General features: G+C 34.0%; 2 protein-coding genes across 2 annotated transcripts; one reads left to right on the top strand and one right to left on the bottom strand.

Annotated features, from left to right (window-relative positions):
* The first annotated feature begins 19,630 nt into the window (after window positions 1–19,630).
* LOC109789814 (uncharacterized) lies at window positions 19,631–22,002 on the top strand. Its single transcript, XM_020348850.3, has 2 exons — window positions 19,631–21,276; window positions 21,366–22,002. Exon 1 carries the CDS (start codon window positions 19,734–19,736, stop codon window positions 21,150–21,152), a length of 1,419 nt encoding a protein of 472 aa, XP_020204439.2. The 5' UTR covers window positions 19,631–19,733; the 3' UTR covers window positions 21,153–21,276; window positions 21,366–22,002.
* Window positions 22,003–23,752: 1,750 nt separating this feature from the next.
* On the bottom strand, window positions 23,753–28,624 carry LOC145954748 (protein FAR1-RELATED SEQUENCE 5-like). Its single transcript, XM_083069435.1, has 4 exons — window positions 28,471–28,624; window positions 25,125–25,243; window positions 24,042–25,025; window positions 23,753–23,764 (listed from the first exon to the last, which is right to left on the bottom strand). The coding sequence occupies exons 1-4, from the start codon at window positions 28,622–28,624 to the stop codon at window positions 23,753–23,755; spliced, it is 1,269 nt and encodes a 422-aa protein (XP_082925561.1).
* Window positions 28,625–72,089: the final 43,465 nt, after the last annotated feature.

Genomic DNA, 72,089 nt, shown 5'->3' on the forward strand with positions numbered 1-72,089 from the left:
AAAGGAGAGGACCAGAATGCATGACACAAAGAGGGAGAACGCACAACAAAGAGGGAGAAAGAGAGTCACATGACACATATAGTAGGAAAAATACTTTATTTTGGGAAAATCCTAAGTAAAACGAGTGTTTTGGGGGTTTTGTAAGTGAAATTCATAATCTCGCAATTTCAATATAAACTCGCGAGCTTACTTAAGATTGCACAATTTTACTCAAGATTACTCAAAAACGATATTACTAATGAGTTATACCGGTATGACCAACCAATCTTGTAATCTCGTACGAGTTTATGAGTTATCACTCGAGATTGATAACTATGATTTTAAGTATAATGTTAATCACTTGTCAAATTACACGAATATGAATAAACATTTAATATTTATAAATTTTTATAAACATAAGATTAAGTTAATGTCGCATAATTTAATGATATGACATGTTGAATTTTTTTATTATAAATTATCAAAATATTCAAAAAAGAAATACTAGGTAACTATGTTATTTGTAGGCAAATATCTAATGACTTTGCTAGTAACTAATCTTTGAAAGAAAAACAATGCCATGTGTTGCTCGTATCCCTTCCCTTAGACTTGCCTTCAAGCAAGTATGGGAGGATCCCATCAATTAACTGCATATGTCTCAAGAGAGAGAGTCATGCATAAATTAACTTATTACACGGATAGCATAAGCAATTAAAATTTTGGTCTAGTGCGTGATAAATAAATTAATTTTTATACCAGTCTCTGGTGAGATTTCTTTCATGTTGACTTATTATGTTGTTTGTATAAAATATTTAATAATTCACCCATCAATCAAACTAAAAACATGTGTGGCTCTCATTTCCTAACTTCACTAGCATGAGAGTCTTTTACATTAATTAAAAAATAAATATTATCTTTATGGAAAAAGTTACAAATGTAAAATATTGGATCAAATAAAGTTCAAATTTTTGTCATGATTAAATGTAAAAATGAGAAGAAAAAAAATTCTTGTTCATTGTATGATGGAAATATTTGATAATATTGAATCTTTTCTATCTTAGAGATATACATATATATATCAGTGGATTCATAATTAGAATAAATGAATTATGTGAAAGTTTCGTAATGTTTTGAACTTTGTATAAGAGTTGAGGTACCCCATCTAATATTTAATAGTGTTTTTCTGATTAAAAAAAAAACTTTAATTGGTCACTTATAAAAGATTTTTTTTCAACTTTCTTTTTATATCTATAAAGTTCAAATCCCACTATAATAAAATATACTTTAAGCAATATTTGAAAAATAATGTTGAATTATGAATAACTGTTGCTAATATACTTTTATAATATTTTATCAAATGTAAGATAAAGCTTGTTTTATTAAAGATTTTTAACAACATTTATACATATTAAAGACTTGTTTGGATAAGTTTCCACATAAACATTTTTAGGAAAAAAGAATAGGAGAAAAAAAAATTTTAAAAAATTTATTCATAAGTTAAAATTAGCTAGTATCAATATATATAGATTGTATTATCATTTATACTTCATGGATCTTATCTAATACAAGTCTTCTAAAGTTAAAGATATCCTTTTTCTTACAAGAGAATATATATATCCTAAGTTAATCACCACCAAATTTAGATCACATATTAAAATTATTTAAGTTTCATTATATAATTATATATATTTTTTATATGTCATTAGTTTACTTGATGGAGTACTTTAATTTTGGAAAACAATAGAGATTGAAGAAGTATGTTGTATGTTATTATTTTACTCTTAATTTTGAAAAATAATTAAAAAAAATAATATTAAAATAAAAAAATATTACTCTATCTATAATGACGTTTTATAAAAAGATAAAGTTATAATAATCCATCAACTTAATTTATAATAATATTTTAATAAATATAAATAGAAAAACATTTTTAAAATATTATAACTTGATATCTTATTAAAAAAGTTCATGACTTCGATTATTGACCTAATCTTTTAAACTTACATTTCATCCTAATTTAATTGATAGTTCTAATTACTTTTTAAATTAGCATACACTAAAGAATTGATATAAAACAAAATCTCCATTTCTTTTTTCCAATAAATACGTTAATTAATTAACTTATTACTTAGTTACCTATATCCACATCCCACAATAAGCGCAAAAGTATCGTTGTATGGCAGCAATGAAACTCAACTCAAGTGTGAAAGTTATGATTAGAAATCTCCCATGTTTTGTCCTTTTTTGCAGTTATGATCTGAATTGTGTTCATACATGGAGGATTATGGATCTGAAGAAGTTGTGAGTCCTTTTGGCACAGCTTTTTGAAGGCTCAAACAATGCAAGCAACGTCAAGGGGATCATCTGGGTACGTATTACAGACGATGGGACTCTCTTGCACTTCTCTCCCCGGACCCCTCCTTCAACACACTTCACCTAAAATTACTCAATATTAATGCCAATGATGCCACTTTCCACTGAGTTGTCTCGTGGCATAATGTTGAGAGTACTTGTTGCCAAGATTTCGTTAGCTACGTCTTTTTATTCCACAAGCTCCCTTTGGATGGAGAGAAATTTCAGAAGAAAAAAAAAAAAAGAAATATACAAGAATGGGAAAACATTTTTAATACTACTTGTTAGGTCATCAATAACATGTTTGATAGAGACCAGCTTAGAGGATTATTGCACAAACCTGAACTACAAACACTTTTACTCAATTGCAGATACTCAACTAGTTTCTTAGAATAGGTTTTTAAGTTGTTTGAATTGAAAGAAGAAAAAAAGTAGAAATTGATTTTTCTTGTATAGACATGTTTGTTTCTACTAACATTTTTACATATTTCAAAATTAAAGGGTATATGTATGGGTACATATGATACATCATTTCGATTATTTTAACCGGTTCTGCCTTTTTTTTTCTTTCTTTTACTTCTCTCTCACTCACATCTTGTCACTTTCGCATTCTTTGTTTAGTGATTTTGAAGAGAAAGAAACCACGAGTAAGGATATAAAAAAATTCATACACACGTATATTTGTAAATAAAATTTGTTTAGGATAAGAAACACATTGTAAATGGGTACATGTGGATAATATAATATGTACAAATATTTTTATATTCACATGTTAATGAAATAAGTACGAGTATTATAGTATCTCTAAGATAAATACTCCCTAATATTCAATTACATAATTATATATTAATTTTTTTAAAAAAAAATATAAGAATAAAATACTTTAACAATTAAATTTAGTTTTTGAAAGTGAAGAATCTTGATTAATAAAATTATGTATAATATTTGAATAATTTATGTTTTAATTTTAAACTATTATTTTTAAAGAAATTATTAGAATAAGTATAAATTATTATTAAAATATTTTTAAAAAATTATTTTTTTTGAAATAAATATTCACATATATCCGAAGGTACATGAAAATATTAAAAAAATATGTTAGTACATATTTAATGAATATCCATATAGATATGAAAATAAGTACGAAGTGAAAATTGATAGTTTTAATTCATTGACACCATGGACCTCCTATTGGTTAATACCATCCAAATTTACAACTACAACTACAAGCACAACTCCATGACTCCAACTAGATCTGCACCTTCTCATGTCACTTATTTTTCCTATACCTAAGAAACAACAACAATAACAACAAGAACATAGATATGATATGAAATGAGACTTCACAATATGTGTCATATCCACCAACATCAAAAATATTGTGTATTTATGAAAATGAAAAGGCACATTACATAACTTGTAGCTTAACTGATGTATTATACCCTTTTCAACATCAATTTAAACTCAAATCAATGTAGTATACCTTTTTTTTCTACATTGATTAAACTATATATAACTACTATAGAAAGTAATATATTAAAGCGGTAAAACTTCAATCGATGTAATGTGATATAGTTCACATTAGTTCTGATGCCATTATGTTACATATTACATATGTTAATAACTGATGTAATATCCTGATGATTATTAAATCCCGTTTTTGAATAATGCTTCTAAAAAATTTCCTCTTGATGTCAAATTCTTCTAACATCTTCACCATTTTCTAAATCTCTCAAACCACGGTACCAAATTGACCATTTCTTAAAGTAATACATTTTTGCTTATCACTCATTTCCTGTACTTTGAAACCAAGACCCTATTCCACAAAGACTCTCCTATTATTCGTCTCCACTTCCATTCACCTAAAAGGGTGATGTTGAATAATTCTAAGTCTCTCACTCAAAACCTCTCCTTTTTTTTGGTTGACACATCCTATTCTACTTTATCCAAGATTCTTTTTATGATCCCCAAAATTCTCCCAAAGAAAATATATTTGAATTTGTTTGAGAGAAAAATTATCTTTTTCTAGAGCTTTATATAGGGAAAGGGGAAACACAAGAAAACATGACCTAATTAAGCAGTGTAATTTGTCAGTTAAGAAAATGTACTTGTTTCACCAAGTTGATATTCTTGTAAACATCTTGTATATTAATATATATATATATATATATATATATATATATAACACTCTTTATTACATATATATTACCTTCACTTTTTTATTTTCTCTAAATTGTGATAATAAAATGTAGATTAGAAAAGAAATAAGAAAATCAGTGTTGACCCTCCTTGACACACTCCAACGAAAATGGAAGCCTATAAAGGAATTGTTTAGGTAATTTTTTTAGAAACATTTCTAGAAAGAAAAAAAATTCAATTTTTTTTCATAATAGTTAAAATCAATTTATATATAAATTAAAAATAAAATTTTAAAAGTTAATAAAAACTAGAAATTAACTCAAACTTAAACTATTTTCAACTTATAAAAAAATTATTTCATTTTTCTTATAATTTCTCTTCTAAAAATGCTTTAAAAAAAAAAAAAAACTTTATATATCCACACGTCTCATAGCCCAAACTTCGTGATGGTTTATGGTTCCCTATGTATCGAACAGGAATTACTGGAATAGTTGAAAACATATGATTATGATTGATATTACATTTTCAATTGTTCAACGCTACTTCGAAATTGGTGACTTAATGTTGCGTCACATGCCTGTCTCTATAATTCAATTATTTCCTTTCCTTTTCGCCTTTTCTCGTTAGGGCTCAGCAAATGTCTGAGACTTCTGCGCGTATATCAGGGTTTTCCAACTTTATGTTTTTTTTTTTTTTTACTTTATTATATATTCTCATTATTTTATTTTTTCTATAATTAATTGTATAGTGAACTAAAATTAAGTGTTAAAGGATCATTGCATATATTACATAGTCTCGTAGTATGAAACAATTTAATTAGGTCATGAGAGCGATTGCATTCAAATTTATTTAACAGTACACAATAAATGTTATATAGTAGTATGAAACAATTTAATTAGGTGAAAGCGATTGCATTCAAATTTATTTAACAGTACACACAAGAAATGTTATATAGTTACTATAATATGCGTAAGTATATATCTATTTTACATAGTTATATATAATTTTAGTGTTAATTTTAAATAAAATTTAATAATATATTTTATGTGTTATTATAATATATAATTATATTTTTTAATAATATATCAATATATATTATATTTATTTTATGTATAAAAGTAATTTTATTATAATAAATATTACATATAATGATATATAAAAAGTGACACTATAAGTATAATATATATGTATATATCTATTTGGCATATAGCTACACACAATTTTAGTGTTGATTTTGTATGAGATTTAACAATATATTTTGTGTGTCACTATAGCTTATCTCACACTTTTTAACAATATACCAACATATATTATATATATTGTGTAGGTAAAAGTAGTTTTTAGTAACACTTATTGTGTCACTATAAGATGTGGGTCACTGTACGGTAATTTCCTTGTAGTGTTTTTAGTAACATATATTGTGTCATTATAAGATATGTATCACTGTATGATAATTTTCTTGTAGTGATAGTATAGTGAGGGTTGTACAAAAATAATTATAATTTCAAGGATAAATTAATCGGTTGGTTTCTAAATAGTTTGAGAAATTTTAATTAGTTTCTCAAAGTAATTTTTAATTAAATCCTTATTGTTCATAATGGTTTCATTTAACTTAAACAAAATTACTTTTTTTTTATATAGAAGATATACGTAGGAAAATAATGGTGAATAGTGAAAACATGAACATGAGATAAACTTTAGTAATACATTCTCTTGTTGGGTAAATTAACTTCACATGAATTACACGCAAATGTGTGGGTCTTATTTTTTCATTCGGTGGTGACCATTCCCAAATTATTGAGGTCCACATAAATTCAACCAAAGAGATTGTGCATTGAACAATTGAATATGTTGTTCCCCCAAATATAAACCAACCATTAACCATTACCACACAATCAGAGTTAATATAGCTAGTGGTCCCTTTTTCTTTTCTTATTTGTACAAAGGATATTTTTCAATTGTTAATTAGTTGATGACTAATATCTTTCAAATTGTAGAGATCATTGAAATAAGTTTTGTATTTGTCATCAAAGTATTCTCTATATACATGATTAGGAAATTGATTATATGTGGATATGTTTAATCTCGAAACTTAGTTATTGGACCTTGTTGGTATACTGAATGAGTGAATGGTGCCTTAGAACTATTTAATTTGAATGAATCTTAATTAAATGAATGTGAAAATTACCTAAGAACACGAAGTTCACAAATTTAAGAATTAGTTCTGATGCAATTTCACTGTTAGATCTAGATGAGTTGTGCGTTACATGTGAGAATAGTTCTTACATAAAAACTTGATCTTAATGATGCAATCCAAACCGTGGGTTGTAAAAAAAAAATAGATCATTTTTTATTGTTTCACCAAAATCAAACTACAAAATCAACAGAAAAAGAAAACGAGGAATGAGATTAGAAATGGATTGGAAACGCCACAATCTTACAAGAATGATCAGTCGAGAAAGATTCACTATAGAGGATTGAAAATCTTTGATAAGAATTAGAAGTTCTTGAACAAGAACAAAGAAAGCATTTAGCTCTCAAAAAGCAAAAGCTTCATTCAATTTCATCAAATTGTCTTACAAGCCTTTTCAATTATACTTTGGGTTTGTAATAGAGTTTTAGGCACTCAAAGGAGACCCAAAGAAGCTCTAAAAACCAAAAGGCACGCAAAATTAGTTCAAATATACAAAAATGTAACTAACTTAAAGAAGAAATTTGCAAAGTGAAAATATTTGTCGAGGGATTTTTTAAATTTTGTTCCAAATTTACAAAGCAAAATTTACATCAAATTGATTTAGTTGAAATTTCACTTTGTCTAAAAAATTTGCTAGCACAAATTTAGTTACTAATCAAATTTTATGTCTTTAAATTTATCTATGATCCAAAAATTTGTTGAGGGAGTTTTGGAACAAAAGCAACCCGTAAAATAAGGATTTGTTCCTGTCCAAAATTCGTTGAGCGAAAATTGAAGTGAGAGCAATTATTCATCATGCTCTAAATTCGTTTAGTGAAATTAATTCGCCAAGCAAATTTCAAAGTGGGATCATGTAACGACCCGGCTGGTCACTACACACGGAACAACACACTAGAAACACCGCACAGAAGAGAACAAATGTATACATATAGAGTCTAGAATATACATATACATGATCCAGTCTGAACAGAGTTAAAGTGTACAAAAGAAATTACAATCAAATGCTACTATCACAAGTAGCTACAAAGAAAAATAATCACAAAAGCAATCAGCTCCACGGGTCCACCGGAGACTCACCACCAGACACCCACCTATCCCTGCTCTGCTCCCATACATAGTATGATCATTGCAGTCCAACATCATGGAGACAACAAAAGGGTAAGCTAGTGTAATTAAAATTCAACATACCAATATATAGCAATATAAATAACAACAGATACAGTTATCAGCACACTTGTACAACTTATACCACTCAACAATATCAGCACCGCAATGCGGCAATATCAGCACTGCTTAGCAGCAACAACAGCACCACTCAAGTGGCTATAACGGCACCGCAAAGCGGCAACAACAGCACCGCCTTAGCGGTTAGAACAACACCACATATATGGCTAATAACAGCACCGACTTAGCGGCTATAATATCCTGCATCTCAGCATAGCACAGCACAGCATAACACAGCACAACGATTTCACACAATTATTATTTTCCAGAATTCAGCCCAACAGTCTATAATTCCGCTATACTATAGAATTTTACATATTAATCCATCGATTCCAGCCCAACAATACACCTCTAATATAGTTAAACGTATTTATCTCCACTTTATCCCCTAGTCATCACAGCATATTCATCAAATACAACTTGGTTCAGCATATAACGTCATTGATTAACAATCTCTGCACAATTCAACAGCCTACATCATATATGTCATCATCTCCTTTCGCGCCCGGCGCACTCGAGGTCGCGCCCAGCGCGGCTTAACTCGAAAGCACCAGGGCCAGCGCGTCCAGCGCAGGAGTACTCGCGCCCAGCGAGACTCAACCCGAGAGCACCAAGGCTCTCCCGCGCCCGGCGCAATTCCAAATTGTGCCCAGCGCCTGCCTGGTAGAGACTCAAGGAATCTCGTGCGCTCAACGGGGCCTAACCCGCGCCCAGCGTGGGGAAGGCAGAGACCTACCAAGGTCTCGTGCCCAGCGCAATTCGAATTGCGCCCGGCGTGCTCTTGGTAGAGACTCCCAAGGAGCCTCCGCGCCCAGCGAGTCCAAACGTGCGCTTAGCGCGGCACCAAGTATTCCAAAACATGTTACCCTTGATATCGCGCCCAGTACAGCTCGAGTCACGCCTGGCGCGGGCCAACCAGAGACTCCCATTTGCAAGCTCGCCCAGCGCACACAACCTTGCGCCCGGCGGGCTTGCCTAAACTAAGTCTCCTGGTGGTCGCGCGCCCGGCGCGAAGAACAACGCCCATTCAACAGCAACCATCCCCAAGTTCGAAATTTTTCCAAAATCCTGCAAAACATAACAGAAAACCAGCATGCAATCCAGCCAAAAGTTCCCATTCTCATCAAATATCAATAATAACGCCTCATTTTCCACATGCATCCACAAATCAATCTTTTCCCTAAAAATTTTCCAAGGACCCCATAACCCGAAAAACCCCTAATCATCCATCCCAGTAGATTCTCAGCTCAAATGTAGCGAATACCATACCACTAAAGAGTTCTTAGAACTCATTTTCAGCCAAAACAAGACAAGAGACTAGCTTCCCTTACCTCAAATCAAGAGATCCTAGCTCCGGGAAGTAGAAGAAAATGCTCAACGGGGAAGAAAGGGAGAAGGAGAAGAGGAAGCTCCGCACGGCTCGACTAGAAATCCAATCCTAGTCTTGACCAGCACCTTGAATCAGCAACTAGAATGAGTCAGAAATGTGAGGAAGGGGGGTGAAGGAGAATGTTGAATGTGAAAGCTTGGTAGTGTGTGAATGAGAGTAAGAGAGGGTAAGGGTAATTGGGGAAAGAAAAGGTAGGGTCTCACAGATCAACCCCAAAAGCAGAGAATTGAGATCTTCTAAATTCGTTAAGCAAAACACACACATCAAAGAAGAAAAAAAAAATCTTTATTATGAGCACCAAGTGCTGAAAGTCCTATTCTACCAATTCCAAGTGACGAGGCTTCTTTCTTGTCCATCCATGGAATCTTTCAACAAATTGAACCTTTTAGATTATTTCTCTTCAAACTTCCAACTTGCTCGGTTATAGTTCCTCTCATCTCTCTAGTATGGTTTCCTGAAGTTCTTCCTCTCTTCCAATATTCTTAGTTGACCTCGGTAAGGACATGAGTAGATCATGTTCTAAATAGAGGTCTATGATTTAACATGTTTAAAGTCTAGCCTATTTAATAAAAAAACATATTTAAACTTTTAAAAAACCTTTTATTAAAAAAGTGTTATGCTTAAGCTTATAAAAAAAAAACCTAATATACATTATAATTATACGTGAGCCTAAATGTAAAAAGGTTAGGTTAGACTTACAAAAAAAAATTATGATAGATATTAGGTGAAACTTAAACTTTAATTTTATAAAACATGTCAAACCTATATATTTAAATTTTGACCTGACTTATTCTCATCTCTAGTCTTCTAAGATTACCCTTTATCACTTAACATTTTTTTAGAAAAAATCTTTTGAGACTCATTAAAATATATCAATATGTGAGACAATATATATGGGACTCGTTTTATATTCTAAAAAACGTGTACTATATAAGTACTAAGATCAACCTAGTTGTTTCCCTCAAAAAAAAGATCAACCTAGTTGTGAAAGTATGAGGAATATACAAGTTTCATTATCATTGTAATTTTTCTACTAATAAAATGAATATACTATATTAAAATAAAATAAAAAGAATTTCTTAAATTCTTAAATGTATTATTTTTTTGTTTATAGACATGATTTACATAGTGTCTCAAAGTTGAGAATTATGAACTAATCTACATTTAAAAGACATAACTTCTATGAGTCAAATATTATTTTAACACTAATAGGAATTGATTATGGGATATGATATAATAAAATCCATCAATTTGTTTTTTTAGTAATGGTATTGATACTAAATATCTACCATAAGAAGTGGTGAATACTCTTTGTTAGAGACTATGAACACATAAGATTGATATTTTTCTTCTAACATTGCTTATTACATACCTAAAGTCAAGATTCAAATTCTAAAATCTTAGACAATTTAATTAAGGACACAAACTAATACTATTTATTTCAATTTGTGTTGATATAAGATCTATTAATAAATAATGAGATAAATAACTCTAATGATATTTATCACCATAAATACTTTTAAATTCATTATAAAAAATTAATTTCTACTATACACATATTACGAACTAATTATATATTATTGTTAGTAAGATTTTTAAGGATGATATCCTAAAAGTTACCAAAATTGATTATATATAATATATTAAGAACGAATGACAATATTATATATATATATATATATATATATATATATATATATATATATATATATATATATATATATACTATTGTATTATTTACTCAATTACTAAGGGCATGTTTGAAAAACTTATCTGAACTTGATAACATTTTCATAACTTATTTAAATTATTTCAACAATTTTTTTTCGTAAAAACTTGTCAAAATTAACTCTTTTCATATATAATTGAGTAAATAATACAATAGTATATATATATATATATATATATATATATATATATATATTTATTGCAGTTTAGATGAAGTCTTATATACAAATATGTGTAACATCTTTAATTATACATCGAAAAAAAATGTGCTAAAAGACACCCTCTTAAAATGTTATTTTAAAAGTTTGAGGTACTGTTAATTATTTTTAATTATATTATTAATTTAAATTAATTTTTAATTATGTTCCATATTTATCATAAAATTAAAGTAAGAGAAACAAAAAAAACAAAGAATAACACCAAAACTAAACAAGATTATGGAGAAAGTGTATAATAAAAATAATTAAATGAAAATTTGGATAAAATATATTTTTATCTCTCAAAATACTTTAAAATGTTAATTTTAATTCCTATAAAAATTTAATACGCATGACAAAAATCCAAAAACACATTTATCCCAAAATATGCATTTTTAGTCTCTAAAGATAGACAAAAATCTCATCCCTTTTAGTAAATATCTTAATAATTTAATATATTAATATATTAAATTTAATAATTACAAAAAAAATTCAATAATTACAAAAATATATTAATTATATTTGTTAACTCATTTATCATAATTTTAAAAAATGCTTCAAAGAGAGGGGAAGTAGAGAGGGGAAGTACGTATAGTAGTGTTTAGCTTAAGAAAAATCTAAAATAAATCACATATATTCTTAATATAATTCAAAACTCATCATCAATTCAATCTAATAAAATTCAAGTAAAATGCATACATATTATTAATTGTTTATATATATACACTTACAAAAGAAACATGTTTTTGAAAATTCACGTCATCCAACTTTCATTGACGCTAGTACACATTGATATTTCACTTTCTAAATAGTAGAACCATATCTTGCTTTTAAATTTTCCCTTTCTATGTCTTTTGTCTCTTCTCCCGATTCTCCAATCTTCTATGTCTTTGGTTTTACTACATCAAATTTGAACTTCGGAAATCAGACAAAATCCACTACTTCATAAGGGAATTACCATAATTGTTAACGTACTTATTGTGTTCGGTTTTCTACTATAGTTACAAAATTGGTATGGAACAATTTTTTCTTCCTTTCTCTCACCATGTATGTGTAGTTTTCTTTTGTTAGTAATTGTGTAAACTGATTTGGGGAGTCAATGTGAAACAAATTCTGAGTGCGTTTCTGGTTTTCCCTAGAAAACATGTTAGTTTCCTATACAAGAGTTGAATTTCAACAGTAAATTCAAGTGTTTGCCAACTTTTGTTACATTTTGAAAATCAACTTTAGAGTGGGTACAAGTAATTTTAAAAAAGAACCAGAATTTTGGATTAAATATTATTATATATTAAAATCTCAATGTATTTCATGTGATAAACAAATTCATAAATTAATGTATTAAATATCTAAAATTAAGTTATATTCATTACACAGTTAATAAATTGAGCAGAGAGTACAAAGTTAAAAGTTACTATTATTTACAGCTACCCATAAAACTTGCAGAGAGTAATGATTCATGTTGTTGTTACACTAGACACTGCTTATTCTTCTTCTTCATCAGAGTTTAGTAATTTGTTGTGATGGCAGTCAAATCAAAAACAATCTCATAACTCGTACTTCTTCATAGTTTGACAATGTCAAACTTTCAAACTAAATTGATGTCCTTCACTCCATCTCATATATTTAATTTTTTTTTTATTAATTTATTTAAAAATAATATTTAGTGAGCTTGTACAGATGACACAACAAAGTTTTACACTCACCAACGAATCCTCCTTCCGAATAGTAATGAATTGAGAAATCCTAAAGTCGAAAAATTTGTCCACTCATTTAAAATTTTACACATGTGATTATAAATTAATTAATTTTAAATTTTTAAAACTTTTATCTTTGATCGGATTTGATTTGAAAGATATATCAATTATCTAATGAATTTAGTTGTTTTAAATAAAGAATCATATTCAATTCTTAATATTAATATTGGTTGAGATGAATTGTAAGAATTATATTTTTTATTCAAGTTATTTAAAATTTAAATCTTAGATCATAATATAAAATATATTATGTTAAGAGAAAAATATTAACATTATATATTTTTACGGTATCTGATAAAACTTAATCATAGTTTTCAAAAATAGATATTTAGTAATAATATCATAGTTACTAAAAAAATTCAAGTCTTAATTATGTATAAAAAAATGTGATTAGAAGACAAAACTCTACTAAAAATGATTTTCCAAAATTTCTAAATAAAAATTAATTATTGACAAAATTAATAAATACTTCATATAAATAAGACAATTAAAAAAAATAATTTTACGTATATTTGCAATGAATTAAAGTTATGGATGGATTAACGTTAAATATCATGCACTTACACATTTTTGGATATAATTTATTTAGTTGAAAACTCAGGTTTGATCCCTCTTATGTGAAAAATTATGGAAAAAGCCATAGTCAATTATGAGCAAATTGGTTTATTGCTTAATGGATGGAAAGATACATGTGACCGAATACAAAATCATCATTAATATAATTAACTTGTAGATAATTTATGTAAAAATTAACAAATTTACCAAATATAATAGGTAATAATTTGTGATTGGATCACAATTACACTATTATTGTATAACTTAATTTTTCTAAAAACTATATTTTTTATATAAAAAAAAAATTGTGATCAGTAAAGTGATTTCATCACAAATAATTACTTAAATTCTTAAGCAAAGGTAATATATATATATATATATATATATATATATATATATATTAGAAAATATTAATAAATATTTATACTTCTAACACCATGTTGAAAAAATAACAATAAATATCTAAAAAGGACAAATGACAAATCCCAAAAGTTTTGTATTTTGTTTCCTTGTTTATAGAACCGAAGTGTATGTAATAAATATTTATACTTCTAACACCATGTTAAAAAAATAACAATAAATATCTAAAAAAGACAATGACAAATCCCAAAAGTTTTGTATTTTGTTTCCTTGATTATAGAACAGAAGTGTATGTAATAAATATTTATACTTCTAACACCATGTTGAAAAAATAACAATAAATATCTAAAAAAGACAATGACAAATCCCAAAAGTTTTGTATTTTGTTTCCTTGATTATAGAACAGAAGTGTATGTAATAATTCACGATCACGCATAAAGTTTGTCAACGTAAACTGAAAACAGCACATAAAACAGCTTTTTAGCTGTCAGGAGAATTATTGTGATCATGAATTGGAAGAATGATTTTCTAAATAATTATAAAATAAGTTTTATAAATAACGTATTAAAATATAATTTAATACGAAACAGTTAAAAATTATGATACAATTTAAAATTATTTTTAGAACTCAATTAAAGTATATTTTTATTAAAAAATTACAGTATCATTAAATTATACATAATTAGTTAATTTTAATATTACTACCAAAATCATGTTTGAGAAACATTGTAATATCACATTTGAGCTGCTTTTAAGAAAAACATTATTTGTAAAAAATGTTATATATTTGAAATAAAAAAAAACTTAAATTTATATATATTTCTTTCCCAAAAAAAAAGTGATTTTCATAGAGGTGAAAATTTGAAGCATTATTTCTCAACAATTTTTTTCCTAGAACAGATTTATTATATAAGAAATAGTTTTTATTTTTCCAAAAAAAAATATATGTCAAAAAGAATTCAGCAAATTTATTTTAAAAAATTATTCTAATTATAATTTATTATAACAATAATTGACTATACATATAATTAATTATTAAATAATATAATTTTCACAATTTTTAAACATATTTACATCATTAATATCAACCAAGTTGTAACTTAATAGTAGCTTCAAATTTAAGTTTTAAATATATAATCATATGAAATATTTTATAGAATCAACTAATGTTATATTATTTTAACATAATAGTAATCTCATGATTGAATATGAAATATATAATCATATCAACACCCACATGAAAGCTGGTGTTAACTTTGTCATATATATATATATATATGTATGATGAAAATTTGGATTTTTATGCCATTGGATTTAAAATTTTCATTGAAGACTATTTTTTTTTATTGCTAGTATATTAAATATAAAGTTAATTTAATTTAAATCAATGATTATGTTGGGTTGTAGTATTAAAAGTCAGAAACAATGATTGCAATAGCGATGATATATAGCCACCAAAATGGAGGCAGTGGCAGAGTGAGTGATATAAAATACTGCGTACTAATTCGAATTGACTTTGACAGAAAGGCTCTTTAACCAAACAATTGTACATGATAGTGAAAATAACAATCACATGATAATGTTTCAGAATAGCACAAATGTACACCATAAATTAGGTACCCTTCTTTCTCAAGCCAAAAAAATCATAAGTAAAAAAAAAAAGATAATGGAAAAAGAAAATAAATGATGGTGAAATCAGTAAAAATGATAGAGGCTATAAGGTGTAGGGTTTAGAAGAATTCAAGTCCCTTAGTCCTACACAATGACTGAAAACAAATCAAATATGAACACTTACATTGATAAGCTTGTGCTTATTGGTGGTAATATCAAATTTTAATTTATTCAATTTATCTTTTTAATCGTTACTATTTCTTTTAATATTTTTTAATTGTGTGATTGATCCATTAGTTTCTGTCAATTATTAATCTTTATTTAAAAAATTGGCTGACCACTTTTACAATAAAGACGTAAAATAGAATTTTCTTCTCAGTCATATTTTTTATTCATAAAATTTAATTTTAAAATTTTACTTAAAAAGATCAAGTTTAATTTTACTTATAATAATTTAGAGTTCGAGTCTAATATTACTAATATAAACTATAAACTTTGGAACTTCAGTTTTTCATTTTAAATAGTTTAATGTTATAAATTAACTATTTTCTATCAACTTAGATTGATATAAGTGACAAAAGACTCATTTGTTTAATTAATTGATCAAGAATTAAATTTTAATTTTTACAAACGTAGAAAATTCGAGCTTAGAGAGAATATTTACCTGTCAAACTCTCAAAGATGACTTTCTTGGATTCAACAATGAATATCCCGTAGTATTAAAAAAGATATCTCATTTTCTTCATTTTAAAAGTTCTAACACGTAACTTTGTCATGTTTAAAAAAAACAAAAACAACATTGTCATTTGATCATCTCATCTGCTCTTATAAAATACAAATAGAGAAACACGACAATGCTAACCATTTAATAATATCAGAATATTTGAATAATGGGATTAAAATTACATTTTTAAAATTTGATTTTATTAAAATTGAAATTGGTTTAGAATTACAATTTTTTATTTGAATTGTGTAAAAGATCAAGATATATATAATGAAGAAAAAAAATTTAATTTTAGGTTTATTTTTTGGGTGTAACATCTTTGATTTAACACAAAATATAAATAAATGTCCAACATTAAAAATAGTTCAATATATAAGTAAGAATTCAAAATGAGCTTAAAAACAAAAGTACTTTTCTACATTTTAATTTCGGATAATATTAATGAATCAAATAATAAAACTTGTGAAATATAAAATAAATTATTTTAATAATCAATTTGTTTCTCTGTATTTTTCAAAAACATATATACTATACTTATTTTTTTAAACCCATATTAGTATAATTAAATACTTTTCCATGAAATAAAAGAAGAATAAAAAAGAAAAAAAGAGAAGGCACACTACTTTTTTGAGTAATGCAGATTTTAATTCCTATATGTAGAATTGTCAATTATATATTTAAAGGTTAGCTAACTAAAAAGAGATTGACCTAATTATTTTTGTAATCATTGAAATTATCATATAAAGTTATGGTTTAAAACTTCTAAGCATAAAAACTATAAATAATAGGCCTACATTTAACTTCACTCTGATTTTTTAGGTTTAGGATATTGCACGTTCATGTGTTGTGGTAAAATTTTTGGAGACATTTTCTTTAGTCATTGTGCAGAAGTCAGATACTGTAATTTTTTACGAATTTGGATACTTTCTATTTGTTGGTGTCCATTTTTTTTTTCATTATTGAAATTTTGAGTATATAAATAACATTAATATTTATGATAATAAATATTTAATATCATTTATACATTCAAAATTATAGAAATGGATAGAAATAAATGGTGAAGATCTTCACTCCATTTTTACACCACAATCACAAAGTACAAATGTTATTGAGAATTTATAGTGAGGTTAGAAATCATATACATACCTAAATCCTTCAATTATCATAAGCAAAAGTTCTACCAAAATACCATTATACTCTAAACTTTATACTATCTATTTTCAGATAAACTCAAGTTGATACCAAAAGAAGGCCCAACAACAAAAGGATCAAATATCCAAAAAAGTTGAAGTTCAGGGTCGAAAAGACGTGAGAAGAGCCATCAAATATTGGGCCGGTTATATGGGCCCAATCATCATTGGCCCAAAGGACCAAAACCCTAACAAAAAAAATGAGACACATACTTCAATTTCTTCTGGTAAGTATATGTTACCAAAACGGCAAAACCTTATTTTCAACACCACCAACACTTTTCATATGAAAGTGATAACAACGTATTATCTAATACATTTTATTTCAAGAATGGATCCATTAATATGAAATAAAAAAAAAAGTTGACTATCTCAAGTATTATATGGGCCCAACCATCATTGGCCCAAATCCTAATAAAAAAACAGATACATACATCTATTTCTTCCAAGTAAATGGTACCAAAACCTTGTTTTCAACACCACCTTTCATTATTCATTATTCATATGAAAACAACATATGATCGAATACATTTTTATTTAAAGAATGGATCCTTTTATACGAAGAAGAAAAGAACTTGACTATGTCAAGCTCAAGTGTTAGAATGTCATTGTTTATATTTTAAATCACAATTTTAAAATAAAAATATATTATGTTGATGGCATTTATTGTATTGTTAAGATATTATATAATGCTAATGTGACAGTAGAAAATTTAATATTATTCATTTTAACACACTCTATATATAGTAAAAATTATCAAAAATTACAAAATTCACTCCTGTATGTTAAACACAAATAATTATTTGGCAAGAGTATTTTTTTTAGAAACTTCTCTTTAATAATAACATTTTTGGATATTTTTTTTTCTCAATGAGGATTTTTATAAATTTTTATTTATTTTAATTTTTATTTATCATATTTATTGCTAAATTAAATTTCAATATTTTAAAAATATATTATCAATAATTAAAAATAATTCGGTGTCATAATGTAGATTATTTATCATAAATGTAAAATATAATTTATTTACTTAAAATTATCTATTTGTACAAATTTTAAATATAATATAATTTATATATTTAAATATAATACTTATTTATATACAATTTATTATAAATTTTAATTATATATAATAAAATATTTATCTATATAATAACATGTTAAAATACTAGTTATTAATAAAATTTGTTAAATGAAAAGATACAATTTATAGTGATTTCCAAGAAATTCGAGTTAATAAATTATTTGAAAACAAATTTTATAGCCATAATAAGTGAGTTAATTTTATCTCTTTTTTGTATAGTGCTTATTCCCTTATCCTAATTGAAAAGAAAAATAATTTTTTTTAATAAATGTTCTAATTGAAAATCAGAGATTATAAATATTAATTATTTTAGTTTTTAAGATATATAAAAATGCAACAAACATAAAATAATTTTTTTAATAAATTTAATTATGGTTAAATTAGACTTTTAATCTTTTATCTTATTTTTAAGATTCATTTTAGTTCTTTATTTTAAAAATATTTTTTTGTCCTTTTATCTTCTAAATTTGGATTGATTTGTTATTTTTTAAAATATAATCTTTTTTAATTTTACAACATGATTTTGAATACTTATTTGAGTGATTCAAGACATAAAACCTGTTCTATTAAATTCATCTCTATAAAATTATGAAATTTAATTGATGTTTGAACTCAAGAGCAATAAACATAGTGTAAATTACATGAAAAATATATCAAACAAGAAATTAGAAAATAATTTGAAATAATCCTTGGACTCATTTTCACACAAATTTCATTGTGTATAAAATTCTTTTTGGTTCAAATAACAATGATGTTTAATAATTTTCATATAAGTGAATCTAATGAAATAAGTTTCAAATTTTGAATTAATAAAAATAAATAGTTTAAAATCGTGTCTTAAAATTGAAAATAATTATTATTTTTAAAATGATCAAATTAATTATAATTTAAAAGATAAAGTAACAAAATAAATATTTTAAAAAATAAAAAATTAAAATAAATCTTAAAAATAAAATAAAAATAAAAAATATAATTTAACCTTTAATTATTAAAGTTTTTTTTTTCAAATTAGTTTTGTAAATTCAATTCCTTTGGTTTCTATAGACAACGGTATCCCACTATTTGGAAATTGGAAATTTGACACAAATGATTAAAGTACAAGTATTGGGCTGAACCCAAAAAGAAAGAAACCCAAACAAACAAATCAAAACCTAAACCAAAAACATAAACATAAACAAAAAAGCCACGAATTCATAAGTTTCAGCTAAATGGTTACCAAAACCTTTGATTTCAACAGCACCAACACTCTCAAATGGCAATTCGAAACCTCTGCAACATCTCCAGGTTCTTCTCAATTCGTCACTCTTCATGCTCCACCCTTTTTCTCTCTCTTTCCAACACCCCTCCTTCAAGTTCAAGCTCACCCCTTTTTACACCCTACACGTCAAGTAATTTGCTTTTCTCAATTGGGTGTTCTACTCTATGCTCCCCCAAACACCCTTTTGCGAGTTCTTCCTGTTTTCGCTATGATATTGATTATGGGCGCAGGCATATGTATTTTTGTTCGTATACGAATACTCCTTACAGGTGTAGACCCCTTGCTACTTCAGAGCAAGTTTCTCAAATCATTGCATTGATTCGCGAGGGCATGGATGATTTCGGGTCCAAGTTGAATAGTATGAACGTGTCTTTGTCTTATGCATCAATTGTTGACATTTTTCAGATATTAGCACGTGAGAGAGTGTCAGCATTGCAGTTCTTTGATTGGCTTAAATTTTCAGATCCTGAACTTTGCCGTGATCCTGATATAGCTAGCTTGTTTGTTAGTAATTGTGGGTTGTTAGGGAATTATGAGACAATGGTTCCCATTTTGAGTGAATTTAGCCTCAAAAGGGTGTTTTTGGGAATGAAGGCATTTGGGTTCTTGCTGGATTTAGGCTTGGACAATGGTTCTAGTATGGAATGTGTGAGGAGAGTTATGGCTGTGTTCAATGCGGTTGGTGGGGTGTGTCAAAGTTGTGGAGTTCAGTTGTTGATAGAGATGTTTGGTCTTTCAGGTTCTTTCGAGACGGCTGAGTTTGTGATTAGAACAGCCGGGAGGAAGGTGAAGCACTATAATGTCTTGATGAGGATTATGTGCAAGAGAGGTGATTGTGAAAGAGTGGCGAATTTGGTTAAGGAGATGAAGAGAAGTGGTTGTGATGTGGATGTAAGTTCTTATAATTTGTTACTCAGTTGTCTATGCAAGAATGGTAAAATTGATGAGGCTTGGCAAGTGCTTGAAGCTATGGAGAAAAACTATGGTTTAACTGATGCACATAGCTTTGATATTCTAATTAGCTTTCTATGTAAGCGTCGTCGGTTTGATTTGGTTTCAAAGCTTCTTGATAAGATGACTTTGAAGGGTATTGAGCCTAGTATTTTAACTCATGCTGTGGTTATAAAGTCTTATTTTGAATCTGGAAAGTTTGAGGAAGCACATGAGTATGTTGTTGATTATGCTGGTAAGAGGAGCTATTCCAGCAATGCAAACTACAGCTTGCTTGCTAATCTTCATTTGAAGAATGGAAATGTGCTGCTTGCTTGTAAGGTTCTTTCTGAGATGATGGACAAGGGTCTTAAACCTAATTTCTCAGCATATAAAAGGATAATGCAGCATCTTGAGAAGAAAGATGGAAAAGATTTGTCTTTGGAATTATCAAGAAAATACTTGAGCTTCATGGAAAAATGAAGGTGCTGGATTTTGTTTCACAAGATGATGTAATGTCATTCACTGTTTTGCTCAATAGTCGCTCTTCATACTGTGCAGTTCGGCTAATGATATTTGCTTCCTCAGTTTTTTTCCTGGTGTTCAGGTATGCACTACATTTCAGGTACTGATAGCCATTACTGAGAAAAAAATTATCTCTTTGTGATGATCTTCTTGATGTTTTAATGATGACAGAAACTCACCTCAAGTGGTTTGAACATGTGAGAAGAAGAACAGAGGGTCCTCAAATGAGTAAAGTAAATGGAATCAAATGAAAGATATTCCGGCTAAAATGGATAAAGGGTGGTTGAAGAAAACGTTGGAAGAAACCGCTGAAAAGTCCTTGCTTTAAAGTATTTAAGTGAAAATGAAGCTCTATGGTGTTCTAAGAGAACTTGGTTGTTGCTGACAAGTGGGGAGAAGTGTATGTTAACCTGGGCTGTGCATCCCCCCCTCCCTAATATATCCAAAACAAATTTTCATGTATTATTTATTTTTGTATAATAACAGAAATAGTGAAGCTTAGTCTCCCTAAACAAAGTGTGGTATGTTGCCTTTGGCCCCCTGATGCTAAATTCTTTAGCCTTGCCCTTTGTTATTCATATTTTTTTTTTTTGTATATTTTAGTAGCCTATTATCTTGGAGGAGGGATTCATTTACTCAAGAAGTAGCTCTTTAGAGTTACTCCGCATCCTCACCTTTTATTTTATTTAAATCTAATGGTGTATAATGAATTACTAAAAAGGGTCACGTGAGAACTTTTCATGAGTTACTGAAAAGACTTACGTGAGAGCTTCTCTTATAAAGTTACCCGCTGGACCGTCTTGCTTTCTTTATACTTCTTTATTTCTCCTTTGGTATTGATTCTGGTTCGTATGGTATATCATTTGCAGAAAGAAAAAAAGGGCAATCAATTGTTTATATGATATTTATTCTCATTTTACTTGTTACATGAAATCTCACCTACTTCTTTCCACATATTCTCAATTACATTTTTCCTCTTTTTTATGTTATCGGCATTGAGCAAACTCAGAAACTTTGTAAAAATACAATGAAGGAATATGATTGCATAATTTTTAAAGATAGTTCACAATAAGCTACAATTTGCTCTATTGGTGCCCTATTATCTTTGAATCAAGTTATCATTTTTTCTGTTATATTTCTCCAAAAACATATAAATGATTCACAATGAAACCTTTTCTTTTAACACCAAAAGGAAGAAATGATTTTTGACTTTTTTTTAATGATTAACGTCATAAATTTCTTTATCATTTCATAGTTTATTATTTAATATTAGTATATTGTATATTATTAATAGTGATTATTTTAATAATTTATTATTTATTTTTGATACTAGCTAGTTGTTGGTAATATTTAACGTTAGAAATTTCGTTAGCATTTTATAGTTTATTTATTTGTGCCTTAGTTTATTTATTTATTAGGTCTATCATGCATTAATTTGACAGGGGCAAGATATGTGGTACTTGTTAGTGTGTTTTAAAAAAAGAAATGTTTATGTTATAGTTTAATTTTCATTTTGGTTGTGTGGAAAGGAGGTGGATGTTGCAATTTATAGGACTAAACATGTTCATTTTTGTATTGTGAAAGGTGCAAACATTTCGATTCACTATTCAAATTATCATTAATTAAGCAAGTCAAGGTATTAATAGTTAACACAAGTACTGTATGAGGGCATATTTACAACACAAGTTACAATTATATGATTATCACATGAATTTTACAAATTGAAAAAAGCGAATGTGTGCTAAATTATTTTCGACAAAAGATTACATGTCATAAGATACCATATAACATCAACTTAAATCCAATACTATCACCATTACAGGAAATTTTCCATAGCAAAATTGAATTTCATACCAAGTACACCCACAAGATTACAATTAGTAATGATAAATCAAATCCAACTACAGTAGAAACTCTTTAAATTAATACTCGGTAAATTAATAAACTCTCTAAAATAATAAATTTGTCCGGTCCCGACTTGGGCCAATGTAAAAAATTAAAAAACTCGATAAAATAATAAGATAATAATTTTTTGGGAGATCCCTTTATAATTTTCGGTCCCAAGAAAATCATAAATTAATAATTCATAGAAACTGAAAAAAAAATATTACACTCTATTGAAATATGATTCAATAGTTGTCTGTTTTCCTTTAAACTTCAAGTCTATTTGGAGCTTATCTCTAACTTTTCTTATTGCATCCAATAGCTCAAGTTGAGTCTCAAGGTTCCCTGCAACGTAATTCTAAGAGGCATAGACTAATTTACCTTTTTGTTTGGTATGTACAGTATAATTACTTAAAAACTCTTTAAATTAATAATTATTAATTTATTGATAAATTAATAACTCCCTAAATTAATAAATTTCTCCGGTCCTGACATTATTAATTTAAAGAGTTTCTACTGTACAGAATTTAATTGTCAAGACTCATATATCGGAGTCAACAATGTTTATTCCATGAGTATAACAAAAGCTATAAAAAAACATAAATCAAAGTAACAAAATATTGGACAAATTATCAGCTCAAATGACTGCAAATCTGTCATCATGAGTCAAATCATTACAAAAAAACCTGCAAAGATAGAATTGCACATTAGTTAGTCATTATAATAATATATTTAAATAGAAAAAAATGAAAATAATTCAAAACATGAAAATCATTACTTGAATATTAACGTTGTCTATTTTTTTTTCTTGCAAGTTCTACTATTGTGGCCGTGCTCCCCACACTCATGACATGCTTTCCTTTTGACTAAGGATTTATTAAGTTATACTTCTAGCCCACTTTTAAGTCTATAACTTTGAGTTATTTTCTCTCCATCCTTTTTTCTCCCTTTTGTTTGTAATACATGTGGGTCTCTGATAATCAATTGTGGTGTTTCACTTCCTTGTTCTATTAAGCAAACTTCGTTGTCATTGTTTTGGATTGACTCCAAAGGATTGATTCCATCATCAGTAAACGATTTAATCTTCATTATCATAGCTAAGGTGTGAACACGATTGATTTCCATAACAATGAATTTATATATCTCCTGTGATTCTTTAGCAAGATCAACTAACATGTTTGCTTCTTGTTGTGCATGCATTCTTCTCAAAATCTTTGATGTATTAGATTGGCCATCAAAGTTATATCCAGTATAACTAATATCAATACCTTTGTTAGCATCCTTAGTCCAGCGTTGAAAAATGAAATGACTAGGAATTTGAACAACACCTTTTGCTTGAAATATTACCAATATATGTCTACACAATATCCCTAGGAATTCATAAAGTTGGCAACTACAATGAGCAATCTTTGTGATCAAATCTATGTCAACAATGAACTCATCTTGAGCTTCAAAATTGTTGGACACTTGATAGACATATCTAGGCCCATCTCTTTTGATCTTCTCTTTAGTAAATTTGTTGATCATCTCAAGCTCATCTTGAAATTTAGAAAACATATTTCTTGTATAAATAGATGCACCATGTTCCTCAAGTTTTGACTCTATTGTCAAGATGCATGATTTATGTCTGGATTCATAATCTTCTATTCTTTCTACCTCTAAGCGACTATCAACTGCCTTTTCAAATTTCAACACAAATTCTTGCAATGTCGTTGATGCATTTACAAAAGAATCAAAAAATGAATTAGTAGTCTTACTTCTTTGAGTTGTATTCATCCCAACAAAAAATGTGCTTCTATTGTAAATTGGTATCCAAGACTCTTTAATCTTATATAACCCTTGAAGCCATTCATTCTCCTCTAAGTTATACTCATTCATTAAACACTTCCATTCTTCTTCAAAACTTTGAATATTAGGTGCATTATAAATGCATCTTTTCAGCTCTCGCTTGAAAATGAATTTTTTGTGATAGATATGAGCTAACTTTTCAGGAAAATTCTTTCTAATATGCCATAAACAGAGACGGTGTCAACTTTCTAGAAATACTTTTGCTAAGGTAGCTCTCATAGCTAAATCTTGATCAGTTATGATAGATATAGGTTTTTTACCATCCATTGCCTCAAGCCAAGTTTCAAATAACCATATAAAAGAACTCTCTAACTCATCTTGCAACAAAGCGCAACCAAATAAAATTGATTGACAATGATTATTCAATCCGACAAATGGAGCACACGACATACTGTACTTGTTAGTTTTATACGTGGTATCAAAAGTTATGACATCCCCAAATTTTTGGTAAGCTAATCTTGATCTAGCATCAACCCAAAAAAAAATTGATCATTCGAGAATCATCATCACACTGAATTGCATAAAAAAAGTTTGAGTTTTCAACCTGTTTTCGTTTACAATAATTGAAAATAGCTTGAGCATCTCCAACATCTAAATTTTTCCTCCAAAAATTTCTAATATGATTCCAACAATCTCTATTAGAGAATGTTGATTCACCATTATGGAAAATGGTAGCAACCTTTCCGGTTGGTATGCCTTCTTCCTTAAAATTTTCAACAAGGCTCTTTGTTGCACCACTCATCTTTTTATGACACCTCATATAATAAATACTTCTTGGGCTAATAGTAACATGGTTATGGTCATTGTTAAATGCAAATATAATCCAATTGCTATTTATTGTACCTCTTGAAACAACCAGTGAAGCTGGACAACCATTTTGAAAGGTTGAACACTTCTTTTCATTTCTATATTTTTTCATTTTGACCTTCACTGCAACATACCAAAATTGATCTCTTAGGTTTACTAGAACGAATACGTACTCCAAATCCTCTCTTCTTAGCAAATGAATTGTAGAATTCTCTAACTTTTTCAAAAGAAACAAATTTCATCCCTACACAAAGTTCAATATTGGTTTCCTTACCAACATTTGGAGCATCCAATATAATATTTTCATGCCATATTTCTAAGTCCTTGGGCATAGCTTCAAAATCACTACCATTGTTGTCCATTATTTGTAGCTACACCAATTATAAAAAGAAAAAATTATCTTGTCAATAGATGCTATATGTCAATAATGGAAATATATATAAGAAAATTTACATATTTAGTTACATTTTTTACTTGCCCTTTTTTTTTTTTTTTGCAAATGATATACCATATGAACCAGAATCAATATCGAAGGAGAAATAAAAAAGTATAAAGGAAGCGGGACGGTCTAGCGAGAAAGTTTACAAGATATGTTCTCACGTAAGTCTTTTCAGTAACTTATGAGAAGTTTTCACGTGACCCTTTTTAGTAACTCATTATAAGTCATTAGATTTAAATAAAATAAAGGGTGAGGATGCGGAGTAACTTTAAAGAATTACTCCTAGAGTAAATGGATCCCTCCTTATTATCTTGTACATTTACTTCTAGAGGATAAAATCTCTAAGTTCATCAAGAATATTTAGAGTGTCACTGTAACAGTGTGTACAAGGTACAGATTAAACTTCATTGGTGCTTGTACCAAAGGTGTATGGAACTGAATTCAGACCAAGTTGCACTTGGCTGCAGGGCACTAACCAAGATCGACGAAAATAGAAAAATAAAATCAATTATTGTTCATAATTTCACTTTTGAGTACATCAGCTAATTCAGTTCACTAAATAATTCTAAGCAAAAGGGCCCTTATGGCTGTCATATATGAAAGTGGATATGAAAAAAACTTATGATAAGCTAAAGTGAAGCTGTAGTTGTAGCATTCTGTTGGAGGTCAACATTGGTATGCAAAATTGCAAACTCTCTAGCGGAGTTGATCTCGACTTGTGTAACTGCTTTCTTCAAAATCCTTAACAATAGTTAGATCCTATTTAGTAGATCCCTTCTTATGCCCCAGGGGCAGAAAGACCCTTTAATATCTTCATAATATTTCATGTGTAAAGATACACTGTTTACATATTATCCCTGATACTGTTTATAACAATCGAGGAAACTCTTAAGGTTGCTGGAATTCCAAGGAAAACAATCAATTGACCATTTGACATCAACACTATAATTAAAGGGGATGTTATAATTTCATATAATGAAAATGTAACGCCTAATAGTATTAATATTAACATCAATAATATATATATATATATATATATATATATATATATATATATATATTATTGATGTTAATATTAATACTATTAGGCATGGTACTGGGTTCAAATCCTACATGGTCATATATTTTTTTATACATATAATTAAAAGGAAAAGAAAAGGAACGTGGCAATAGATTTATGTATATATGCATCAGGTACGTGGCAACGGATGCAGTGGGTTACGTAAATATATATATATGCATCTGCAGTGGGTATCTGCAGTGGGTTACGTACGTGGCAACGGATAATTCTTCAATTGAAGAATCTTCTCTTCTCTGATTGCAAAAATTGAATGCTTATATATCTATAAGCAACCAAACTTTGTAACGAATATGAAACTTGGTTAAGTATAATTAAATCACCATTCCATTTTAACTAAAGTAATCATTACCGGGAATGCTATAAATAGGTTCACTTGGTAAAAATTGGAGATATCAAAACTTACGGTAATACAAAGCAAGAGAGAAACGTAAGAAAAGAGAGAAAAAAATAAGGAGAAAGAAAGAGAACAGAGAAGTAGGAGAAAGAAGTAAAGAAAGAGAGCAGAAAGGAAACACTTTTACACCGCTACTATTTTTCTATAAACCTACATTTCGAGGTAAGGGGGAGGAGAACTTTATCTCTTTAATTTTTTTTATATACTCCTATATTTATTTATTTATGTTATTTTTATCTAGTGAGGTGCCCCTAACCTCATTTATTTGTTTATTCTATGCTTATTGTTATTCATAATAATTATTAATATGTCCATATTTTATATTGTTTATTTATTCTGTAATAATTATCATTATTATTTAATTAATTGGTGCTCTTAATATATTTTAATTACGTATATGTTATTTAATTAAAGATTAAATAATGATAAATTCTCAAATTTATTTAGCGTTATTATTTTTAAATTGATTATAATATAATGTTGTTAAAATATATTTGACTCGTTTTAAAAAAATAAATATTGCTCTATGGCCATAGAAGATAAAGTTTGAATTATTTGTAGCTGGAGGTTTGACCTTGGGGATTTAAATGAGTAAGAAATCATGATTAAAAAATTCTTGCGCTGATTGATATTATAATGCTCATTTATCCTGACTAGTCTCTACAATTGTAATTCAAATTTTACATATATTGTTTAATATTAACTATTGTTACGCATGCTTTATGATTATAAATATTTCTTTGAAAAATGTTCTTACTCCTTATGTTTATTGTTTTTGAAAATGTAAAAATTAAATAAATATAGATGGATGTGCCAGCGATACCTGCCCCTTTCCCTGCAGTCATATCTGTTGTTTTCTCTGGAACCACCTGGAGTGTCGATGCTCTCGCTAACTCTGTAACTTTCAACGGGGTCGCAGTGTCGTCGTTCACTTTTTCTCCATACCAGGAAGTTCCCACGGTGATAGATGGATCCATCGTTGTGACTTTTTACTTACCTCCAGCTAATCACGTGAACCCGATCGTAAATTTGTTCCAGCCACCCATGTAGTTAGTATAGAAGTAGAAAAATAAAAATATGATGTGTAAATAGGCTTACAATAATCTGTACTACATATATAGGGAAAAAAAACGCAACTACGCGTGTTCTTGTAAAATATTGTAATGGTAAGTACTTATGATATGATATAATGTATAGTATTATCATACATGTATTCTTTTATTTATATATATATATATATATATATATATATATATATTATTGATGTTAATATTAATACTATTAGGCGTTACAGAAAAAGCCAAGGATTATATCTCTAGGGACTTAAAAGTGCCAATATGTAATGAAAGATTGTTTGCAAGATTCAAAAGTTTTTTTTTGTGGTGGGGGATTAGATTGTGTTACTACTTAATCCACAGTCTTATCTAACTTCTCTCCTTTTTGTAGTTCACCCTTGAAAAAAGATAAATCAGGGGACATTACCATAACTTCATAATGTATTTTACAATATTGTCATATCATAATACAATCCTCCACAAGGAATGCAAGAAGTTTGAAAACAATGGTTAAAGCAGTCAGATTAATGATTACAATAGAAAAATAATATTAACTGATCATTCAGTCAGATAAAAGTTCCCCTTCAAATATATACAAAATACTATAACCTTCTTGCATGCCATATGTCCCTTGCTAAAGTTTTAACAGTTTTAAGTCAGTCACTGCTGTTTTTATGCCAAAACAAATAACAGAAGCACATAAAGGTTTTACACATTTCCTACAATAAGAGGCATTTTGACTTTGGCTTTATTTGTTGATGGGATCCTCCCTTCCATGGATGATTTTGACTCTTGAAGAGGGAATCCTTGCCCAAAGATCTTAGGCTCACCAAAGGGAAGAGATTATGTGGATGTTTAGGGGAAGATGGTTTTGGGACGTCAAGATGATGAAGGGTGAAGGATGGTGTATGGTTGCTCAAGGTTGGCTCACTCCAAGTGAAGGTGGAGGCCACTCTAGGGTTTCACTCTCCAAGGGTGGAGAATGAAGGGGGCTAGCCGAACTAACCTAGGGACTAAGGATAGGATTTGAGGCAAAGAAATGCTCTCTCAAATTCATATAATCCAAAGTATTTACAAGTTGTGGAGCATTGGGTATTTATAGGAGGGGAGGCATCTAGGGTTTCATTTCATAAGGTAAATGCACTCTAAATGAAATGCAAATGAACCCTAGATGCAACTTGGTGGCCAAGGATGGAATCTTTGGGTTTAGATTGGCTATATCTAGGTGCATGATAAGACCATGCAACCTTTGCCCTCCACTTGAGCCTAAGCCTTTCTAACACCAAAAATAGATCCAATGAACACCAAAAAATGCGTCACCCTTCTAATGTAACACCCTAGCCCAAATTAAAAACCTAATTATCTAGAGCACCCCATAATACAAGGGTAAAATGGGAAATACAAGGGAAAATAACTTCTAAGTCCTAAACACCCCAAAATACAAGGGTAAAATTGGCAAATAAAATAAACCCTATACTAATGAGGCTTAGGAGAGAACTAATACTCTATGATCATGAGGAGAGTGTCCCTTGGTGTGTGAACTCCCTCATCCTCTTCAACTCTCCTAGCCATGGACCTAGTGATGGGGCCCACATGTGTCTTCAAGGATGGTCCTCCATCATCCCCTCCTTCTTGAGAAGCATCTGTCCTCAGATTAGAATCTTCATCCAAATCCTCAGCTCCTAAAAATGGTGTGAGATCACATACATTAAACGATGAGCTAGTGCCATAATCAGAAAGAAGGTCTAGTTTATAAGCATTGTCATTTATTTTATGAAGGACTTGGAATGGTCTATCTCCCCTAGGGTTTAGTTTTGACATCCTTTGAGTGGGAAATCTATCCTTCCTCAAATGAAGCCAAACCCAGTCCCCAACCTCAAAAGTGAGTTTCTTTCTTCCTTTGTTGTTGTATTTGGCGTATTTTTGTGTTTGTTTTTCAATTTGACTCTTGATCTTTTCATGATATTTCTTAATAAAATTCGCCCTAGATACTCCTTCTTTGTGAAACAAGGAAGGGGTATTAGGAAGGGGTAATAGATCAAGAGGAGTTATTGGGTTAAAGCCATAGACAACTTCAAAGGGTGAAAGATTAGTAGTCTTATGGACTACTCTATTGTATGCAAATTCTAAATGGGGGAGAAAATCATCCCAAGTTTTCTTATTCCCTTTGAGGAGTACCCTTAACAAAGTGGATAGGGATCTATTTACTACTTCGGTTTGACCATCGGTTTGAGGATGACAAGTAGTAGAATAGAGAAGCTTTGTTCCTAGTTTTTCCCATAGTACCTTCCAAAAGTGACTAAGGAACTTAGCATCCCTATCAGACACAATTATTTTGGGTAGACCATGAAAACGGACCACTTCCCTAAAGAAAAGTTTAGCTATATAGCTAGCATCATCCACTTTGTGGCATGGTGTAAAATGAGCCATTTTGCTAAAACGGTCCACTACCACAAAGATGGAGTCAAATCCCCTTTGAGTCCTTGGAAGTCCAAGCACAAAGTCCATACTAATATCTACCCAAGGGGAGCTAGCTATAGGAAGGGGGGTATAGAGTCCATGAGGCATTACTCTTGATTTAGCTTTTAAACAAGTAATGCACTTGGAGCAATGCCTTTGGACATCTATTCTCATGTGTGGCCAATAAAATTTAGCCTTTAAGAAACTTAGGGTTTTGTCAACCCCAAAATGGCCCATGAGACCTCCTTCATGACTCTCTTTGACCAAAAGCTTTCTAATGGATCCTTGGGGTATGCAAAGTTTGCCCATTCTAAAAAGATACCCCTCAAGAAGATAGAATCCATCAAAAGGCTTTTGGAGACATTTGGCATAAGTGGCTTGGAAGTCTAAATCAAGCTCATACAATTCCTTTACATCATTAAAGCCAAGTATTTGTGTTCCTAAGGTGGAGAGCAAGGTATGCCTCCTTGAAAGAGCGTCGGCTACCATATTGCTCTTTCCCTTCTTATATTTGATGATGTAGGGGAATTGTTCAAGGTATTCCACCCACTTTGCATGCCTTTTGTTCAACTTACCTTGCCCTCTAAGATACTTAAGTGACTCATGATCGGTGTGAATAACAAATTCTTTAGTCACTAAGTAGTGCTCCCAAACTTGTAGAGATCTTATGAGGGCATAAAGTTCCTTGTCATAGGTGGGATAATTCAAGGTGGCCCCATGGAGTTTTTCACTAAAATAAGCAATGGGGTGACCTCCTTGAAGTAACACAGCACCTATGCCTAGACCAGATGCATCACATTCTAGCTCAAAGGTTTGGTCAAAATTTGGTAGAGCTAGAATGGGTGCATTGGTGAGTTTCTCTTTTAGGTTTTTGAAAGCTTTTTCTTGGGCTTCACCCCAAAGGAATCATACATCCTTCTTAACAAGCTCATTAAGAGGGGATGCATGTGTGGAAAAGTCTTTTACAAACCTTCTATAGAAGCTAGCTAGGCCATGAAAACTTCTAACTTCTCCAACACTCTTTGGGGTGGGCCATTCTTGGATAGCCTTTATTTTCTCGGAGTCAACTTGATGGATTCCTCCTTCCATGAATGACGTAGGGATTGAAGGGAGAAAGCCTTGGCCCTTGATCTAGGTTCAACAAGGTAGACAAAAGGAAGGTGTATGGTGAAGAAAAGGAAGTTGGCGTGAAAATGATGGTGTTTGGGCGGAAGCACTTAGGGTGGTGGTGTTTGGGTGCTCAAAGTTGGCTCACTCCAAGGTAGGTGGAGGCCACTCTAGGTTTCCTACTCTCCAAGGGTGGAGATAGGAGGGGGATAGCCGAAACTTACCCTAGGGACTAAGGATGAGACGTTGAGGCATAAGAATGCTCACTCAAAATCTATATAATCCAAAGTATTTACAAGTGGTGGGGTGTTGGGTATTTATAGGAGGGGAGGCATCTAGGGTTGCATTTGGAGTAGGCAAATGCATTCCAAATGAAATGCAAATGAACCCTAGATGCAACTTGGTGGCCAAGGATGGAATCTTTGGGTTTAGATTGGCTATATCTAGGTGCATGATAAGACCATGCAACCTTTGCCCTCCACTTGGGCCTAAGCCTTTCTAACACCAAAAATAGACCCAATAAGCACCAAAAATGTGTCACCCTCTAATTAACACCCTAGCCCAAAATTAAAAACCCTAATAATCTAGAGCACCCCATAATACAAGGGTAAAATGGGAAATACAAAATAAAATAAATTCTGAGTCCTAAACACCCCAAAATACAAGGGTAAAATTGGAAATACAAGTAAAATAAATTGTATGACTAAAATACCCCAAAATACAAGGGTAAAATAGGAAATTAAAGACAAGGGCAAAATAGGAATAAAGAAATAAATGCTATAAAACCTAGGAGCTAAGGTCCAAAAATGGCCTTACTATCCCATTCCTCTTGCCTCCTTTAGTATATCACCTCTTGGTCTTCTCGACCTTAGTGTTATTCCATCACAACTTGTACTCCCTCTTTGCCAACAATGAAGCCCAAAAAAATTACTTGTTCTTGACAAAAAATACATTTTTCAAGGTTGGCATAGAGATGGTTGACTCTAAGAATTATTAGAACTTGGCTTAGATGTCCAAGATGTTCATCTAAGGTCTTACTATATACAAGGATGTCATCAAAGTAGACAACCACAAATTTTCCTATGCAATCCCTAAGAATATGATTCATTAGGCGCATGAAAGTACTAGGGGCATTAGTGAGGCCAAAAGGCATCACTAACCACTCATATAAACCAAATTTGGTCTTAAAAGCGGTTTTCCACTCATCACCCTCTTTGATTCGAATTTGGTGATAACCACTTTTAAGGTCAATCTTGGAAAATATGATGGCCCCATGCAATTCATCTAACATATCATCTAGCCTAGGGATTGGGTGCCTATATTTTATTGTGATGTTATTGATGGCTCTACAATCAGTGCACATCCTCCATTTTCCATCTTTCTTAGGCACTAAGAGAACGGGGACGACACAAGGGCTAAGGCTCTTTTGAACCCAACCCTTCTTCAACAAGTCATCAACTTGAGCTTCTATCTCTTTGGTTTCTTGAGGTTAGTCCTATAGGCGGGCCTATTAGGAAGACTAAAACCCGGTATGAGGTCTATTTGATGTTCTATTCCTCGTAAGGGTGGAAGTCCACTTGGGACTTCTTGAGGAAATAGGTCATCAAACTCCTTTAAAATTTTTTGAACCTCATGAGGTAGAGACTCAAGCTCATGACTAGTGGCAGCAAGTGTCTCTTTGAAATAGAGAAGGTACAAAGGTTGTTCAAACAAAAGTGTTTTTTTGATGTCATTTTTAAGGGATAGAACACTTTTGTGAACAACTTCTTTAGAGGGGACACTTGCCTCTAAACTTGACACCTTCTCTTCCCCTTCTTTATTCTTTAGGGGAAGGTCTTTTTTTTCTTTCCTTTGTTTTCTACTTTTTTTTTCTTCTCCCTCTCTTTTGACTTTCATTTTGAGTTAGTCCTCACACACTTGAGAAGGTGAGAGAGGACACAACACAATCTTTTTACCTAAGTGATGGAAACTTATTTTGTTGGTTAGGCCATCATGAATAGTTTTTTTATCAAATTGTCAAGGCCTTCCAAGTAGAATATGACTAGCATCCAATGGCACTATATCACATAAAACTTCATCTTGGTATTTGCCAATGGAGATATGTATATTCACTTGTTGATTAACTACAATACCTCCTTCCTCATTGATCCATTGTAATTTGTAAGGTTTTGGATGAGGTATAGTAGTCAAAGCTAACTTATCCACTAATCTAGTGCTACAATAATTGCAACTAGATCCACTATCCTCAATGAGAGAACAAGTGTTTTCTAGAACCTTGCACCTTGTATGAAACAAGTTCTCTCTTTGGGATTGATCTAGGTCACTAGATTGGTTTCCAAGAAGCCTTCTAACCATTAACAAGTCTCCTTCACAAGGGTAGATTTCTTCCTCGGACTCTAAGATTCCTTCTTCATCACTTGAAGAAGAAGAAGTAGCTTCATCAAGGCTACTATAGTGGTCTTGGCCCTTTAAAATCATGGTTTTCTTTGTTGGGCATTGAGAGGCAATGTGCCCTCGACCAAGGCACTTAAAGCACTTGATGTCACTTGTCTTAGTTTCTTTAGAAGATGTTCTTTGAGAGGTTTCTTTTTCTTTTTCTTTAGGAAAAGAGTTGGAAGAGGGGCCCTCCTTCTTGAAACTCTTGGAATAAGATGGAGTGGAGTCTTTTCTAAAAGTTTTCCTTTTGAGTTGGTGCTCCACTCTAGAACAAAGTTGAACAATTTCATTCAAATCTCTATATGGTAAGAGTTCAACTTTGTCTCTTATTTTAAGGTTAAGACCACTTTGGAATCTTGAGATGGTGGTCCTCTCTTCTTCCCTTATCCCTGCCCTCATCATGAGTAACTCCATAGATTGCCTATATTCTTCCACACTAGATGACCCTTGTTTCAATCTTTGTAGCTTGTCCATAAGCTCACGGTCATAGTATGGAGGAATATGCCTCCTTCTCAAGGCACTACGGAGCTCATTCCAATATTGAATTGGAGGCTCATGGTTTATTCTTCTATCTTTTTCTAAGGAGGTCCACCAATACATGGCATGCCCTTGGAAGCTAAGGGTTGCCAAAGAAACCTTTCTCTCTTCACTCACTCCATGGCAAGCAAATAATTGCTCTACTTTCATTTCCCAATCCAAATAAGTTTCAACATTGTCTTTGCCATGGAATGGGAGAAGAGTGATGTTGGGTTCCCTATTGGAAGACTCCCTATGTCTATGGTGCCTTGGGGGTCTTTGATAGTAATCATCATTGTGATGACTACTATGGAAGATGTCACTTGGAGGTGGGGTATGATGCCCCTCCTCCTCATGAATAGTTGAGGGTACCATATTCTCCTTGCCTTTTGAGGATTTAGGAGAAGTGACTCTTGGTTTTGAACCACTAGTCTCTCCTCCGATAACTAGCCTAGCAAGCAACCTTTTTATTTCCTCATTATTTTTTTCAAACTCTTTTTCTTTTCTTCTCAACTCTTCCTCTCTTTTTATATTTTCCTCTTCTTTTTTTCTTAGGTACTCTTTTAGTTGCCTAAGTTCATCCCTAACACTAGACCTAGAACTACATGAATTATGACCATGGACACTAGAATGATCACTCATCTTTGATCCAAAAAGGTTTTCACAAAGTTTTTTTCAAAATAAAAAAAGTTTGAAAAAGGTTTTCACAAAGAGTGAGTGATAAAAAGGTTTTCACAAATGTTTTTCAAGGTGCAAGATAGGTAGGAAAAGGCCTAATTGTACAAAGTGAACTATCAAAGGGAGGTGGACTACTATGAATCACTTAATAACCAAGCCTTATCAAGTAAAAATCACTAAGCCTTTTCCACTTTTTTTACAAAACAATTTGGCACAACAATAAAGTGTGTGTGTGCACGTTACCCCTAGTAGGCAAAAGCAAGCCTTCTAAACGGAATTGGAGACAAAGATAAAATCCTAAACAATTATACTACCAAAAGCTTTAAAACATGCAAAAGGAAAGCACTTAAAGCATAGTTTAGTCGAATTCCTAGGTGAAGGTTTTCAAATCACCTTCAACTACACGAAGCTAAACCAAAATGAAGAGGTTTAAGAATGACCAATTACAAACAAAAATAAAGAAAGAAGGCCCAAATACAAGTGGCCCAAAAGAAATCAAGCAAAAATATGAAAAGACAAAATTTTAGGTCTTCAACTCCTCCACTTGGGTTCCTTCACAAAGAGCAAACTTGTTAGTCCTCTCCAAGTGTTTAATCACTCCTTTTATGTGGTGGAAATCCCCCCAAAGCCTAGGTTTGGATTCGGTTCACTCCTCCACTCAAATCCACCAAAAGCTTGCTAGTTTGCTAGATAGGTTCTTCACCTACATTCAAAATGAAACCAACCCAAAGAGCAAGAGTCCAAGAAATAAAAACTAAAAAGACACAATTAGGAAAGGCTAAACTTAGATAGAATTGATTGAGACAAAACAAAAGAGGCCAAAGAAAAGACAAACTAAAATTAAGACACAATTAAAAAGGAAGCACACAAAAGAGTATTCCTAGAAAGGCACTAGAATGGATTAGTGTTTAAGCCCACTTGATTAAGTCTTTTATGAATTTGGTCCAGCCACTTTTAAGGTCTCAAAAATAGGTTCAAAATGTCATAAGTCCAACTCCCAAATGCATAGGTAAAGGTCCAAGTCCACAAGTCTAGCAACAAGTCCTTTTTGGTCCAAAATTTTTTTTTTGATACTTTTTTTTTTGTTCTATTTTCACGTCAATTTTTTTTTATGTTCCTTGGGTCCAATTTCTTTTCTTTAACGTTCAGCCCATTGTTGCTTAGGTTTTGCACTTGTGGGTGGGAAAAATTAGGTCAAATTTAGGAGAAAGATAAGGAGACAAGTGGCGTGTTCTTAGAGGGTTTTAGGGAATCTTTTTAGTGGAATTGGTCTTGTACTATTTAGGACAAGTTGTTTTGTACTAGATTTCTAGAACACCTCTTATATTCTTTTAGGGTTTTTTTCATACAACTAAAATTAGACTAAATCAAGTGGAAATGCAAGGAAGTGGGGCGGCAATGCATGTGCAAGGAAGCATTTACACATGGATATCAAAAATCACATAGAACATGCTAGGACTAAGTAGCATGCATGAATGACTCTTAGATGGCTCCTATATGTCACGCCCACTTAGAATGATGCATCATGGTATTTTTGTTTATGTATTCATGCAAAGGTGTTTGGCACATACATGGAATTTTTTTGTAGACAAATTATAGGAAACATAAAATTTGACAAAACTTAGGTGGATTCAAAAATCAAAAGCATGTTCATAGCATGTTCTTCATGTTCATATGAGACTCAAACCTAAAAATAAAAAAGCATGGCACACCTAACAATGGAAACCTATAATATTCAAGGAAGGCTCACAAGGAACAAAGAATGAGCCCTAAACTATTCGGCCACACAAGAAATGACAAGGAGTAGAGAAAATGACCGAATAGGAAAAACAAGCAAGAAGACAAGGAAGACAAGATTTTACCCTTGATGAACCTTGGCTCTAGATACCACTTGATGGGATCCTCCCTTCCATGGATGATTTTGACTCTTGAAAAGGGAATCCTTGCCCAAAGATCTTAGGCTCACCAAAGGGAAGAGATTATGTGGATGTTTAGGGGAAGATGGTTTTGGGACGTCAAGATGATGAAGGGTGAAGGATGGTGTATGGTTGCTCAAGGTTGGCTCACTCCAAGTGAAGGTGGAGGCCACTCTAGGGTTTCACTCTCCAAGGGTGGAGAATGAAGGGGGCTAGCCGAACTAACCTAGGGACTAAGGATAGGATTTGAGGTAAAGAAATGCTCTCTCAAATTCATATAATCCAAAGTATTTACAAGGTGTGGAGCATTGGGTATTTATAGGAGGGGAGGCATCTAGGGTTGCATTTCATAAGGTAAATGCACTCTAAATGAAATGCAAATGAACCTAGATGCAACTTGGTGGCCAAGGATGGAATCTTTGGGTTTAGATTAGCTATATCTAGGTGCATGATAAGATCATGCAACCTTTGCCCTCCACTTGGGCCTAAGCCTTTCTAACACCAAAAATAGACCCAATGAACACCAAAAAATGCGTCACCCTTCTAATGTAACACCCTAGCCCAAATTAAAAACCTAATTATCTAGAGCACCCCATAATACAAGGGTAAAATGAGAAATACAAGGGAAAATAAATTCTAAGTCCTAAACACCCCAAAATACAAGGGTAAAATTGGCAAATAAAATAAACCCTATACTAATGAGGCTTAGGAGAGAACTAATACTCTATGATCATGAGGAGAGTGTCCCTTGGTGTGTGAACTCCCTCATCCTCTTCAACTCTCCTAGCCATGGACCTAGTGATGGGGCCCACATGTGTCTTCAAGGATGGTCCTCCATCAGTTGTTTGCTAATTTTATTTATGTAGCCACAAGAAACTGTATAGGGTACCCTATCTACAATGTGGGATTGCACTCCAAAGGCTGGAAAATGCCTTGAGAGTGAGCATTATGTGTACCATATGGCATACTTTGATCACCAGCTTCCTATGTTTGCCTATATTGGTTTCTTGAATTGATTTCTTCCAGCAGCTGTTGCACAAGAGGTGTTTTATAAATCAGAAATGTGAAGGGGTTTTCATTAATTTATTTGCTGATGAGTTTCTGAAACATATATAGAACATAAATAAATACATAGCAACACAATTTTTAACTACCTAACAGGTATGGGTAACCTGTACAACATCATTACATAGCTGAACACACTCCAAAAGGTTGAGTCTTGCAGTAGACTGACAAACACACCAACTACAACATAAATTTTAGATAAAAGTTCACATTACAAAATACTGTTGTCATCAGAAATTTCAGCTGCTTCAACACTCCTCCTTGAAATTTTTGATGGATCCAATCAATTCTCTAAGTCTTTCAAATCTTGCTTTTGGAAGAGCTTTAGTTAATATATCAGCAACTTGAAGATCAGAACAACAATGAATCAACTTGATCTCATGATTTTTGACAGCTTGACGTATGACATGAAACTTTACTTGAATATGCTTAGTCTTTCCATGTTGGACTGGATTTTCTGCAATTGCAATTGCTGACTTGCTGTCACAATAAATTTCAGTGGCTTCCAGCTACTTTGCTCCTAAATCAAGAAGAATTTTCCTCAACCAAATAGCTTGGTTAGCCGCTGCTGCTCCAGCTACATACTCCGCTTCAGCAGTGGATTGAGCAAAAATTTCTTACTTCTTTGAGTTCCATGAGAACATACCGGAACCTAAGGAAAAAGCGTAACCCGTAGTGCTCTTCATGTCATCAATGTTTCCTTCCCAATCACTATCAACATAGCCAATTAGACTTCCATTTTTTCTTGGCTTGTACCATATTCCAAACTGAGTAGTTCCTTTCAAGTACCTAAGCACTCTCTTTGTTGCAGCAAAATGTATCTCACTTGGACTCTGCATGAATCTTGAGAGTAAGCTAGTTGCATACATAAGATCAGGTCTAGATGAAGTGAGATAAAGTAAACTTCCAACAAGACTTCTATAAAGAGAAACATTAACTTTTCCAGCTCCATCTTCCTTGGAAAGTTTCAAATTTTGCACCAAAGGAGTTGGGACAAATTTGCAACTTTCCATTTTATACTTCTTTAAAACTTCATGAGCATACTTCTCTTGATTCATAAAAATACCATCCTTAGTTTGATGCACTTCCAAGCCTAGAAAATAGTTCATTTTTCCTAAGTTGGACATTTTCAATTGATTTTGCATCTCCTCCATAAGTTGTTGCACTTCTTGTTGATTATTGCTAGTCACTAGCAAATCATCAACATACAAGGAAATAATCAAAGAGCCACCATCCAACAACTTTTCACATAAAGAGTTGCATCATTTTCACTCCTCCTAAAACCTTGACTGCAAAAATAGCTATCAATTCTGCTATACCAGGCTCTAGGGGCTTGTTTTAGCCCATACAAGGCTTTGTGAAGCTTATACACCTTGTCTTCATCCCCTTTCACAACAAAACCTTCAGGCTGAGCTACATAAATTTCTTCAATTAGATTGCCATTTAGGAATGCAGATTTGACATCTAAATGCCAGATTTCCCATTTCATTTGAGCTGCCAAAGCTAGAAGAATACGAATAGTGTCCATTCTTGCTACCGGAGCAAAAGTTTCTATGTAGTCAATTCCAGGTTGTTGAACATAACCTTTAACAACAAGTCTGGCCTTGTACTTATTGATGGATCTATCAGGGTTTAACTTTGTCCTATAGACCCATTTTACTCCAATTACATTCTTGTCTTTTGGCTTGTCAACTAGCTGCCATGTCTTGTTATCTTCAATGGTGGTCATCTCCTCCTTCATAACTTGGTTCCACTCATCAACCTTACTAGCTTCTTCAAAGTTAGTAGGTTCAAGTACAACAACATTACACCTTTGATAAATTTCTGAAAGACGTCTAGTGCCTCTTATAGCAAAATCATCATCAATATCTTCTTCTTGGTCTTCAATTGTGCTCTCAAAAGTAGGCAAAACTGAATGCCTTTCCATTTGACAAGTCTCCCAATTCCAATAAGCATCTTCATCCACTTTAATATCTCTACTAACAGAAACTTTTCCAGAATCAATTCCATAGACTTTATAGCCCTTAGATTTTGAGCTATAGCCTATTAAAATTCCCCTTTCAGCTCTCTCATCCAATTTGCTTCTTTTCACAGCTGGTACATGAGTGTAACAAAGTGAACCAAATACCTTTAGATGTCTAATGGATGGCTTGATACCTCCCCAAGCCTCAACCGGTGTCATTCCCTTTATTTCCCTTGTAGGAAGCCTATTTTGGAGGTATACAGCAGTATTTATAGCCTCTGCCCAAAAGGACTTTGGCAACTTCTTCTCAAAAATCATACATCTAGCCATCTCAAGAACTGATCTATTTTTTCTCTCTACTACTCCATTTTGTTGGGGTGAATAACTCACTGTAAGTTGATGCTCAACTCCCAAATCATCACAAAATATATTAAATTCTGTAGAAGTATACTCCTTCCCATTGTCAGTTCTAAGTTTTTTCAAAAGAAAACCACTTTGAGCTTCAACGAGGGCTTTAAACTTCTTAAAAACAGAAAAAACTTCAGATTTTTGCTTAAGAAAGTAAACCCATGTCATTCTTGTAAAATCATCAATAAAGAGAATGAAGTACTTGTTTTCATTCAATGAAGTAGTTTTCATAGGTCCACAAACATCAGAGTGGACTAACTCAAGCTTTTCATTTGCTCTCCATGTAACAGAATTCGGAAAAGGCAATCTATATTGCTTACCAAGTTGACAACTTTCACATACTTCTGAACATATTTGAATGTTTGGCAAGTCTTTAACCAACTCTTATTTTTGAGCAAATTGAATGGATTTCAAGTTATAGTGGCCAAACCTCTTATGCCATAGCTTAGAATCAAGTTCAATCTTGCTAATTTTACACTCATGTTCAGAAATTAAATTCCAGTTAACAGGAAAGCTTCTTTTTCTCATCTCTATTTCAAATAATTCATGACCATCAACATCAGTGACTATACAACTTCCTTCTTTAAATAGCAAGCAATAACCACTTTGCATCATTTGACCCACACTCAATAGATTTTGATCAAGTTCAGGCACTAAAAGAACATCAGAAATATGTTTAATACCTGTTGCAGTATGAATTCCCACAATTCCTTTACCAGTGATTGCAAGTCTGTCTCCATTTCCAATCTTTACTCTTCCTCTAGCAGGTTTCAGCTCTAAAAAAAATTCTGGTTTGCTTGTCATGTGTTGAGTGCAGCCACTATCAATAAACCAAGTGTTTTCATCCTCCAAACACTTTGCAGTCTTGGCCATGAACAATAGGTCTTCATCACGTTTGATTTCAGTGACATTCGCCTTTTGAGGACTTTTATTCTGTTGATTTTGTTGCTGCTGTTTCAACCTACAAAACCTTTCTATGTGACCATATTTATTGCAAAATCTACACTGGATTGGTGGTGGTGTCTTTCCTTTGTGACTAGTTCTTTTGCAAATTCCACACTTTGGAAAAGTTTCTCTCTTCTTTGAATCTTTTCCAGAATGTTCTCCAACAAACTTACCCTTCATTGCTGGACCTTTCCCTTTATGCCTCATGTGTAAGGCTGATTCAATTGCTTCCTCTTGTCTAAGAAGCCTTCTTTGTTCTTGAGCTTGAAGAGCATTTACAAGCTCTGTCAAGCTTATCTTGGAGAGATCCTTGGACTCTTCAAGTGAAGAAATCTTGGATTCAAACCTTCCAAGTAAGACAACCAAGACTTTTTCAACAATTCTGCTATCCGGAAGTTTTTCTCCCAACAATCTGATTTGGTTTACAACTTTCATCAACTTGGTCATGAAATCTTTTATGTTTTCAACCTCATTCATCTTCAAGGCTTCAAACTCTCTTTTAAGGTTAAGAACTTGCATTTGCTTGGTCCTTTCATTTCCAAAGAACTCCTCTTGAAGCTTCTCCCAAACTTCCTTTGCTGTATCTAAATTTGAAATTCTCATAAAAATATCATCATCCACAGCTGAATGCAAGATGGTAAGTGCCTTGGCTCTTTTGGCAACTTGCTCACTGTGAAATTTCATCTGAGCAACGGTGGGATTTTTCGGCAAGGGAGGAGGTTCAACACCAGTTTCCACCACTTCCCAGAGATCATAAGCTCTCAACTGAGCTCTCATCTTTACAGCCCAAATTTCGTAGTTCTTTCCTGTAAATTAAGGAGGTGATGGTAGTGAAATATTGTTGGAAGCCATTTAGGAGAATGAGTATTAACGAAGCAGGTTGAGTTTTTTAGTTTTCTCCTCAATTGGGTCTCTCTTGTTCTTCTCTCTGTTTTTTTTATGGGCTCTCTCACAGGTCCCTCAAAGATCAGAAAATGCTCTTGATACCATTTGTTGCACAAGAGGTGTTTTATAAATCAGAAACGTGAAGGGGTTTTCATTAATTTATTTGCTGATGAGTTTCTGATACATATATAGAACATAAATAAATACATAGCAACACATTTTTAACTACCTATCAGGTATGGGTAACCTGTACAACATCATTACATAGCTGAACACACTCCAAAAGGTTGAGTCTTGTAGTAGACTAACAAACACACCAACTACAACATAAATTTTAGATAAAAGTTCACATTACAAAATACTGTTGTCATCAGAAATTTCAGCTGCTTCAACAGCAGCCAACACAGAAGTCATGAATCAAATCATCATTAGAGGACCTTAATGTGAATGGAAGAATAAAAGATGTAAGGTTACATTAAACACTGCTGAATAGTTTTTTCATATTATAAGTATTAAAAACAAGTGCACAATCATATTATGCAACTGGACAACAATAACAATAATATCAAATACATAATGAACATTGATATTTTATTACCTTTGTGAGCCTGAATTGCTTGAGAGAAGAATCTAGTTGCCTCTCAAATGGGTCCAAGTGTTCACCTAGAAAGATTCTACACCATGGAACAAGTGCATAGTCTTAATGAAACACTGCTGATGCAAATGGTAAACCATTTCTGAAAAATACAAAATTTATTAACTGTAACTAACTGAATGCATGAAAATTTTCTCAAACCTTAACCAACAACATAAAATTAAAAAAGAATAGAGAAAGTCAGCCAGGTTATAAGTTTTTATATTACTAATTTTATAAGGAGTTTTGGGAATTTTAAAAAAAAATACTTTTATATGAAATTCACCTTTTTGATCCTCTAAAGAGATTCAAATCTTCCTTTCAACTTCAAGTACTCTCTGTAGCTGCTCTGTTACAAAAGCAAATGACAAATGAAAAATAACAAAGGGGCTTTGGAACATATAATGACAAACATATTTTACATGAGATTATTATAAGTTGGCAATCAAAGTTCTAGGAATTAATAAGACTTTCCTAAGTGAAATTTCTAATAGATGCTATTTCTTTAATGTTATTAAACAATTTTGATATCTTTTTACTAGTTGATAGGAATGATGCATCTAATCCAGTACATATCTCTGTCTTATTCTTCTCTTTCTTTCTCTCTTTTTCGATGTATTTTTTTTGGGTAACTTTACATTCTGTCATTCAATTATTGTTTGCTTTGTTTTGTTAATATTGGGATATAATACTGGACCAGATAGTATGTATTATATTTAACGGTCACAACAGGTGTCTTTTGAGCACAAAATTCTGCTTCCCTAAGAATCAAGTGTGCTCTTAAAAAAAAATAAACTGATTTTATTTTCTGCAAAATATAGAGAGAGAAAACATACATAGGCTGTATAATTGTCTCAATTTTGTTATGGATGTTACCATATTTTTTTTCATGTGAATTACATATTACTATGTTTACTATTGGATATTCTCATAATTCAAAACTCCTATGAACTGAAAAGAAATTAAACTGAAATAAATCTGTCCTTTCTGGTCATGGAAAGCATATGTTACTCTATGAAATCAATGATGCCAACCAGCATGTTTCTTGTTACCTTAGTAGTTGATGTTCTAAGTCTGTTGGTTTTTAATGGAGACAATCAGAGAGTCTAACCTAAAAGACAAGTCTATTAGGTAAGAGAATCTCGTGACTTAAGTACCATATTGAATTACTAATTATATTTTATTCAATGTGAGACTCTTAACATTGTCACCTTTTAATCACCAACATCTATGACAACTTTCATACCATTAACATTGATCCGATGGTAGCCCTTTTTCCATGAACAGCTTCACTCATCATTATTCAGTATTCCACCTTAATCTAGCATGTTCCATAGCCTAACTCTCAATTAAAGCACCAATTGTTAGGAGTTAGGACTTAAATATATGAGAAAGACTAGTTTATTAAGTGGAAGAGCCTCATGAGTCATGACTGAAGTACACACTGAACCCTTGGTTGTATAGTAATTGATACTGTTGGTCATCTGCCATAAAAAGTTTGTGTTAATCAAGTGGCTCTGAAGTTCAATTGAGAGAAGGTAGGAATTTAGTGCGGGTAAATAGGCAAATTAGTCCCTAAAAGATACTGCATCAATCATATTAGTTCCTAAATGATGAAAATTACACTCATGATTCCCTATATTCATTTTAGTTGGTCAAATTAGTGCCTAAATGGGTATTTTTCATGTCAAATTAGTTACCGAAGTTTATGATCTGGAGATTAATTTGACTGCAAAAAGGAATATTGAAGAAGATAGTGGTAATTTCCTCGGCTAATAATGGAAACATTGAGGGTATTTTTAGATAAACTTCTCCAAAAACACTTTTAGGAGAGTAAAATAAGAAGAAAGATGGCATAAGTTAAAATTAGTTTATGTATGAGCTAATTTATAAAAGTTCTCTTCACTTAGCTTTTTCAAAATCTTATTTTTAATTCATGTATAAACTAATTTAATTTAGCTTACAGAGAAACTTATTTTGTTTTTTCTTTTCTAGGTGTTTCTAGATAAGCTTATTCAAACATCCGTGAGCCTTATGAGGATTTGTTACTGAAACCAGTAGGTGAAAACACAGAAGCTTTGTAGCTGGTTTAATTATAACATTGATGGTTCAACACATGAAGAGGGTAGTCTTTAACCCGTGTCTTGAGGTTAAAGTTACAAGGGAGGAATTGGAGGATTGATCCAAGCCATAGAGAGGGTCTCTTATAGTAAAACTGATTGGCATGATGAGTTTTGGAAATTTGAAAGCTAAATTCATTCAAAACTGGTAGGTTAAGGGAACAATAGAGGTCAAATATGGCCAATGAGTTCTATACAGTGGTTTTCATGCTCATTTTGACAGTATCTTTGGACAGTATGTATCCCATTTGAGTCATTAATGCTGAAACACCCCTCATGTCGTTAGAGACTGAAATGATAGGGTTCTTAGTTGATAGTTAGGTTTATTTGGATAAATTTTTTTTAAAAGTACTTTTAGAAAAAAGAAAAAAGAAAAAAGAAAAAGAAAATAAAATTAACTTATACATAAACTAATTTATAGAAATTATCTTTAATAACTTTTTCATAATTTTATTTTTAACTTATATATAAACTAATTTTGATCAGAGAAACTTATTTTATTTCTTTTAAAATTATTTTTAAAATAGTTTATCAAAACAGACTCTAATACCTTTGCATGAAACTCATAGATGAGTTGTTAGAGATATACAAATTAGTTACAAGTCAGTTACATTAGTTAGGAAGTTAGTACCTCTCATTAGTTTTATAAGCTCTATTTGTAAAATAACTTTCCCCAATTCATTACAATTCTATTTTCAGTTTTGTATATTTTTTCTTTGCTTATCGAGTTTTGGATTTGTGTTGATAAATTTCTCTAAGCAGCATTAGGAGTAAAAAAAAAAAGAAACTAAAATGAAATAAAATTTTCCATAGAATTAGCTTATACTTAAATTAAAAAAAATATATATTTTAGAAAAATTACCATAAAAAAATTTCTACAAACTTTTTTATGCATAATATAATTTTAATTTTAAGAATAGCTGTAAATGTTTTCTTTTTTGTTCTGTTGTTCTATCAGCAACTTCTATGGTTCTATTGCTGTAATAACTATTTTGCTACGTAGTTTTTTCTTTCTTTTGGTCTTCGACTTTGAAAAAAAAAAAGAAAAAAGAATAAGAAAAGTCAACATAATCATAGTATCTTTAGAGACTCATCATGGTACGACAACGCGTGTCATGTTTGTGAGTTGGGAGTTTCCTTTACACGTGTTACGTTATTGGTTAGAATGTTTCTTGTTTTTTTTCTCATGATTCATGTTGTAGTTATCTTTAATTTAAAAAGGAAAATTTGAATAGGATAAGGGTATATTTGCGTCTAACTATTTTTATGGAAAGAGCTTTGAAATTTTTAGTTATTTGGATTTATCTTTTTTCCTTCAAAAATTATTTTGTATATATTTGATGAGAACTATTTTTAATAAAATATATTTTTAATCTCTCTAAAAAATTTTAAATTCAATTTTATGTCTCTAAAACTTTGTTTGTACTATTTTGATCATTTTAATAATAATTTGAGAGTATGTATCACTTTGATCATCAGACTAAAAATTATACATTTTTAAACTAAAAAAACTAAAAAAAAGAATTTAAGACGCTAGAATCAAACCTTAAATTTTTTATTTTTTTTTATTGGTTTCTTCCCTTTGTCAGTTTTTGGGTGTAGTTATGCCTTACAGAAAAGGAGACTACATTTCATCGAGTGTTCCGAAATCAAATAACTTCATCCTTTTAACTAACTCTTTTTTTGTACATACTTTTTTTGGTTTTCACGTGGAACATGTTTATATTTGATCAGTGAGACAATTATTAAACTCTAGAATTTGTTTCAAAACCATGCGTGTTATGGTTACCATGTGATTCCCTTTCTCACCACTGGGAAAAGAATCAATATTTCTTTTATTTATCATATTATACATAGCCTTTCATAAATTTGATGAGACAATTGCGTATTGCTTGGGCTTCTTGTGCTAACCTCAATACCTTTTGATCCAAACACTTTGACAAGAACAACTAGTTATTGTAATGAATTCAATTGAATCTTGTGCATAATCGTTGACCAAGTAGGCCAATAACTCCTCATGTTGTAATTAATACTCATTAAAACTTAAATTTATTTCAAAATTAATTTTTTTTTCCAATTTATTCTCATTTAAAGTTATCAAATTTTGGGTTTCAAATAAAAATTTTAAAAGTGATTTTATATTTTATTTTATTTCTTTTTGAAAGCTACGAATAAAAAATTAAATTAATTTTATATGTATACAAAATAATAAAAATTAAAAAAATTTAATCTTTAACCAAATTATGTGACACTCTCAACTCACATGCTAACATGACTTATAAATAAATGGATTTGGAATAAAATAACATAAATAATATTTCTAAATAAATATGAAAAAATTTAAAAAAATAAAAGAAAAATAAGATAATACAAATTTTTAGATAGAAAGGTTCCTAATTTTGGTTTATATATATAAGGATAGTTTTTTAATTATATTATTAAGCGGGGCGGGGGCGGGGGCAAGACAGGTGAGCGAGGGCGGGGCGGATATTAACATCCCTGTCCTCACCTCCGTCCCCGATTTTACCTATCGAGGAAAACCTGAACCCGATCAACACGGTTTTTTCCTGTTCAAATTGGGATGGGTTCGGCCGGGTACCCACGGGCCAGGTTAGAATGCCATTCCTAATTAACAAAAGGGGTTACATGAAACTCTTAACTAAATTCGGGAATGACAAACAAGCCAAGTCACTAAACATCAAATATTTACTAACTGACACAATTGCCTCATATAACATCATAGTTGGACGACCTACCCTTAGCGTTTTAGGGGCCATAATATCCATGCTTCACCTAACAATGACCAACGACGACATCATAACTATGGTTCGAGCTGATCAATGCATTTAAAACAATGCTTCATCGAAAGCCTTAAAATCACATTCACGAAATAAGTCACCCCCGCCAAATAGACAGTGGGGTTACACGCCCCATCACCTATCACTCATTCCAATCTCAATATGAAGATAATCACCTAACACCAATCAACAAATTGAAAGACCTCCAAATCGATCCCAGACTCGATCAAGTAACTAAGATTGGCAAGTAGATGCACCTCGATATATGATCAAGTATCATTCAAGTCCTCCTTGAAAACACTGACCTATTTGCTTGGAGCAGTGCTGACATGTTGAGGATCGACCCCAACTTCATGTGCCACAAACTCTATCTGTAGACAAGAAAAACTGATCACCTAAAGAAGATGAAAGTTGGGTGATGAAAGGTGCCACGATGTCAAACAAAAGTAAGAAAACTCGAAGTTGTCAATTTTATTAGGAAGCCACATACATGACATGACTAGCCAAAATTGTCATGGTCAAAAAACCATGCGAAAAATGACACATGTGTGTCGATTACACTGATCTAAACAAGGCTTGCCAAAAGGATGCCTACCCACTTCCCAGTATTGATTGCCTTGTAGATGGCGCATCAAGTCATCAATTGCTTAGTTTCTTTGATGCCTGTTAAGTCTCAATTTTACTTCTTTTTGGGCAAGACTTAATGAACAATTCCACTCATTCTTTGAACCATTGCAATATAATTTTTCTCTTTTTGGTTCATTTTGTGTGCAGATATAGCTAACCCATATTTAGCTAACAATACCTTAATATACCTCATTTTTTGTGCAGGTATTGAGTTAGAGAATTGAAGATTGAAGGCCCTTAGGATTAGAAATCTAAGGAGCTAAGAAGCAGAGCAGAGTGGCTGCGCCGGGCGCATTATGACCCGCGTTGGGCTTGAGAAGAACAGAGTGTTACACCTCTGCAAGTCACACCTGCGCCGGGCGCGAGACTACCTCTGCTGGGCGTGATCGAGACAGAGAGTACCTCAAACTCTCTGGAAGGTATTGCGCCGGGCGTAAAAAGGAATTGCGCCGGGTGTGTTCTGAGGCAGAGAATACTTGTCCTCACTGGAAGGCCCTGCGCCGGGCGCAGAAACTTATGCGCCGGGTGCGAAACCCTAATCTGACTCCCCAAGCTCGTACTTGAAGACATTTTCGGGGTTTTCTTCCTCATTCACACATTGGGCGCGTTTTAGGAGCTGTGGAAGGGATTCCCGGAGCTTGGAGCCGTTCGTGTGTGGGTCTTTCCTTCGGTTCTTCATTTCTCCTTTCATCTCTATTTTTGCTTTACCCTCATTGTTGAGTGGTTCTACCCATTTTTTGTGGGGTTAGATGTAACCAACGAATTCTAATGTAATCCTTACATTTTAATGATATATATACATGTTGTTTCATTCTTTCTTGTGTACGTTTCTATGCTTAATGCTTGCTTTGGATTGATCACCCTTTGCATGATTTAAGGTTCCATTGAGTATTGGGAAATACCATTGAAACTAGTTCTGAAACATATGCCTAGTGGGGATTGTATCTAGGGATAGAGCTTGACCCATTAGTAGTCTTAAACCCTAATCTGTAATGCGGGTGTAGGTATTGGGTACTCAAGGGATTGATATTCAATATCCGCACCTAGGCTCTTGCTCTAAGGGATTAGGTTTGAGTAAACTTATGGGTTGACTAAGCAATGTATGTAACAAGAGATTAAGGATTCATTAGTCTGACGTTTGTTGAAATCTGACCCCACAATCTCACACAAATCACAATCCCATTTCTATCCTTTTCCACTCACAAACAAATGTTTATTATAGCTTTCATTCTTGTAGTCATGCTCTTCAATTCACATACATGACAAACTATAATTTGGAATCATTCTTTAGTCACGAATAGTCAATAAATGCTTATGTTACCTTCTAATCCCTGTGGATACGATAATTTTACTACTTGAACGGCGGGTATACTTGCCGTGTTTGAGACCGTTGACAAAACAAAAGTAATTTAAAGTGATAACAAAAGTGGTTTTAACGAAAATCTCAACAAGTTTTTGGCGCCGTTGCCGAGGATTAGCAAGGCAATTTAGTATTTATAGCTATTTGTGACTTGTTCCTTTACTTTTATTGCTAATTTTTATTTCCGCAAATGAATTCTTTGGGCTGACTTGTGCACTCTAGTCTTTTGTCTTCTCTTGTATGCAAGGTACTATTCGAACCAGAGGTACAAATTCTTCTGAGCCACTGTTGAACGATCCTGAGATTGAACGCACGACAAGGAGGAATAATAGCAACAGGAGGAGAAAGAGGAACCGAGCAAATCCAGTTGGCCAACCAACCACTCATATTCCTGAAGTCTTTGTCTCTGATATTCCTGAGTTCACTATGGAAGGTGAAGGTGGTGCTCACAATGACAATCAAAACCGGAGGCGCACTATAGGTGATGCTTTCACCTACACTAGCCTGAGGGAATTCTCTAGCATTGTGAGGCCTACAATGAATGACAGACTAGCAGAAATGAAGCCTGCACTCCTACAGCTTATCAGCTCTCATCAATTTTCTGGATTAGATCATGAAGACCCAAATACTCATCTCTACACTTTCTATGAGTTGTGTGGTTCAGTTGGAGTTTCAGGGGCTGATGAAGAGGCACTGTTCATGAGGTTGTTTCCATTTTCTCTGAATGGGAAGGCTAAGGCTTGGCTTCATTCTCATCCAAACCAAAGTCTAACCACTTGGAGGGATGTGGAGACTAAATTCTTAGCCAGGTTCTTTCCCCCGTCCAAGAACACTGAGGCCAGAACTGCTATTGCTACTTTTGCTCAAGGTGCAGATGAGCCATTATGTGAAGCATGGGAAAGGTACAAATCACTGTTGAGGAGGTGCCCGAATCATGGTTTTGAGGTGGAGCTGCAAGTTCAGACTTTCTGTAATGGATTACAACCTCAAACCAAGATGATACTTGATGCTTCTTTTGGAGGGTCAATCATGTTTAGAACTGCTGAAGAGGCTATCACAATCATTGAGTCCATGGCTTCCACTGATTTTAGGAGCCAGCATGGTAGAAGCTCCTCACACAAGAGGGGAGTTTTGGAGCTGAGTACTCAAGATGCAGTGTTAGCTCAAAACAAGATACTTTCCCAACAGATTGAAGCTTTGAATCAACAGATGGCCAAGCTACCTCAACAACTTCAAGCTATGAAATCTAATGCTCCTCCTGTGCATCAAGTTATGTCATGTGATTTTTGTGGAGGTGACCACCCTAATGGTTATTGTGCCGGATCATCCAATTCCCAAGGTGCAGAAGTGAATTATATGGGGAATCAAGGGCGGCAAAATTTCTCTCAACACCCCTATCCGCAAAATTCAAATCAGGGGTGGAGAAATAACTATGGTGGAAACAAGCCAGATATGAATGCTTCATCAAGTAGCAGGCCTCCACATCAACACCAACACCCACCTTTATATGAGAGAACCACCAAGTTGGAAGACACATTGCAACAATTCATGCAATTGTCTATGTCCAACCAGAAGAATACCGATGCTTCAATAACAAATCTGGAGATACAGGTGGGGCAAATAGCAAAGCAGCTAGCAGAGCACCAAAAAGGTTCTTTCTCAGCCAACACCGAGCAAAACCCTAAGGGGCACTGAAATGCAGTTTATGAGAAGTGGTAGGGAATTTGTGGTGAAGGAGAGTGAGAAGAATAATGAGAGAGCCAAGACCAAGAAGAAGGAGTGAAGGAATTGAGTCGGTTGAAGGAAATAAAATGAAAATTGAAAATGACAAAAAGAGTAAGAAAAATGAACAAATTGAAAAAGAGAAAGAAGGAGAAAGTAGAGGGAAAAAGAAAGCACCCATGGATGATGGAAGATTCTGCTGTATCATTTCTTTCAGAGACCTTTGAGGTCTCTTCTTGTCAGGCTCGGGACATTAAACAAGCGCTTCCTGGGAGGCAACCCAGAGATCTGAACTCTATTGCATATGTTTTTCAGTTGCTTTATGTTTTTAGCTTTTATTATGATTGTGTTATAATTGTATGCTATACTTGTTTATGGGACTTGTTTTGTGATTGTTTATGTTTTGTGATATGTATGTTGTATTGTATTATATGTGTTTGGTGTTATGTGTTAATTGTGTGAATCTTGCTTGAGTGGGTTAATATAGATTAGAATATGTTAAGAGTGTGAGGAGTGGAAAAATCTAGGTGGAATCTTCATAGAGTTAACCACGCCGGGCACGGCATAGCCACGCCCAGCGCACCTAGAGCCACTTGGCCTCTGCCAAGACCCACGCTGGGTGCAATTTCTATTGCGCCCGGCTCATTATTCAAAAGAGCCCCTAGAATGACCAAGCCCGGCGCATTTATTGGGGTGCAGGGTGCATTAAAAGCTAAAGGCTCCAGGGGTTGGCAAGCCCGGCGCGCTCATAAATGCGCCCAGCGCGGTCATCACTGGAAGGTCTGAGCCTTAAATACGCCGGGCGCGTATCTTCCAAAGCCTGAGGCATTGAATGCTGCACGTTTGTAACCCTAATTACGCCCGGCGCAAAATAGCAACTCCCGACGCCACACTAGATTAGGGTAACCTTTTAACTTCTACTGATATGGCGCCCAGCATGGGGAATTGCACGCCCGGCGCGCCCTTCAGATGCCTTAACCTCTCAACTTCCTCTCCCACGTTCCCACTCTCATATTTTTTTTCAACTTCTCAACTTCCCCCTCTTCACCCTTTCCTCTCCCAAAACCACCCACTCGCCCTCAACTCTCTCACGGCCACCGAACCCACTCCCACTCTTTCCCTCTTCTTCTTCCTTCAACCCCCCCTCAACTCCTACTCTCCCTATCAACTCTCCCTCTCACGCGACCTCTCAACCTTCATCACCCCCTCACTCTCTGCTCATGTTTTCCCTCTCAAGGGCGCACATTCGTTTTCTTTTTTCCTCCAAGTACTCTGAACTCAAGTAGGTGTTTACACTCACTGTTTCTCTTTTCCTTTTTACCTTGTTCTCGTTATTCTTGTTTTTGGGTTTCCATGGGGTTTCTGTTAACCCACATTGGGGTGCAATCACGCCAGGCGCGATGAACCTACTGTTAAAGATTCGAAACGGCCCGTTCCAATTCCAGAACGGCCCGTTTCGGCCTTTGAAACGGACTGTTCCAATTCTAGAACGACCCATTTCGAACTTAAGAACGGCCCGTTCTGGGCCAATTTAAAAAAAAAAAGGTTTACTTGCACCCGGCGCAATTCTGTTTTGCGCCCAGCGCGACAAGCTCCAGAGAGCTTTTTATGTGTCGTAAACCCGACGCAATTCTGTTTTGCACCCGGCGCGAGTGTCTCCAGAGAGATCTCGATACTCTCTGCGCCAGGCGCATGAATCATAAGCTCGGCGCAAACACCTCTGAACCCTTTGTTTTTGTTATGTTTTAGTTTCTTTTTAGGTTTCTGTTTCAGTCTAAGGCTAGTTTTCATTGTGAGTTACCTAAATTGGTCATCCTGGTCTATTTTGTTATGCTCATCTATCTGCCTGGGATTTCTTGTTTTATGTTCTGCAGATGGCTTCCTCAAGCAAGCGCCCCCGTGCTAGCAAATCGGGTCAACCTCCCCGCAAGCCGAGTCGGCCCTATTCCAACCTCTTCCTCACCGAGCAGAATGAGACTCATTTTGAGTCTATTAGTAGCAGGAAGTTTATTCTGGAGAGGCGGGTTGAGTTAGAAGAAAATGAGGCCCCGGAGTTCCAGACGGAGTTACACAGGCGCTGGTGGGACAAGCTTGGCTCCTACCCACTCCCGGCCAACATAGCTATGGTTAAGGAGTTCTATGCTAATGCCCTGAGATTGGAGGAGGGCATTGCGCCATTTACCAGCTATGTCAGGGGTGTGCGAGTCCCCTATGATGCCACGACGATTAATCAGTTTCTAGGGACTACGCTGAGGGCTGATGAAGAGTTTGAGTATGGCAACTACTCAACTGACACGATGGACCCTGCAGTGGTAGAGGCTGCCATCTGCATGCCTGGACTTGGGTTCCACAGGAACCGATCTTAGCAGCCTCTCCACGTGAAGCGCTGGGATCTTCTTCTAGTGGTCAGGATTTGGTCTGCATTGGTGCATGCCAACATCCTCCCGTGCTCACATGTTTCCGACCTGCGCTGGACCTGGTCCATGCTCATGTACTGCATCATGACCCAGAGGACCGTGGACCTGGGCAGCATCATCTGTATGGAGATCTTGGGCTGCGCCAACTCTACTCCTTCCTCCACCCTTGGACATTCGTCGCTCATCACGCAGTTATGCCAGTTGGCTGGTGTAGATGTCCACTCACCACCTTTTAAGGGTCCTGGCCGGGCCATTGACAGTAGATACATCTCTGCCTATTGCCAGGACCGCGCCCCACCGGCAGTCCCTGCCCCCGAGCCTATTCATGCTGCTGGGCCTCAGGAGGATGTTCACATGGATGATGCTCCGGCCCCAAGTCCTCACCTCACTATCCATCAGCGTTTTGACGCTTTGGAGGGCCGCATGGAGACATTCATACAGCGTCAGGAGGGCAGGATGGACGCTTTCATGCAGCAGGAGTCTCTCCACCGCGGGCAGATGTTCATATTGGATGCCTTCAGGAGTTTCTCCCTGCACTCCGCTCCCGGTCACCAGTTCCCATCCACCGCTGATTACTATGCATATACTGGTTGTCCTGGGGACCAGGCTCCTCACTTTGGGGGGGGTGGAGCTGCTGCTGATGCTGTTGAGGAGGGTGATGGAGCAGCTGTTGATGATGATGACCAGGCCCCATAGATGATGGATCCAGATGGAGCTGCCTTAGCCATTTTTATTGTTTCTTGTCATTTATTTTTCTCATTTATTTTTAGTTGTTTAACTATTTTTTGTCCCAAAACACTATTATTATATGTAGTTCTTTTTGGTGATTACTCTGTTGGTTCTTTTTGTGAATATTCTGCTTTAGCACGATTTTTAATCTTGTTGATACTTGCTTTGCTTGTGGTCGATTCTGGATTGTGGTTTGCTTGATGTTTGTGGTGCGTGTACCTTAGACATTTTCAAGTCACGTTAGATCTTTAGTTCATGACTAGTTGCATACGGGTTTCAATGTTGATCATAGAACTAAGCTGAGTTTGATAATTTGTGGATGCATAGCCGGGTGAGGTTTGAGCCTAAATACTGATGAGTGAACTACGTTAATGTTACATGATAGACTTTGCTTGAGTTTCCCTGGTGGTTTGCTTATGTTGTGCATTTTTGTGATCAAGGCATTCATATTCCTTTATTTTGTTAACCTTCTAAGCCAAAAAGCCATCTCCACTTTTCACTTGACCCATACCTTCCTAAGCCTAAACACCACACCTTCCATTTGTCCCAAACCATGAAAAATTAACCATAACCTTTGCTTTGGTTAAGAGAGAAAATTGATGACATCAAATAAGTTTGGGGGAGTTGAAGAATGAGGAATTTTGGGAAGAAGAAAGTATGTGGTCAGCCATTCAAAATTAAAAAAAAAAAAAAAACAAAACAAAACAAAAGAAAAAATATTAAGATGCAAAAGTGTAAATATGCATCTCATAAAGGCTAATGGCTTGGATCCGGTTAAGGGCATGTGCTGAATTGTTGTATTGGGGTATGGAGAGGGATATCATTGTAGAAATCTAAATTGCTCTCTTAAGCCATAGCAACTTGAATCCTTGAAAAACCATGAGATTGCTACTGCTTAACCCAGATTTGCCCTAATAAAGACCTTGTGATAAGTGCCTGCATTTGTTTTACCATTGGTTTCATCTGGAAACGAAGAGCAAAGTTGAATCATGTGGCGTGAGTAGTAGACTAGAGAGAAACACTTACCCTGATACACTAGTGTGCATAGAGATAAACACTTTCCTAGTGAGGATGCATACACAGATAGTCATTACTCTTCTCAGCTCTTTGATCTCTTTTGAAACCTTTGTTTGCACCTTGTCATGTTCTATTGCAATAACTGTGACTGAAGATCCATCTTAGATTCATGCTTGCGAAAAGAAAATACAAGTGAATTAGGATGTAGAATTTGACACACATGCATTGCTTGTTATCTGCTAGATTAATTACCTGTTGCTTGAGGGCAAGCAAGGTTCTAAGTTTGGGGCAGTTGTTAAGTCTCAATTTTACTTCTTTTTGGACAAGACTTAATGAACAATTCCACTCATTCTTTGAACCATTGCAATATAATTGTTCTCTTTTTGGTTCATTTTGTGTGCAGATATAGCTAACCCATATTTAGCTAACAATACCTTAATATACCTCATTTTTTGTGTAGGTATTGAGCTAGAGAATTGAAGATTGAAGGCCCTTAGGATTGGAAATCTAAGGAGCTAAGGAGCAGAGCAGAGTGGCTGCGCTGGGTGCAATATGACCCGCGCCGGGCTTGAGAAGAACAGAGTGTTCCACCTCTACAAGTCACACCTACACCGGGCGCGAGACTACCCCCGCCGGGCGTGATCGAGACAGAGAGTACCTCAAACTCTCTGGAAGGTATTGCGCTAGGAGTAAAAAGGAATTGTGTCGGGAGTGTTCTGAGGCAGAGAATACTTGTCCTCACTGGAAGGCCCTACGCCGGGCGTAGAAACTTATGCACCGGGCGCGAAACCCTAATCTGACTCCCCAAGCTCGTTTTGAAGACATTTTCGGGGTTTTCTTCCTCATTCACACATTAGGCGCGTTTTAGGAGCTATGGAAGGGATTCCCGGAGCTTGGAGTCGTTCGTGTGTGGGTCTTTCCTTTGGTTCTTCATTTTTCCTTTCATCTCTATTTTTGGTTTACCCTCATTATTGAGTGGTTCTACCCATTTTTTGTGGGGTTAGATGTAACCAACGAATTCTAATGTAATCCTTACATTTTAATGATATATATACATGTTGTTTCATTCTTTCTTGTGTACGTTTCTATGCTTAATGCTTGCTTTGGATTGATCACCCTTTGCATGATTTAAGGTTCCATTGAGTATTGGGAAATACCATTGAAACTAGTTCTGAAACATATGCCTAGTGGGGATTGTATCTAGGGATAGAGCTTGACCCATTAGTAGTCTTAAACCCTAATCTGTAATGCGGGTGTAGGTATTGGGTACTCAAGGGATTGATATTCAATATCCGCACCTAGGCTCTTGCTATAAGGGATTAGGTTTGAGTAAACTTATGGGTTGACTAAGCAATGTATGTAACAAGAGATTAAGGATTCATTAGTCTGACGTTTGGTGAAATCTGACCCCACAATCTCACACAAATCACAATCCCATTTCTATCCTTTTCCACTCACAAACAAATATTTATTATAGCTTTCATTCCTGTAGTCATGCTCTTCAATTCACATACATGACAAACTACAATTTGGAATCATTCTTTAGTCACGAATATTCAATAAATGCTTATGTTACCTTCTAATCCCTGTGGATACGATAATTTTACTACTTGAACGGCGGGTATAGTTGCCGTGTTTGAGACTATTGACAAAACAAAAGTAATTTAAAGTGATAACAAAAGTGGTTTTAATGGAAATCTCAACAATGCCTACTCCAGCTACAACAAGATCATGATGTACTTGCCCGACGAGGAGAAGACAACTTTCATCATAGATAACGCAAATTGTTGTTACAAGGTGATGCCTTTTGACCTAAAAAATGTGAGGACAACATATCAGAGACTCAGACAAAGTTTTCCAAGAATAGATCGAATACAACATGAAGGTCTATGTTGACAACATGGTCGTAAAGTCCACACAACTTGACCTCCACATCACTAACCTATAAGGATGGGAATAGGCCATACTAGGTTTTGAATATATAGGTCGAGCTTGTTCTACAAAATTAAAGCCTAAGCTTGACCTATTATCTATTATAGCCTTTTTTATAGTCTTAGATAGTATTAGCTTATTTAAAAGTCTATTTTATATTAATATTGTTAATTAAGCCAATAAAATTAATTTTTGAAAAGCTAACAAATTTATTTTTAAATACGTCACTGTGAGTTATTTTTTAATTTACATGATAAAATATAGTTTATTCAATATTATTAAATTTTAAATCTTTAAATATACACAATATCACAAAGAGGTAAAAAAAGTGAATCATTTTCTATTAGAGAGACAATTTATTTGCAGTCACGTATGTTAGTGTACATTCTATAATGAAAAGGGATAATCATATAAAAAAAAATATTTTAAATGTTTCCTATATCTAATTTGGTATATTCTAAATAACCGACTCATATTTTAACAAACTAAAATAGTTATGATAAAGATTTACAAACTAAAAATATATTTATTGTACATGAGGTGATCTTAGAGGTATCGAGTACATATACAATCACAAAGAGAGAATAGATGAAATTATTTTCTCTTAAAGAGTCAACTCATGTACATCCATATACGCTAATGTACACTCACGCATAAACTATGACAAAAAAGGTTAATCTTATTAAAAAAAACTTTTTTATTATTCCAATTATCTCATTTGACACACTTTCAATAACCAATTCCTATTTTAAAAAATTAAAATAGTTATGATAATACTCATTCAGATTATTGATTTCACTACAACAAAATATAGTAATTTAAAAAGATGAAACAATTATTTAATACAATTAGTTTATACTAATACAATTATTTGTTTATTTATATTATTAATAATATATTATTTTTTTTTTTAATATATATATATTATATAGATAAATAGGTTGACCTATCAGGTCTAACAGACTTTTTTTATAAGTCTAAGTCTAAGTCTAGCCTTTTTAAACAAATAGGATTTTTTAAAAACCTAAACTTGGTCATTTTATTAAAGAGGTCAAACTATGCTAGACTTTAAATAGGTCATAAGCCCTTGTTTAAGGTATGGCCTATTCCCATCTTGACTAACCTAGTTGAAATCCTAACCTAAATCAGGAAACATAATATGCACCTCAACATAGAGAAGTACACTTTCAAATTTCATGACAAGAAGTTCTTGAGCTTCATACTCACTCACAGATGCATCGAAGCTAATCTTGACAAATATGAGTCTTCACCAACATACAAAGCTCATAAATAGTAAAGAAATTGCAAAAACTAGTAGCAGCGATTAGCATTGCTAGCCCATTTTCTTCCTAACATGGTTAAAATGACAAACACTTTAATAAGTGTCATATTTGCTTTAATCTTGTAGTATAGTTTGAAGCACTTACTTTATTTTACTTTGTCTTGAGATCTTGATTTGACCAAAATTTATCTTAATTTGTAGAAAATTAACTTTAGTCTATAACTTATGTTTTTAGGTAATTTACAAGCTTTTTGATGTTATTTGTAGTTGAGAAGGAAAAGGATGGAAAACACTGAAATAAGTAGGTGCAAATCATGGTGAAACATCAAGAGAGAAGAAAAATATTTGGCTTCCACACTGTGTGGGAACTCATGCTCAACACCGACCTTCTAGAGGCAGATCCAAGTTTCTACGTTAAGCGTGAAATCCACACTTAGCGCCACAACCCCAGAGATCTTTTTCTTGTTGCTCCCTGTCTTATGCTAAGCATGGTAACTCATGCATAGTGCCAAAAGTGCTTACATGTCATTATTGAGAAGAGACAAAAGGGTTTATGACATAAAGTAGGGGAATCACGAGATGTATCATTGGGAAATATTTATTGGAGTGTGTGCGGAGGTTGGAGAGCTCTCATGGCTTCAAGATTAAGCTTCATCCTTTCTTCACCATTTTTGTTGTGCTTCATGTCTATGCGTACTATTTTTCACCTACCTGGGAAGGGCACTTCCATGTCATTGAAAATCTAAATAATGGAGCATACCGACTTAAAGAAGTAGGAGGCAAGCCCATCTAAAGAACATGGAACAACACCCATCTAAAACACTACTTTAGCTAAAGCTTGCACAATTGGATGTGTACTATTTTTCCTACCTTAACCTTTTTTCCCATGAAAATGGTTTTTGACTAAGGAGGTTTTTACGAGGTACCCTGAAACCATGTAAGAGATCCAAACGACCTATCAATAAAATCAAAAAGGTATATTTTCAATAATGTTACATGGTCACTCTCACCACACATAACCTAACACGTTCTCATGAAAAATCATGCAATCTCCAAAAAAACAAGCTCGTGTTATTACAATCGAAATGTGTACTATTTTTCCTACCTTAACCTTTTTTCCCTAAAAAAGGGTTTCTAACTAAGGAGGTTTTAACGAGGTATCCCGAAACCATGTAAGAGATATAAACGACCCATCAATAAAATCACAAAGGTATGTTTTCAATAATGTTACATGCTCACTATCACCACACATAACCTAATGCGTTCTCATAAAAAATCACGCGATCTCCAAGTGAACAAGCTCTTGTGTTATTACAATCGGGATGTGTACAATTTTTCCTACCTTAACCTTTTTTCACACATGATGTTCAAGCAAACAAACTCTCATGATCTCATGAAAAATTACGCTATCTTTGAGCAAACTAACTCTGGCATTATTACGAGTTCACTCACGATGTCCGAGCAAATAAGTACCCACGTTCTTACAAGTTCATGTGCAATGTTTGAGCAAACAGCTCTCATGATGTCACAGAAAATCATGTGATCTTCAAACAAACAAGCTCTCACATTCTTACGAATTCACATGCAATATTCGAGCAAACAAACTCTCACATTCTTACAAGTTCATGTGCGATGTCTAAGCAAACGAACTCTTGTGATTTTACAAAAAATCATGCGATTTTTGTAACACCCCATTTTTCTTATTTCAATTTTATTTTATTTTAATTGAGGGTATTTTTGTAATTTTATAAAGGTGATAGGGTGATTCAGTAGCTTGGAACGGGCTGTTCCGGAATTGGAACGGGCCGTTCCAAACTACCAAAAGGTATGTGATTTAGTAGCTTGGAACGGGTTGTTCCGGAATTGGAACGGGCCGTTCCAAACTACCAAATTGTATGTGAGGTAATAGCCCAGAACGGGCCGTTCTCAAGATGGAATGGGCCGTTCCGGACTATTAAATATGCCATTAACCCTAAATGGGAACGGGCTTGAAACGGGGCATTCCCAAAATTATGGCCGTTGTGAGTAATTAATGCACACTAGAACGGGCCGTTCTGGTTTGGGAACGGGCCGTTCTGGATGTGATTTTTACCCATGGTTTAAGAATCCGGAACGGGCCGTTCCGGCGTAGAAGGCCTATAAATAGAGCTGTTTGCCACTCCCAAAAGGCACACCTCTCATTTCTGATTTCTTTTCTTTTGCTCTCTCTCTTCTTTCCTCTACTTTCTGCTTCAGACCGAGGGGAACCCAGCGAGGGAGACCAACCAGATCTAGTGTAGATTCAGCTTCTACATATCTAGATTCAGCTTCTACATATCCAGGTACGGGGGAAAAAGGGAATTATTTATATATTGAGTTACATGAGGGAATTGGGTAGAGGAAGAATCCCTTAGAATTATGAGTAATTTTATAATTATTTCTGTTTGAAGAATTATTGGCATTATTTGATTCTGTATATATTTAGGACAACAAATATATGGTTTGTTTGTAAAAAATGATGCTTAGGAGAGAGAACGAAATTATAGAAAAGTGCCTGTAGGTTAGGTTTTGGAAAAATTGGATTATTTCTGTTTGAGGAATTAATTATACCTTTTGATTCAGTATGTGTTGAGGATTAGAAATATATATTTAAATTGTAAAAATGATGATCTGGGAGAGAGAACGAAATTGTAGAAAAGTGCCTGTGAGCTAGGTTTTGGAACAATTGGGGATTTTACTATTTATGCTGAAATTATATTAAATTGCCAATTCTATTGATTATTATATTAATTTATGAATATCATTGTTATATTATTGATGATTTAAATGTGAATTGCTTGATATGTATGAATCCCATTATTTTGGACTTATATGATATGTGTATGGAATTGAACTATGAGATGTTGTGTGGAATGTGAATGAGATTGGTTGTGGTTCTTCACAATTATGACCAGGGAGAGCACGGCCCGAGATTGTTACATGAGTATCGTGACCTTGGTTAACATGTCAGGGGTGAGCACGGCCCTAGGTTAGGGGTAACGTGACCTTGGCACAATGTTATATCAGGGGTGAGCACGGCTCTCGATTGTTATGTGGGTATCGTGACCTTGGTTAACATGTCAAGGGTGAGCACGGCCCTGGGATAGGGATAATGTGACCTTGGCACAGTGTTATATTAGGGGTGAGCACGGCCTGAGATTGTTAAATGGGTAGCGTGACCTTGGCATAGTGTGAAGTGCAAATTAGTGTGATTGAGAATTATGACGTGATGATGATGCATGGTTGATTGAATTACGTTATGTTGAAATATTTATGAATATTAAGTTAATATGTTGTGTTTTCTTATGTGCTATATATATATATGTTTTCTTTTCTCACCGTACGATTTGTGGATGTTTTAGGTGAGAAAGATCCAGCTTCGAGTGGCATCTAGAATGCCAACAAGTGGAATTGTGGATATGCTCTGATATTTGTGACATCGGGGCAGAGGATTTTTAGGACATAGATTTTTATATGGTTTTGGAATTGTAATTATTATTTTCAAAAATAATTTGTAAACTCCTGCGTTTCATTTTTATTATTGTGGTTATTGAAGAATAATTTTGAAGATTCTCATGTGAACCCTTTTACCAAAATTGAAAAATTTATTTTTTAAGTTTTCATTATTGCAATATATGTGTTGGGGTAGTAAGGGTGTCACATTTAGTGGTATCAGAGTAGGTCGATCCAATCGGCCGTGAGTTATGAGTCTACTATGCTTGTTTGGTAGATGAATGATGTAAATTGATTGTTGAACTTATTGATGTGCTAGTGAAATGATTGATTAAGTTGGTTGTTTACTTATAGTATAATTGGTAACTTTTCTGGTGATCAGAAAAGGAATGGCAGGAGGTAGGAACGATCGTGCAATCGCTGATGCTCTTCAAGCAATGGCTCAGGCTCTGGGTAATATGAACCAACAACCAAAGGTAGATTGGCTGGAGAGATTCCAGCGAAATAATCCACCAAGCTTCCGTGGGGGTTATAATCCTGATGGAGCTGCTGACTGGATTTTTGAAGTTGAAAAGATATTCCAAGCTATGGGATGTCCTTTGATACAGAAGGTGACTTTGGCTGCCTTCATGCTTTCTGGAGAGGCTGGCATCTGGTGGCAAGGTACTTTACAAAGAATGATAGCTGCAGGTACCCAAGTGAACTGGGAGAATTTCAAGCAGCTATTCTTGGAGAAATACTTTCCCCGAGATGTAAGACATAAGAAACAGGTGCCTTGAATTGAAGCAAGGAGATGATTTTGTGGCTAAGTATGTGACTAAGTTTGAAGACTTGGTCAAATTTTGTCCCATGTATGATGGTGTGGGCAATGAGGATGACAAATGTGTGAAGTTTGTGAGTGGTCTTCGCCCTGAGATTAAACAAGTTTTCAATTATCAAGGGATCACTCACTATCATGAATTGGTAAACAAGTGCCGAGTATACGATGAGGACAACCGTGCTAGGGTAACTCATTATAAGAGTGGAGGACCCATGAGGAATAATAAGTTTGGTTCATTTAGCAAGAGTAAACCTTACACCAAGTCTGCTGGGGACTCAAGTTCTAAGGTGAATAATCAAGGTTCTGTGCCACAAAGGAGCCAAGTTCCAACGGCTAGCCAAACTTCTAAAGGGGGAAGTGTGGGTTCTGTTCCACACAACAACTGCTACAACTGTGGGAAGCCAGGTCATAGGGCATATGAATGTTCGTTGCCCAGAGTAATAACGTGCTTCAAATGTCAAGAGAAGGGACACAAATCTCGTGATTGCCCCAAGAACAAGACAACAGAGGTTGGAGGGAGTGCTAGCAAACCTCGAGCGACAGGAAGGGTGTTTGCCTTGAGTGGTGCTGAAGCTTCACAATCCAAAGACTTAATCCAGGGTATGTGTTTCATCAATGGAACTCCTCTAATTGTTTTGTATGACTCTGGTGCGACTCACTCTTTTATATCACATGCGTGTGTATCCAAATTAAAATTACCTGTTTCTTCCTTGTCTTTTGATATAATAGTAAAGACACCAACTAGTGGTTCAGTGTCTACTTCTGATGTCTGTTTAAAATGTCCTTTGATTATTGAGGGTAGAGATTTCATGGTTGACTTAATTTGTTTGCCTCTAAGTCAGCTAGATGTTATTCTGGGTATGGACTGGTTATCTTCCAATCATGTCCTTTTGAAATGTGCTGATAAATCTATTGCCTTTGGTGAGCCTGTTGAAAGAGTGAGTAAGGATTATTTGACTGCCAACCAAGTTAAGGTATCTTTACAAGAGGATGCCCAAGTGTACATGTTGTTAGCTTCTTTGAATTCTGAGAGTAATATTTTGGTGAATGAACTGCCTGTTGTGTGTGACTTTTCTGATGTCTTCTCTGATGATATGTCTAGCTTACCACCTCGAAGAGAAGTAGAATTTTCCATAGACTTAGTACCAGGAACAGGACCTATTTCTATTGCACCTTATAGGATGTCACCCGTAGAGTTAGTGGAGCTTAAGAAACAAATAGAAGACTTGTTGGAGAAGGGGTTTGTGAGGCCTAGTGTATCACCTTGGGGAGCACCCGTACTCTTAGTCAAGAAGAAGGATGGAGGCATGAGGTTGTGTGTAGATTATCGCCAGTTGAACAAGGTAACCATTAAGAATAAATATTCATTGCCTAGGATAGATGATCTTATGGACCAGTTGGTGGGTGCTTGTGTATTTAGTAAAATTGATCTTAGATCGGGGTACCATCAGATTAGAGTTAAGGATGAGGATGTACCTAAGACAACATTTAGGACTCGTTATGGACACTATGAGTATCTAGTAATGTCTTTTGGTGTAACAAATGCTCCTGCAATTTTTATGGATTACATGAACCGAATTTTTCATCCGTACTTGGATAAATTTGTAGTTGTCTTCATAGATGACATACTAGTTTATTCCAAGACTAAAGAGGAACATGAGGAACACTTAAAGGTAGTACTTCAAACTCTTAGAGAGAGACAACTTTATGCTAAGTTGTCTAAGTGTGACTTTTGGCTAGAGGAAGTGAGTTTCTAAGGACATGTGATTTCAAGTGGGGGTATAGCAGTAGATCCATCTAAAATTGAGGCGGTACTTAAGTGGGAGACACCTAAGTCAGTTAGTGAGATTAGGAGCTTCCTTGGATTGGCTGGATACTATAGAAGGTTCATAGAGGGATTCTCTAAGTTAACATTACCATTGAAAAATTTAACTAGGAAAGGAGTTGTGTTTGTATGGGATAGTAAATGTGAGAATAGTTTCCGAACTCTTAAGGAGAAGTTGACTAGTGCAACTATTTTAGTGTTACCTGACCTTAGTAAGACTTTTGTGGTTTATTGTGACGCTTCTAAGATGGGTTTGGGTGGAGTGTTAATGCAAGAGGGAAAGGTCGTATCTTATGCATCTAGGCAATTGAAAGTACATGAGAAGAATTACCCCACCCATGATCTTGAATTAGCAGCTGTGGTATTCACACTTAAGATTTGGAGACATTATTTGTATGGTTCAAAATTTGAGGTGTTTAGTGATCATAAGAGTCTTAGATATTTATTTGACCAAAAGGAATTAAATATGAGGCAAAGGAGCTGGTTAGAGTTCCTTAAGGATTATGATTTTGATCTTAGTTATCATCCGGGCAAAGCCAATGTGGTGGCTGATGCTTTAAGTAGGAAATCTTTGCATTTGTCTTCTCTTATGATTAGGGAGATGGACCTTTTGGCTCAATTTAGAGACTTGAGTTTGACTTGTGAGGTGACCCCTAGTAGTGTGAGACTAGGTATGACTCGGGTGACTAGTGAGTTGTTGAAGGAAATTGGAGAAGCACAGTTAGTGGATTCATTTTTAGTGGCTAGGCGTGAAGCTATAAGACAAGGTATTGGAGGAGAATTTACCTTGAGTGTAGATGGAGTGTTAAGATTTAAAGACCGAGTGTGCGTGCCTAGTGACCCTACACTTAGACGTTTGATCCTAGAGGAAGGTCATAGGAGCAAGTTTAGTTTTCACCCAGGGGCAACTAAGATGTATCAAGACCTTAGAAAGATATTTTGGTGGCCTAGGATGAAGAAAGATATAGCTGAATTTGTGAGTGCCTGTTTAGTGCGTCAGAAGGCTAAGATAGAACATCAGAAACCTTCAGGACTACTTCAGCCTTTGAGTATACCCGAGTGGAAGTGGGATAGCATTTCTATGGATTTTGTAGTTGCTTTGCCTAGGACTAGGAGAAGGCATGATTTCATTTGGGTTATAGTTGATAGGTTGACTAAGAGTGCACATTTCTTACCTATTAACATTAGGTATTTTCTTGAGAGATTGGCTGGACTATATATTGATGAGATTGTGAGATTGCATGGGATACCATCTAGTATAGTGTCAGACAGAGACCTTAGATTAACCTCTAGGTTTTGGGAGAGCTTACAACAAGCTTTGGGGACCCAACTTAGACTTAGTTCAGCTTACCACCCTCAAACTGATGGTCAGACTGAGAGGACTATTCAATCTTTAGAGGATTTGCTTAGAGCCTGTGTGTTGGACCAATGGGGTAGTTGGGATAGTCTTTTACCTTTGATAGAGTTTACCTATAATAATAGTTACCACTCTAGTATAGGTATGGCACCTTATGAAGCCTTGTATGGTAGGAGATGTAGGACCCCTTTGTGTTGGTGCGAGCCTGGTGATAATGTTATTTTAGGACCTGAGATTGTGCAACAAACCACTGATAAGGTTAGATTGATACAAGAGAGAATGAGAACAACTCAGAGTAGACATAAAAGTTATGCTGACAGGAGAAGGAAGGACTTGGAATTTCAAGATGGTGACCATGTGTTCTTGAAAGTCACTCCGTGGACTGGGGTTGGCAGGGCATTGAAATCCAGAAAACTTACTCCTCGATTTATTGGTCCTTTCCAAATTCTAAAACGAGTCGGTAGTGTTGCCTACCAAATTGCTTTGCCTCCTAATTTGGCAAATCTCCATGATGTTTTCCATATTTCCCAACTTCGGAAATACATCCATGATCCTTCGCATGTGATTAAGTTGGATCATCTTGAGGTTAAGGAGAACCTAACTGTGGAAGCTACCCTGGTGAGAGTCGAGGATTGAATGGTGAAGCAACTTAGGGGTAAGGAAATTCCTTTGGTGAAAGTTATTTGGGGAGGAGCTACACCTGAAAGTGCTACTTGGGAGTTAGAGGAGAAGATGAAAGCGTCATATCCATTTTTATTTGCTTAAGGTAATTTCGAGGACGAAATTTCTTAAAGGAGGGGAGAATTGTAACACCCCATTTTTCTTATTTCAATTTTATTTTATTTTAATTGAGGGTATTTTGGTAAATTTATAAAGGTGATATGGGTGATTCAGTAGCTTGGAACGGGCTGTTCCGGAATTGGAACGGGCCGTTCCAAACTACCAAAAGGTATGTGATTTAGTAGCTTGGAACGGGCTGTTCCGGAATTGGAACGGGCCGTTCCAAACTACCAAATTGTATGTGAGGTAATAGCCCAGAACGGGCCGTTCTCAAGATGGAACGGGCTGTTCCGGACTATTAAATATGCCATTAACCCTAAATGGGAACGGGCTTGAAACGGGGCGTTCCCAAAATTATGGCCGTTGTGAGTAATTAATGCACACCAGAACGGGCCGTTCTGGTTTGGGAACGGGCCGTTCTGGATGTGATTTTTACCCATGGTTTAAGAATCCGGAACGGGCCGTTCCGGATTTGGAACGGGCCGTTTCGGCGTAGAAGGCCTATAAATAGAGTTGTTTGCCACTCCCAAAAGGCACACCTCTCATTTCTGATTTCTTTTCTTTTGCTCTCTCTCTTCTTTCCTCTACTTTCTACTTCAGACCGAGGGGAACCCAGCGAGGGAGACCAACCAGATCTAGTGTAGATTCAGCTTCTACATATCCAGGTACGGGGGAAAAAGGAAATTATTTATATATTGAGTTACATGAGGGAATTGGGTAGAGGAAGAATCCCTTAGGATTATGAGTAATTTTATAATTATTTCTGTTTGAAGAATTATTGGCATTATTTGATTTTGTATATATTTAGGACAACAAATATATGGTTTGCTTGTAAAAAATGATGCTCTAGGAGAGAGAACGAAATTATAGAAAAGTGCCTGTAGGTTAGGTTTTGGAAAAATTGGATTATTTCTGTTTGAGGAATTAATTATACCTTTTGATTCAGTATGTGTTGAGGATTAGAAATATATATTTAAATTGTAAAAATGATGATCTGGGAGAGAGAACGAAATTGTAGAAAAGTGTCTGTGAGCTAGGTTTTGGAACAATTAGGGGTTTTACTGTTTATGCTGAATTATATTAAATTGCTAATTCTATTGATTATTATATTAATTTATGAATATCATTGTTATATTATTGATGATTTAAATGTGAATTGCTTGATATGTATGAATCCCATTATTTTGGACTTATATGATATGTGTATGGAATTGAACTATGAGATGTTGTGTGGAATGTGAATGAGATTGGTTGTGGTTCTTCACAATTATGACCAGGGGTGAGCACGGCCCTAGGTTAGGGGTAACGTGACCTTGGCACAATGTTATATCAGGGGTGAGCACGGCTCTGGATTGTTATGTGGGTATCGTGACCTTGGTTAACATGTCAAGGGTGAGCACGGCCCTGGGATAGGGATAACGTGACCTTGGCACAGTGTTATATCAGGGGTGAGCACGACCTGAGATTGTTAAATGGGTAGCGTGACCTTGGCATAATGTGAAGTGCAAATTAGTGTGATTGAGAATTATGACGTGATGACGATGCATGGTTGATTGAATTACGTTATGTTGAAATATTTATGAATATTAAGTTAATATGTTGTGTTTTCTTATGTTCTTATGGGTAGCCTGAGATTGTTTTCTTATTTCACCGTACGATTTGTGGATGTTTTAGGTGAGAAAGATCCATCTTCGAGTGGCATCTAGAATGCCAACAAGTGGAATTGTGGATATGCTCTGATATTTGTGACATCGGGGCAGAGGATTTTTAGGACATAGATTTTTATATGATTTTAGAATTGTAATTATTATTTTTAAAAATAATTTGTAAACTCCTGCGTTTCATTTTTATTATTGTGGTTATTGAAGAATAATTTTGAAGATTCTCATGTGAACCCTTTTACCAAAATTGAAAAATTTATTTTTTAAGTTTTCATTATTACAATATATGTGTTGGGGTAGTAAGGGTGTCACAATTTTTGAGTGAACAAGCTCTCATATTCTTACAACTTCACACATGATGTTTGACCAAATAAGCTCTCATACTTTTATGAGTTCACACACAAAGTTTGAGCAAACAAACTCTCGCATTCTCACGAAAACTCACATGATCTCCATGCAAGCAACCTCACATATGTAAACACACAACAAAAATATCAAAACCCAATAAATCACCTTAAGAAATTCAATCCATCATATCAAACATCATCATCACACACTAAAAAAAACACTTAAAAAAAAGAGGCCTACCCCTACCCTCTCAATCGTCAACATCACCAGAAGCCTTGCCCGCGCCATCCATGCCTTTCTCACTAGAAGCCCTGACAACAAATGACTCCTCCATGTCATCCTCGTAAGCCATAAATACGTCTTCCCACTCATCAGATGACTCCTCCATGTCATCCTCGTAAGGAAGGTCAACCTCCTTGACAAACTCACCATCAAAATCAACATTCAACATCCCACAAGGAAAATTCTAACACATGAAACACCACTTGCTAAATGACCCTCTAGAAATTGTGAGCATGCTCCTCAAATGCGACATTTTCTAACATCGTCAAATGAGCTTGACGATCCCTAATATGGGATAACAAAAATGATCACTCAAAAGTTAAATTTTCCACCTCCTTAATGTACTTATCACACTCTCGCAAAGCCACATTATTTTCAACAGTAAGCTTCACAACACGGGTCACTAACACGTCCCTCCTCTTACTTAAACACTACCTCTCATAGTTCAAGCACTCCTTCTCAATCTCTAGCCACACAAAAGTCACGGCCAAAGCCACCCTCTCTGGCTAACTATTATTTAACTAATTGGCACACATAATGTTAATCTCCACACTCAAGGCCTCAATCTCCCTATGACTCGTGCCTCCATCTCGTGATGAAGCACAATCGACCTTAGCTTCAGAATCGTTATTCTTTGACATCGTATGCAAGAACCCTACACAAAACAACCAATTAGAATCACTACAAGATATACCTTGCACAAACACCCACAAAACACCACAACAAATAAACATACCTCATTGCTCCAGAATGCAAGAAGCAACCTACCAAACAAAGAACAAACAAGAATGGAAATTCTCGCCCTATTTAACCATAGGAATCATCACTAATCAAAAGACCCAAAATCCTAAGGCAACGCATTACATTTACTGCTGATTAATACATGAGAAAAATTATCGACATCTCACATTAAATGCAACATGTACGACCAAGATAGAACAATGGCAAAACTCTCTTACCTAAAAGAGCTCGGAGCTTAGGGGCTTATGTACCATTATGAATTGCCACTAGTACAAAAGAGGTGTACTACGTCGGACATTTTCAGCTTTTTACGTCAGAAAACATACCGACGTAAAAGCGGGAGACGTAAATTTTACGTCAGATTCGCAAAACCGACGTAAATTTACGTCGGACATTACGACATCCGACGTAAGAAAGTAGGAAAAAAAAATAAAAATAAAAAACATAAAAATGCCAGCAGAACGGCCCGTTCTGCTTGGAGAACGGGCCGTTCTGCTTGCAGAACAGGCCGTTCTGCTTCCAGAACAAGCCATTCAGCTTCGTATAACAACTTAAAAGAAAACGCCCACTACCTATACAAATAGAACAACCAAAAAATCAAATAAAACAGATAGCCAGAGTAGCAATGCGAAGTAGAAAAGTGTTAAGGAAACCTTGATTCATACCTGAGGAGCAGCAACAATGTGCAAATGAGTAACAAAGGGTTCATCCCTCTGCAAAAGACAAAAAAAACGATTCAGTAACAAAGGAGAGGGAGAGGGTTTAGAGAGAAAAAAAATGAAAAGTGAGGAAGAGTGAATGCGCGCGGTGTGCCTCACGCTCTCTTATTCAAATTTGCGTCCTTTTTTACGTCGGACCTGGTAGGGTCCGACGTAAAAAAGTTTGCAAAAATTACAAAAATGTCACCGCGTTTTTTTTACGTCGGATTTAAGTATTTCTGACGTAAAAGAGGTGACGTAATATGCTAATTTTCCACTAGTGTGCCTAGCCCGACGAAATACACTTATAACTCTCTCACCTTAAAGAGCGTGGAGGTCAGGGGGCTTATGTACCCCCTAGCTTGACTAGGCCAAGCTAACCTCCTT

Source organism: Cajanus cajan, chromosome 2 (assembly GCF_000230855.2).
Source record: "Cajanus cajan strain Asha chromosome 2, NIPB_CcT2T_4, whole genome shotgun sequence".
Taxonomy (NCBI): domain Eukaryota; kingdom Viridiplantae; phylum Streptophyta; class Magnoliopsida; order Fabales; family Fabaceae; genus Cajanus; species Cajanus cajan.

Coding starts and splice junctions, on each gene's coding strand:
- LOC109789814 (XM_020348850.3), top strand. CDS start 19,734: ATGGCAATTCGAAACCTCTGCAACATCTCCAGGTTCTTCTCAATTCGT.
- LOC145954748 (XM_083069435.1), bottom strand. CDS start 28,624: ATGGATCCATCTATCACCGTGGGAACTTCCTGGTATGGAGAAAAAGTG. Junction 25,244..28,470: donor GACTGCAGGGAAAGGGGCAG/GTATCGCTGGCA, acceptor CTTTGTTGCAAG/ATGAGTTAGAGAGTTCTTTT. Junction 25,026..25,124: donor TGAGAGCTACCTTAGCAAAA/GTATTTCTAGAA, acceptor TTCATTTTCAAG/CGAGAGCTGAAAAGATGCAT.